The sequence below is a fragment of the Podarcis vaucheri genome, assembly GCF_965113315.1.
Source record: "Podarcis vaucheri genome assembly, chromosome: 3".
Taxonomy (NCBI): domain Eukaryota; kingdom Metazoa; phylum Chordata; class Lepidosauria; order Squamata; family Lacertidae; genus Podarcis; species Podarcis vaucheri.
In genome coordinates, this window is record NC_138761.1 from 19,198,891 (window position 1) to 19,268,319 (window position 69,429).

Below are 69,429 nucleotides of genomic sequence, written 5' to 3' on the forward strand. Positions count from 1 at the left end.
TTGAGAAGCACAAATTAAGAGTTGAAACAAGGTAATAAATTGCTGTTCATAACTTTAATATTGAGAATGCAGGGAAGGGAGATGTGAGGAAGTCCAGTTAGTTATGTAAAAATGTGTTATGAATTGTTATGATGTTTTTCATTATAGATTTATGTTTTTGTTTTTGTATGTTTTTTCTTGTTTGTTTTTCTCTGGTGAAGGGATGGTATATGTTTGGTGCCTTTTTTCTGTTGGAAACTTGCAATAAAAAATATTTTATATTTAAAAAAAAGAAAGCCAAGAATCTGAGGGTCAGAGAGCCGGAAGTCAAGAAACCAAGGGTCAGGAAGCAAGGAGTCAGGAAGTCAGGGGTCCGAGGATCAAGAAGCAAGAAGTCAAACGCAGCAAGGCAGGGAACGTGTTGCTGTGGCAAAGAGCTGAAGGGAAAAAGCTGACCTTATATCCCTTCCCAGCTTTTGCCACCAGGTGCTGTGAGTTACCAATTGGCCTCACCTGTGTGGCCACACCTTGCCTCCTCAGAACGAACGTAGGAAGGCCCCAGACCTATTTGTCACAGGGACTGGCTCCTGAACGCACACCTGACACATAGCTTAGGCATAGAATGAATATGCACTGCATGCAGTGTGTTCCAGGTTCAGTTCCTGACACCTGTTAAAAAAGGGGGAGAGAATTGGTGGCCTTCAGCTGCAGCTTGACCAGTGGTTCTCAAAGGGTGTGCCATGCCACACTGGAGTGGCAGGAAGATTCAAGGGCCATCAAAGAAACATTTAAACACTAGTATATAAGAAAATGCTTTGCAGAATATGGATAGATACCTTTTCAAAATGAGAGCAAGAGCATCAGGTGATACTGAGGACAAATGTTTTCCAATGTATTTCTTGTCAATTAAAAACTTGGTATGGTGCGAGCAAATTTTTTAATTCTGAAAGCGTGGTTGTAACTAGCCCAGCTTTTAAAGGATATTCAATACTGGTGCTGTTAAGTTTTTCATATGTACTTTGCAGGATTCAACTAAGTTGTTCCATGCATGGAACAATGTGTGCTTCCTCCTGCAGCCCCTAAATCTGTTCTGGAGGGCTGGGGGCACACGGGAAGAAAGTCCTGTTGCACAAGCAGACTTTGTTCCCCACACACCTTAGCACTATGTTGAAATCCACCCACTGTTTTATACAGTGGTACCTCAGGTTACATACGCTTCAGGTTACAGACTCTGCCAACCCAGGAATAGTACCTCAGGTTAAGAACTTTGCTTCAGGATGAGAACAAAAATCGTGCTGCGGCGGCAGCAGGAGGCCCCATTAGCTAAAGTGGGGCTTCAGGTTCAGAACAGTTTCAGGTTAAGAACGGACCTCCAGAACATATTAAGTGCTTAACCCGAGGTACCACTGTACTTTTAAAAGACAGGGGTGGGCTATCCTGAAAAAGGTGGCTAATTTTATAAATAACTAAGCAGATCACAACATAAGGAAAACTGTATTCCTGGGTAGGGTAGGGTGGGTAGTGGCAGGAGAGAGTCGAAGCAGCACAGGGCTAGAATTTTCATTGGCACCACCTTGTTTCTTGTAACATAGAGTTCCTCTCTGAAAGTGCATGGAACCTGAATTCATCATAATGGATAGCCAGCACTCTCACCGTCGCTACCGTTCTACACTGAAGGAGTATGCATGGCAGTAGTAGTATATTATAGGTTTTGCTTGTTTTGAGCGATCAGACTTTGGAAATATATGTGCAAAGGTGACTTCAAAGAAGGTGCTGAGCTGAGCTCTGTGCGTTTCTCCCACCTGGGGATTCAAATCGCAACATTTAGAAGAAACGGGCAACGTAGCGGCGCTAGTTCAAGGGTGCTGTGTCGAAAAGAGCTGTTGACAAATTGATTCCAGGTGGTTTATTTTCCCAGTTCATCATCAATATTTCTCTCTCTCTCTTTTGGCAAACAAGCTTTATTTACAAAAAGTAAACATATTAATTAGCACGGGCATGTAAACCATCCAACAATATATAAAGCTCTCTCTCTTTTTTTTATCACTCTCAAAACATAAAAAGGGAATGGGAAATGCCGAGGAAGAAGTTTGTAAACTTAGAAACCAAAGCCTGACTTCATCAATGCATCTTTCGTCCGATGTCAAATGCTAAACGGATACTGGCGTTTTGGTCGCTCGGTTGTGTCAAATTCAAGTTATTGCTTTCACAAAAACATTGCCTGTGGATTCCCCAGCAACAGAGGGGCGAGTCTTAGAAGGGCACGGACTGGCATTCCCAGGGGCTTGAATTTCAACAGCAATTCAGAGAAGGTTGTGCAACCTAGAAGGATAATGAAGAGAGGGGGAAATGATTACACCTTCAAGTAGAACAAATATACCAAAACAGTGCACTTTAGATGCAGAATGGCAACTCTGCTTCAGCACAGAAGAAGAAGAAGAAGAAGAAGAAGAAGAAGAAGAAGAAGAAGAAGAAGAAGAGTAGTAGTAGTAGTAGTAGTAGTAGTAGTAGTTTGGATTTGATATCCCACTTTATCACTACCCTAAGGAGTCTCAAAGCAGCTAACATTCTCCTTTCCCTTCCTCCCCCACAACAAACACTCTGTGAGGTGAGTGGGGCTGAGAGACTTCAGAGAAGTGTGACTGGCCCAAGGTCACCCAGCAGCTGCAGGTGGAGGAGCGGGGAAGCGAACCCGGTTCACCAGATTATGAGACTACCACTCTTAACCACTACACCACACAGTTCATACCTGTTGTGTGTATAAAAGATGTCGCTGCATTTTACATTTTGTTATGTTTTTATATTCTGCTGGAAGCCACCCAGAGTGGCTGGGGAAACCTAGCCAGATGGGTGGAGTATAAATATGATTATTATTATTAATAATATTATTTGCACTGCCACAAACTCATTTTGTTATATTATTATCATCGTTATTTATTCAGCTCCTGCCTTCTTGTTCCTTACAACTGGTAAAGTACTGCTAAAGAGAGCAACAACGTGTTGGCCAAATGAACATATCGTAATAGAGCACAAGGCTTGCACGGAAAAGGACCCATATTCAGTTTCCAACATCTCTGGGTGGCTCTGATTTCTGCATTGCAGGGTGTTGGATTAGATGACCCTTGGGTTCCCTTCCAACGCTACAATTATAAGATTAGGCTTAGGTTGAGATGGACCAACTTTGGCATTTTTGTACAGTGTTGGTAATCCATGGCTTTCTCAGTGTTATTTCCCCCACCCACCCAATAATCGTGATTAATAGCTGGGTTTTAATCTTACCTTCCAAGCCTCCAGCTAACAGCTGCGCCGGTGTTGGAACAGAATGATATATGAGGAAGCAGGCCAATATACTTAGCTGAGATTCGTCGGTTGGCTGTCCACTTAAATAGGAGTGCAAGCAGACGTCGCCTCCAGCTGCAACACACAAGAGAGGTGAAGCTCAGATTTAGCAGATGGAAGCGCAGCAAAATGTTGCAGTGTGGAATGTTCTTGGTTCAAGGTTCTGACAAGCAAGTGTGTCTATGGATGCAGCCAGCTCAAGGATATCATGCACTCACTACTGGCTGATTTGCCCCTTATATACAATGCCCAGAGAAAGAAAAATATTGTCTATTCTTAAGTGGTTGTCACCCACTTAAGATTCCCCCAGGAAATGACAGTCCAACTCTTAGCTGATAAACACCTAAAAATTACACACTTGGTAGACAAATTTGCTCTGGCAGCTAAGAAGCTATGTTGATGATTTCTAATTTTAAAACTTTTTTGCTGTATTTTTTTTTATGCTGTAAAATTCTATAGGTTATGTTGTGTGGTTTCAGAGGAAAGCCTTGCTCTTGCCCTGTGTCATTCATTGTAAAGGCCCTTGGCTATACACACAAAAATCGATGATAACCAGCCAGCCATGACCTTCCAAGATACTCCAATCCATTTGCCCTTCTCCTGGTTTTCCGTTCCGCACCGCTCTCAACAGCCAACCAGCATTCTGTGGCAACTGAGCATGCTCAATCCTCACTGGGCTGCTTGGGGTGTGTTGAGCCCTCCTTTATTTTTGTTCCTAAAGTTGTTGGGTTCTGTTTTTTGTACTACTGTATATAGACTGGGCTCCCCAAGCCTCCTAATATCTCTCCCTCTTGTGTGTCGATGATGCTGTTCTGGCTACATAAAAGTCAGCACTTTGCAAGTGAGTTTGCTATTATTACACCGGATTTCTTCATTTGTGGGGGAAGAGGCGGAGCCAACTGAGATGGAGACAGGGGCACAGGGCCTTCTCAGTAGTGGCACCCGCCCTGTGGAACACCCTCCCACCAGATGTCAAAGAGATAAACAACTACCAAACTTTTAGAAGACATCTGAAGGCAGCCCTGTTTAGGGAAGCTTTTAATGTTTGATGCATTACTGTATTTTTATATTTTGTTGGAAGCCGCCCAGAGTGGCTGGGGAAGCCCAGCCAGATGGGTGGGATATAAATAATAAATTACTACTACTACTACTACTACAACAACAACTATTATTATGTGTACTATTTGAATGCTTGAAACAGGGCTATGGTGAATAGAGGGAAGCCAGGGTTGTTTGATTCCCCTCAGGACAATGCTTAATAAAAATAATCTCATTCTCCAGGAAGGGGGGTGGACTTCCCTAGGAAGATGCACAGAGAGATAGTCCAGATCTTCCCCCCCTTAAAGGCACATAGATGGGGAGTATCCACCATTTCCCCTCTTCTTTCCCAAAGGCCTCTGCATATTGAAATCTACAATATGCAGCCTGAATTTGAGACAGAAGCATGAACTGGAGCACACGGTACTAAACGAACCCTCTCTTCTAAAGAAACATCAGTTAATGCTACCATGATACCCTTTAAAATGGTAAAGGTAAAGGACTCCTGACAGTTAAGTCCAGTCGCAGACGACTCTGGGGTTCATCTCACTTTTTGCCGAGGGAGCCGGCGTTTGTCCGCAGACAGTTTTTCCGGGTCATGTGGCCAGCATGACTTAAGCCGCTTCTGGCAAAACCAGAGCAGTGCACGGAAACGCCTTTTACCTTCCCACCACAGTGGAACCTAATTATCTGCTTGCACTTTTTAGGGTGCTTTCGAACTGCTAGGTTGGCAGGAGCTGGGACAGAGCAACGGGAGCTCACCCCATTACGGGGATTCAAACTGCCGACCTTCCGATCGGCAAGCCCAAGAGGCTCAGTGGTTTAGACCACGGTGCCACCTGCGTCCCTGTGAAACCCTTTGGTTCCCTGCAAAAAAAATATGCTTTTTTTTTTGTTTTAAATTTCCTAATGTTGAAGCTGTTTTTTTTTTAAAAAAAAAACTATTAGCAGCAGTATTAAAAGAAAGCAGTGTTAAGAAAATTGGTTTGCATTTTTGTTTTGTTTTTGAGATTGTCTATTGGTTTTACAGTGGTACCTCGGGTTACATACGCTTCAGGTTACAGTCTCCGCTAACCCAGAAATAGTACCTCGGGTTAAGAACTTTGCTTCAGGATGAGAACAGAAATCGTGCTCTGGCAATGCAGCGGCAGAAGGAGGCCCCATTAGCTAAAGTGGTGCTTCAGTTTAAGAACAGTTTCAGGTTAAGAACGGACCTCTGGAACGAATTAAGTATGTAACCAGAGGTACCACTGTATTGTGCAAGCTGCCTTGGGAGTAATTTAAATTGAAGGGTGGCACAGAAATGAGTAAAACAAAATTCTCAGACGTTGAATGTTGTCTCCAACGAAGTCATTGCACGAGCAGAATGATTTCCACCCGTGACACAGAACTTCTCCATCCTGTCCTGCCTCCACATGCACCCCCAGTCTGCTCTGGGAGTTCCCCCAGCCCTCCACACACAAGGGGAAGAGAGGGAGGGGAAGTTCCACTGAACACGTGGAAGTTGTTGGCTCACACAATGACTTAACTGGATTCAGCCCATACAGAGCCAGATGTTTTTATTTTTGGAACAGCTTCAAATCACGGTAAGAACCGAATCGTTTTAAGACTTTCTGGCTTGCACACGCACACAAAAAACCCTTACTAGAGATTACAAATGAATATCGGGTCATTTGGGGGAAGAAATTCATGGTCTTAGGAATTCATGGTCTTGGCTTAGCTATGTTGCCATTCAGAGGAGAGTCCTATCTGCCAGCTGCACAGAACTTGCTTCATTTAGCGGTAAATCCCCTGCTATTTTTACCTTGCAGCCACTGATCCAAGGTATTATCGATGGAACACTTAATCACAGGTAAAAACTCAGAGTTCATAAAAAGGCCCCGGTGTGGATTCTTCCTCATTCTCTCCTGGTGACTTCTGGAATTGAAAAATTCTAGAACCAACTTTATCTGCCACAAGTCAAATGTCTCTGACATTTCTCTTTTTTCCAGTCTCCTCACAGCCTAGTGGAAAAGGAAAAAAGAGCTTGAATTAATTCAATACTGTTGCAGCTACAGATAACTAGTTTATAAAATGAGTCGTTTAGTGACTTACATAATCAGAAAGAAAGATTAGGGGGAGCTTGCAAGATCAGTGTCACAAGGTGGCAGGATTCTGCTACGACTACTCATTCATGCAGACACGTTTCCACAGGTTAAAAATCAAGATATATTGTGATTACAAATGCAATAGGCTTTTCGTCTTTGCTTTCTTAACGGGCAAAAACCAGCAGGAAAATAAGCAACACTTTGCTGAAATGAAAAGGATTGTGCAGCGTGCTTTTACCTGGTCAATTGCGATGTAAGCCGGCAACATTTCGGGATTTTCCTGAGTAACACACTCGTACAGGATAGAAGAGAAAAGGTCGAACACTTCCTGTTTCTAAAAAAATGAAGAAGAGGTAATTCAGGGGGGGAAATACATCATACATGTTGCAGTGGGTGGGGAGCCAGATGTTCCTGGAATATAACTCCTATTGCCACTGACCATTGGTCTTGCTGGCTAAGGCTGATTGAATCCAATAATAATAATAAAGGTAAAGGGACCCCTGACCATTAGGTCCAGTCGTGACTGACTCTGGGGTTGCGGCGCTCATCTCGCTTTATTGGCTGAGGGAGCCGGCGTACAGCTTCCAGGTCATGTGGCCAGCATGACTAAGCCGCTTCTGGCGAACCAGGGCAGCGCACGGAAACGCCGTTTACCTTCCCGCCGGAGCGGTACCTATTTATCTACTTGCACTTTGACGTGCTTTTGAACTGCTAGGTTGGCAGGAGCAGGGACCGAGCAACGGGAGCTCACCCCGTTGCGGGGATTCGAACCGCCAACCTTCTGATCGGCAAGTCCTAGGCTCTGTGGTTTAACCCACAGTGCCATCCGCATCCCTCTAATAATAATAATAGTAATAATTTATTATCTATACCCTGTCCATCTGGCTGGGTTTCCCCAGCCACTCTGGGCAGCTTCCAACAAAGATTAAAAATACATTAAAACACCGGTCATTAAAAACTTCCCTAAACAGGGCTGCCTTCAGATGTCTTCTGAACATCAGATATTTGTTTATCTCTTTGACATCTGGTGGGAGGGCGTTCCACAGGGCAGGCGCCACTACCGAGAAGGCCCTCTGCCTGGTTCCCTGGCATCTGGTTCCCTGGCAAGTTGCCCACACTGGCATACTGCTGGTAAACTTTGGAGAGGCTGATTTTGTCAACTAGAATTTGAATCGTCCCATCCATACGTTGTTTTATTTTTAAATTCCTCCTGTGCAAAACCAGGATACTCTAGTCTTCCCAAAGCCTTACAATAACTCCCAGCAATTGGGCATTTATAGGCAAGCTGTCTCTGAGAGTGGAGTTTCACGTTGGCTCTGCCGAAGCCTGCCTTTTAATATATTTTTTTAAGCTAGGTTTTGCACCTGACAACTTACTTGCCCCGTGTTTGCAGCCGGTTTGCAGAAATAGTCAGCGAATGAAAGCAGCGCAGGATCAGATGTAAAAGCAGAAATAGCTTCTGGCTGAAAAGGAAAGTGACATTTAAAATTAAGGGTTGTTTCCATCTTTGCGGTTCATGGGGAAAGTGCATTTCATACTACCCTTCCTCACTGCAGGCTGCCACCTCCCAGACAAATGGTCCAGCCTTCTTGGAAAAAAAATGTAATGGAGATAACACTACCCCTTAGCAAAAAGCTCTGACCTGAAAAACAGATTCATGCAGCTGAAAATCTTGCTACCTTACCAGCACAGCTGAGCCAACAAAATGGTATCATCTCAGCCCTTTGGGGGAGAATGAGACGGGTGGCTGAAACTTTCCCCAACACAGGTCAGTTTCTCATGCTATTTTGCACTGACGTGAGGTGCTACAGGGGCCAATGCGGAGACATTTGGAGTCTTCCCGGTGAAATTTGCACCAGAATGACAGCTGCCTCTCACAGCTTGCGTTAATTTTCCAAAGATGGCCTTTTCCTTATAACCACTGGCCTCACAACCTGACGGAAATTTCAGGTTTTTTCACTTTTTGCTTGTTATATACTGCAGGGGTCAGCAAAATTTTTCAGCAGGGGGCCGGTCCCTCAGACCTTGTGGGGGGCCAGACTATATTTTTTTGGAGGGGGGGAATGAAATGAACAAATTCCCAAGCCCCACAAATAACCCAGAGATGCATTTTAAATAAAAGGACACATTATACTCATGTAAAAACACACTGATTCCCAGAACGTCCGTGGGCCGGATTGAGAAGGCGATTGGGCCGGATCCAGCCCCCAGGCCTTAGTTTGCCTACCCATGTTATATAGTTTATATTCGCTGCAGCTTCTTTCACTCAACAGTGGCCATAAGGACTACCTTGAACGCCCGGGCATCCGCATTCCGGTGAGTGACAGTCTGCGCCAAAAGGCTTCGCCAACCCATTGGGTCCTCTTTGTATGACAGCTGCCCAGCCCTCAGTTTTACATACAGGACTCCATCTTTTGAAAGAATTGATCTGCAAGAAGAAAGGAAGGTTTGGGGGGTTTTTTGTTTCAGATTAAGAAGTTATCCATGCTAATTCACATATCTTGAGTACAGATTATCATTGTACCATGCAACAACTGAAAGCACTACAAATTCCACACTCAGTTCCCTACAAATGCCGAGGTGAAGCACTGTTATAATAATAATAATAATAATAATAATAATAATAATTTATTATTTATACCCCGCCCATCTGGCTGGGTTTCCCCAGCCACTCTGGGCGGCTTCCAAAAGAATATTAAAATACTGTGATACATCAAACATTAAAAGCTTCCCTAAACAGGGCTGCCTTCAGATGTCTTCTAAAAGTCTGGTAGTTGTTGTTCTCTTTGACATCTGGTGGGAGGCCGTTCCACAGGGCGGGTGCCACTACCGAGAAGGCCCTCTGCCTGGTTCCCTGTAACTTGGCTTCTCGCAGTGAGGGAACCGCCAGAAGGCCCTGTTGTTCTATTCTGCAGAGTTTTATCCACATTTATATCCAACACAGAACTCATTACGTTCCCAGGTGGGCTCCCATCCAGGCACTGGCCAGACACACACCTGCTTAGCTTCAGCAAGGTTGCTGCATCATGAACCCATAAGCTATGCATTAAGAGTTGTCGGATAAGGATATCTGCATGTCTACTGTCATGAAGAATATGAAAGAGAAAGCCAGGGAAAAATGGCAGGGAGCAAATGTCACAAAATGGGAAGGAGCTATGAAGGTTAATCAGTGACCCAAAACAATATTTCAAAAAAGGGAAACCTAGATTTCCTTGAAGGCCTCGGACAGATTTCTTGCTTTTCTTTGAAGTAGGAACACCATTTTGAGGGACTGGTTGGCTATCTGCCCTGGATGTTTTCAATTCTATTCTATTCTATTCTATTCTATTCTATTCTATTCTATTCTATTGATTTTATTGCCTGTTTTTACCCTGCTGATATATTCGCAAACCAGATGGAAGTGTGTGTAGTCCTGTTGCTGTTCTGTCAATTTTCACACTGTAACACCTTTGTTCCAGCAGTCTGCACCCGATCCATTTTATAACAGGCACAGAGTTGGATCTCATGTGAGTTTCATGTGCAAAAGGGAGGAAACGTCTTTTCTGCTTTGCAGAAGATGGGAAAAATCCACAGGTGTTCCACACATAGGAGAAAATTGCTGGGTCAAGGTTGACATATATATATAAAGTTAAAAACTGCATATCTGCTTAACACCAGCCACTGGACAACTCCTACAAGCAAACAGATTTTCCAACAATTGCAACAGCAGCTTAAATTTGGACTGAGGTGTGTCTGCAGTGCAGCCATAATTGTGGGCTGCTATACTGTTATTGCAAAAGCTTCACCAGGACTACCGTATTTTTCGCCCTATAGGACGCACTTTTCCCCCTCCAAAAATGAAGGGGAAATCTGGGTGCGTCCTATGGGGCGAATGCAGGCTTTTGCTGAAGCCTGGAGAGCGAGAGGGGTCGGTCAGCACAGCTCTGCGCGGCCATCGGGAGCAGGGCGCCAAGTCCCGCCCCGCTCCGGATGGCGGTGCAGAGCTGCCTGCAGTCCCAGGATCAGCGCACTTCTCCCCATCGCCAGCCCCACAAGCTCGGGGGACAGCGGGGAGGCAGAGCGTGCCTTCCCACTGTTCCCCGACCTGGTTCTTCCAGCCCCGCACCTGCGGGGGAAAGAAATTTATTTTTCTTTATTTCCCCCCAAAAAAACTAGGTGCGTCCTATGGGCCGGAGCGTCCTATGGGGCACAAAATACGGTACTTACTTTAAATGGTGTGTGCCTCTGCTTAAATCAATCAGCAGCTCCCAGTATCGGGGGCCTTTCACTCTGATCTGGAAACGTAAGTAAAAATAAAAATCAGTTACACAGGGAATTATACATATTGGATGGGATCAAAACACCACGGGCAGTGTCACTCACACCCAGGGACTTTTAATGTCCTCCCTTTCAAGACCCAAAACATGCATGGTTTATTACAGCGGTTCTCAAGCTGTGGGTCCCCAGATGTTGGACTACAACTCCCATCATCCCTGAGCTCTGGCCTTGCTAGCTAAGGGTGATGGGAGTTGTAGTCCAACAACTTTTGGGGACCCACAGCTTGAGAAAGGCTGGTTTGTTAGACCTCTAGGAGCTGTACTCTGTAAGTCACAAAAGATGCAGCTGAGATGACATCCCACCAATGATCTTTCCATTCCTTAACCGCAAATCCAGAGCGGGGCTGCAGGTGCAAAATAGTGGGGGTTTTGCAAACCAAGTTTAAAAGCAGAGTTGTTAAACCGAGCAACCTAACCCCAAGCCCTGTCTCCACTAATTCTCATGGTATCGCACCCTACTTTCTATAATAAATATCAAACCTATGATGTCGTAAGGTGGCATGCCAAGGGACTATACTATTTCCACCCATTGCATCTTGCAATTACACTATGGCTGCTTCTACCCCCACCCCCAGCTGTGCTTGTTGGGGCTGATGGGAGTTGTAGACCAAAACAGCAGGAGAGGACCCAGCCGAAGAAGGCGGCCATAAAGCAAGCTCCGTCATATACCTGCTTCAGTAAGTGGAGTTCGGGAAGAAGAGTGGGTGCCATCAGTTCCTCGGTTGTTTCCTCATACCACTGAGTTCCCTTGGGGGGGGGCAGAAATACAAAATAAACCACACACTTTAGTCAATCACTGAAGAAAGCACATGACAACCATGCTGGCTCAGAGGGACTGTGTACATTCTGCCCCCACCCTTTTGGGTAAGTCCCCTTCACCCCACAGAATCAAGTCTACCTTGTAGGTAACCTCCAGCAGTGAATAGCAAGGCGTATCTGTATCCACGTCCACAGGGACAAGGAGCCTGGGCTCTGCTGCCAGAACATACAGATGCCGCAAGGCCTGGAGGTGATACCTGCGCATACAAAGAGTGCAGTTACTGCAGGAAGGTTATTTTAAGGCTCCGTCCAGAATCTAACTGCATTCAACAGGCACCGGGAAACTGAAATAAAGTCTCCCAAGGTGCAGAACGCATTATCTGTTGCTGGATCCAACCGGGCTTTCCTAGGATCTTTGTTTTAACCAACTCTGCTGGTTAAGCCTTACCTGTTATCTGTACTGTGAACTGGGAAGTGAGGGTACACGGCACAAAGCAGGGCAGCAATGGAAGAATTTGAAGTGCTAAGTGAGTACCTGCAAAGAAAGAATAGATAGATAGATAGATAGATAGATAGATAGATAGATAGATAGATAGATAGATAGATAGATAGATAGATGCAATAAAAGAGAACGGAATTGGTGCTTATCCCTGCAAAGCAGAAATTAAGCACAGGTTATCAAAGATATTCATTTCTAACAATACAGGTGAAACTCAAAAAATTAGAATATTGTGGAAAAGTTCATTTATTTCAGTAATTCAACTTAAAATGTGAAACTAATATATGAGATAGACTCATGACGTGCAAAGCGATATATGTCAAGCCTTTATTTGTCATAATTATGATGACTATGGCGTACAGCTGATGAAAATGTCTGCTCTGTAGGGCTGTGCAAGGCAGCCCTAATTTAGTTCAGGGCCCAATGCAATGATCCAAATCGGGCCTCAGACCAATTCAGCCCCCAAATCTAAACAGAGGCGTTGCAGACTCCTAATGCTTCATTAAGCTTCTTAACCAAAATTAAGCATGCAGTCAGTGGTCGGGGGGAGAGAAGGAGACCTGCCAGTAGTGAGTCTTACCTGCATCATCTCCTTCCCCCACCCCTCCTCTTTGCTGGCTTACAAACCCCACCACCTCTTTTGATAGACGCAAATCGCTCCAGGTGGACCTGACCTGGGGTTGCCTCAGCACAAACAGGACAAATTCTAGATCCACCAAATGAGTCCAGGGTCCAGGATTTGGCCAGATCAGATGCACAGCGCTACTGCTCAGCCCCTCAAATTTTTACCAGACACCTTCCTGTGTTTTTAACTCCTCCCTGTATTTCTGAGTCCTTTAAGACTAGAAATTGCTGGTTTTGGGGGGTTTTTTTAATAAAAAAGGCCAAAGGCTACCTCAATATTGCAATTAAGTGGTATACAAATTTTCATAATAAATATTAACAATATCTACTTTGAAAGAAAAAAAGGATTGTGGATGTAATGAATATGCAGGGAGATATTGGGGTGTTCATATGCATATTCGCTTTGAGGGGGAAAGGCTTCCCTTTGAAGTGACGTTATTACCTTCCCCCTCCCAAAAAGAGGAGCCCGAGAGCCATATGATGTGCCATGTGGAACCCGTAGTTCATCTCCCCACCCGTCTTCTTGTGCATGAAGCGGCAGAGCTGGAGGACCTTCAGGTTTCCCGATCCCGCCATCACCATCGCAAGGGACATCAGCACAACACTCAGGCAAGTCTCCAGGTTGTAGTGGCCTGCCTGGAATATGGACACAGAGGAGGCAAGTGGTCAGTTCCACTTGTATCTCCTAAGCAGGGAAGCAACACAATCCTAGGCTCAGGAAGAAGGAAGGTCTTATTCAGAAATTATTATTATTATTATTATTATTCCACCCTTCATCTGAAAACCACAGGGCAACTCCACAGCATAAAAATACAGAATGAGAATGCAAAATACAGTGGTACCTCGGGTTACATACGCTTCAGGTTACATATGCTTCAGGTTACAGACTCCGCTAACCCAGAAATATTACCTCGGGTTAAGAACTTTGCTTCAGGATGAGAACAGAAATCGTGCTCCGGCGGCACAGCAGCACTGGGAGGCCCCATTAGCTAAAGTGGTGCTCCAGGTTAAGAACAGTTTCAGGTTTAGAACGGACCTCCAGTACTTAACCCGAGGTACCACTGTACACAATAAAAGCAAAAGCAAACCAGTAACTTCCCTCCCACAATCCTACGCATGGCTACTCCCTGAGTTCAATGGGACTTTCTCCTCGCTAAGTGTGTGTGTCTGGGTTTTAAAATAAGGGCAACCATTAAGGTGTCTGTTGTAACCATTCCTCATAGGGGAGAGGCTGCTCCTTCATCTAAACTGGGAGCAGGCAAAGGGTAAGTCAGAACTCTTGAGTGGTTTGCAGCAGGCCAGCAAGAGGTTCCCAAATCGCCAAAGAGCAGCAAAACATGTATGTAAATCTGGTTGCTGAACTGAATAAACTTTTGTGGGGGACCAGGAGTTGATTTTTGCGTGAAAGGACGGTGAGCTCATTTGGCAGCCCCAGTCCCTTCCCCACTTGGTAAACTTCAGTCCAAAATGCAGTTCCCATTTAGATAATAATAATAACAATAAAATAATATATAATAATAATAATAATAATAATAATAATAATAATAATAATAATCTTATTTATATCCCGCCCTCCCCAGCCGAAGCCGGGCTCAGAGCGGCTAACAACAGTAAAATAATACAGCATTCTAAAACCAATTTATTATAAAATCAGTTCAAATCAAATTAATGGCAACCATTGGGCTAGAGTTCTGTGAGGATTACCAAAGGGGGGATCTCAAATAACCCCTGCTTTAGAATAGCTGCACTGGTTTCCAGTTCATTTGCAGGCCCCAAATATCTGAAAGACCACATCCTTCCCTACAGACCCTCTTGGGCACTGACATTGGGAGAGGGGCCCCTTTGTCCTCAGATGCTTGGAGGGGGTGGAAGCCTGCAAAAAGACTTCTCTATAGAAGTCCCTAAGTTACAGAACTCCTTCCCCACAGAGATGCACCTGGTACCTTCATTATACAGCTTCTAGAAAATGATACAAGATGCACCTCTTTGCTCTGGCTTTTGGCACTTGAGGTGTTTATTTTTTAAGACTCCCCTTGTTTTTATGACTCGAAGTTGTTTAAAACTGTTTTTATATTGTGTTTTAATGCTGTAACTTGCTCTGGGACCTTAGGGTCAAGAGTAGGCACTAAATAAATAAATCAAGCTGTGGAGCAAACTCGGAACAAGTACCCATTCCTCTTCTCAAACTCTTTGTTTAGCTAGCAGAAGGGTAGGTTCCTGCAGTACTTGAGGACGTGTGGGGTCAGGGTAATGGTCCAATGATCCTTCTCCCCCTCCCCAAAAAATTCAACCAAAACAGCATTATAAAATTTTGGATTTTACTATTAACAATAGTGAATCTGGAGAAACTTACTATGGAAGCCGTAGCCGAGGACAAACACTTCATGAAATCTTTTGCAAATGTGTACTAGATGGAGGAATCCAAAATTGGCACATGTCAGGAAAGCGCAAGAAACAACCGTGGGGCAGGGAGTGAACCTGAACACTCAAGACATGCAAACCACTCACTCGTCCACCCTGCTAACGTCTCACCCATAAATATGCATCCTTCATTATTCTTTCGTAAGATCAGAATCAGAAGAGACCTGAAAGCCACCTGGCCCTGAAGCAAACACTTCTAAACCTATAATCCAGAGGCAAGAATCATAGAATCATAGTGTCCTTCTTGAATTGTGGTGCCCAGAACTGGACACAGTACTCCAGGTGAGGTCTGACCAGAGCAGAATACAGTGGCACTATTGATCAGGGATGATGGAAGAAGCAGGGGTTTCTCAGTTTTTGCCCCAGTTTCATCAAACCACACCCACCCACACACACCCCACCCTCCCTTGCAACCTCCCAGAAAACATGTTAAAACTTCAAACAGGCACCCTATAATGTTCTGAACATTACAGTGGTACCTCGGGTTACATACGCTTCAGGTTACATACGCTTCAGGTTACAGACTCCGCTAACCCAGAAATATGCCAATGCAATTCTGGGCTGCATCAATAGGAGTATAGCATCTAGATCAAGGGAAGTAATAGTGCCACTGTATTCTGCTCTGGTCAGACCTCACCTGGAGTACTGTGTTCAGTTCTGGGCAAGACATTTCAAGGAGGACACTGACAAACTGGAACGTGTCCAGAGGAGGGCAACCAAAATGGTCCAAGGCCTGGAAACGATGCCTTATGAGGAACGGCTAAGGGAGCTGGGCATGTTTAGCCTGGAGAAGAGGAGGTTAAGGGGTGATATGATAGCCATGTTCAAATATATAAAAGGATGTCACATAGAGGAGGGAGAAAGGTTGTTTTCTGCTGCTCCAGAGAAGCGGACACGGAGCAATGGATCCAAACTACAAGAAAGAAGATTCCACCTAAACATTAGGAAGAACTTCCTGACAGTAAGAGCTGTTCGACAGTGGAATTTGCTGCCAAGGAGTGTGGTGGAGTCTCCTACTTTGGAGGTCTTTAAGCAGAGGCTTGACAACCATATGTCAGGAGTGCTCTGATGGTGTTTCCTGCTTGGCAGGGGGTTGGACTCGATGGCCCTTGTGGTCTCTTCCAACTCTATGATTCTATGATTCTAGGTTAAGAACTTTGCTTCAGGATGAGAACAGAAATTGTGCTCCGGCGGCGTGGCAGCAGCAGGAGGCCCCATTAGCTAAAGTGGTGCTTCAGGTTAAGAACAGTTTCAGGTTAAGTACGGACCTCCAGAACGAATTAAGTACTTAACCCGAGGTACCACTGTATATTATTGCAATAACAAGACTGCAGGTTATTTTAAGTTTGCTGCTGCTGCTGCTGGCCCTTTGTGGCTCTGTGCACTGCCGTCAGAAAGCAGGCATGAGCTAGTTGTCCCAGGCATGAGATGCTGAAATGTCTTTCATCATTATGGTAAAACCATCCACATGGCTCAAGCAACGCAGTATGGAAGAGTTGGAAGAAACATCATTCCCCAACCCTTTTCTTCTTTTAGGATAGGGGTGGGGAACCTGCGTCCCCTTCCCTAGAAGCTGTTGGACTCCAATTGCCTCTAGCTCTATTCAGCAGGGAGCGTATTGATCAGGGATGCTGGAAGTCACTGTGCAAAAACATCTGGAGAGTCACAGGTTTCCTACTCCTGGTTTAGCATGTATCAATATCAAGCTTTCACAGGGGCCCTGCAGTCACAACTTGGCCTTGAAATTCAGAGACACAGAACAGAGGAGAAGTGGGCGTTTGAGGCGGCATAAATTAAGTGACCTGGACTTGCAGATTTCCCTGAGATTACATTACACTATAGAATCATAGAGCGGCAATGCATGAATCTTTTGTCCAACATGGGGCTTGAACCCACGACTCATCCCTATGAGTCTATGATAACAAATCCTGACCAGCTACTGATGCACTTACCAAGCAGTTAAAGGCAGCTAGGTTTTCTGAACCAGCAAATCGAAAACCCAAAGACAAACAGGCCCCAGCGATGATGTAGACATGAGCCTGCCTAAAAAGAAATGTTTGGCATGAGGTGTGTTTTCATATACAGTTAAAAGATTATATCAAATTACACTGGCTTCCACTTCCTCTCTGGTTAAAAAGATATCATGCAATTGAGCTACTTCTGCAACAGGAAAGCTGAATTCTCCTAAAAAACTCTGGAGGGGTGAACTGACCTGTCATAGGAATGCTCGCAAATAGCCTTTGCTCATTCCGGATGCTGTTGCTGCACACTCTTTTCCGTGAATTTATCCCATGACTCAGCTGTAAGGTTCAGGGGTCCAAAACCACACGGGAGTGGTCAAGCACGTGGAACTTCAAAACAGTAAATCAGGGTTTCCATTGATCCCAGCAATTGGCCATGCCCGTGTGGTTGTGGACCTTTACCTTTCCCGCCCCGATCTGGCCACAGTGATCCATGCGACGGTCACCTCCAGGCTTGACTACTGTAATTCGCTCTATGCGGGGCTGCCCTTGAAGCTGTCCCAGAAACTCCAGCGGGTGCAGAATGCTGCAGCAAGGCTCCTCACGGGGTCTCTGCCATGGGAGCATATTCACCCAGTGCTTTTCCAGCTGCACTGGCTCCCAGTGGAGTACAGGGTCAGATTTAAGGTGCTGCTTTTGACCTTTAAAGCCCTTCACGGCCTAGGACCCTTGTACCTACGGGACCGCCTCTCCCGGTATGCCCCACGGAGAGCCTCAAGGTCCATAAATAGCAACACCCTAGTGGTCCCGGGCCCTAAGGAAGTTAGATTAGCCTCAACCAGAGCCAGGGCCTTTTCAACTCTGGCTCCGGCTCGGTGGAACGCTCTGCCTCATGAGACCAGGGCCCTGCAGGATCTGATTTCTTTCCGCAGGGCCTGTAAGTCAGAGTTGTTCCGCCTGGCCTTTGGCTTAGAATCAATTTGATTCCCTCCCCTTCTTTCTTTTTACCTTTCTCCTCCTGTGATGAGGCTGCATTTTAATGTTATAATGTTGTATTTTAATCTTGTTTTTAAGCTGTATTTCAAACAACTTGTTTTTATTATTGGTTGTTAGCCGCCCTGAGCCCGGCCTTGGCTGGGGAGGGCGGGGTATAAATAAATTATTATTATTATTATTATTATTATTATTATTATTATTATTATTATTATTATTAAACATTACAGAGGTGCTGTGGGATGATCCTGCAGAAAAGAGGCTTGGGTTGGGACAGTAATCTTGATACAACCTGGTTTACAGTGGTGACTCGCAAGACGAAATTAATTCGTTCCGCGGGTTTTGTCATCTTGCGATTTTTTTCGTCTTGCGAAGCACGGTGTTGGGAAAGTTTTGGAAAAGCTTCAAAAATCACCAAAGTCTTTAAAAACCTCAAAAAAGGCTACCAGACCGCGTTCTATGAGTTGCTCCTCGAAGTCAAGTCGCAACTGTATTAGCGGTGTTAAGAAAAAGGAAACAAACTTGCAAGACGTTTCCGTCTTGCGAAGCAAGCCCATAGGGAAAATCGTCTTGCGAAGCAGCTCAAAAAACAAAAAACCCTTTCGTCTTGCGAGTTTTTTATCTTGCGAGGCATTCGTCTTGCGAGGTACCACTGTATATATTTTCATGAGGTTGTTCTCATATTGCTAATACAGTGCAAAAATGCAACCAAACCCTGGGGCTTTGGGACTAGATGGATGGAAGGAAAACTGGCAAAGCCACTTATTCAGCGCATTTCTATTAACTTCCAAAAGCTCAACAAGCAGAAGGAGATGCCTGCACACGGTCATCTCTAAGGGTGTGTGATTGCAATACATTTGCAGTACAGTCATACCTCGGGTTACAGACGCTTCAGGTTGAGTTTTTTCGGGTTACGGACCACTGAAACCCCGAAGTACCGGAACGGGTTATTTCTGGGTTTGGGCGGTCGCACATGCGCACAAGTGCTAAATCGCGCTTTGCGCAAGTGCAGAAGTGCCAAATTGCAACCCTATGCATGTGCAGGTGCGCCACTGCCGTTGCGAATGTGCATCCCGCACGGATCACGTTTGCAACCCAAGCATCCACTGTACAGGCATTTATGCGTGTTCAATTCCCACACACATGGGAATGCGCAGCAGGGCTGTTGCGCTTTCCCACACGCCAGCAGTTAGCCAGGAGTCTCAGCAAAGCCCTGCTACACCTCCGGCTCATGAGGAGACCTTCCCCAGAGGGGAGCAGGAATTGGCTGAGCAGCTCAGCAGACACGCAGGGAAGAAGTTCCCCCGCATACCAGTTTTACAAGACCCGCTGCCTCTCTGGCTCATGTGGATCAAGGGGTCTGACTCCACATATTTTTTATTTATTTACTGAATTTATATACCGCCCTATACCCGGAGGTCTCAGGGCAGTTCACAAAAAAGATTGCAATATATAAAATAAAAATAAAAACAATATCCCAATAATAGCCCCCACAGCACAAGGAGCTGCCATGCTGCAGAACCTCCCGTACCCACTGGCATAATATGTCTAGGGCCCCTGAGTTTGTCCTCTGCTATACCTGCCCAAGGACTACAGGAAGTAGGAATCGGTCCCATTTGATTACTTACGCCAGAGTCTCCAAATTCAGGTCCTCGGAAGAAGGCATTTCAGTCGCATGAAGGGATACGCTGTTCTCCCTCACAATCTGTTAAAAACAAGCCAGCGGATGCATAGAGTCATTGCCGTTTGTGCAAAGGTTTCTGCAGCTTCGTGGATATACTTTGCTTTTTAAAGTCAGAGCCCAGCTGCAAGAGTTTAATTTTGGATGCCTGAAAACAAGAGGACTCCGGTAACCTATTCTTCCATTACAGATACAATCTGTAAGCATCACATGTCTTCTCTTATAGAGACTAATGCAAGCTACAGCTCACTTCTACACATGGTTAGCTGGAATTGACTTCCATGAATGGAGCTTGTTCTCAAGTCAGCATGCTTAGAATGTGTGGTTTGTCTTGTTTATCTGAAATAACATGTCGACTGCATGCATGTCTCTAGCCACAAAGTGTAGAACCCTTTACTGCTGTAAGGGGGAAATGGAGGAAACCAGAAAACTCGGGCAGTTTTGCAGGTCTGCCTACCAGAAGCATCACATGCCTTTTATTTAGTTTATTACTCTTTAGCAAGGAGCAGAAAAGGTGAAATTATCAGCTGAATCCTGGTTTAAGAACATAAAGGTAAAGGTACCCCTGCCCGTACAGGCCAGTCGTGTCCGACTCTGGGGTTGCGTGCCCATCTCACTTAAGAGGCCGGGGGCCAGTGCTGTCCGCAGACACTTCCGGGTCACGTTGCCAGCGTGACAAGCTGCATCTGGCGAGCCAGCACCAGCGCAGCACACGGAAACGCCGTTTACCTTCCCGCTAGTAAGCGGTCCCTATTTATCTACTTGCACCCGGGGGTGCTTTCGAACTGCTAGGTTGGCAGGTGCTGGGACCGAGCAAAGGGAGTGCACCCCGCCGCGGGGATTCGAACCGCCAACCTGATGATCGGCAAGTCCTAGGCGCTGAGGTTTTACCCACAGCGCCACCCGCGTCCCTTAAGAACATAGGAAGAGCCTATTGGACCAAGCCATCTAGTCTGGAATCCTATTTTCCCAGTGGCCGATGCCTATGAAACCTGACCCTCCTGTGGTTTCCAGCATTGGGTATTAAGAAGCATTTCTGCCTCTGACTGTGGAAGCAGGGCATAGCCATTTGCAGCTAGTAGCCACTCATAGTCTTATCCTTCGTGGATCTGTTGAATCCTCTTTTAAAGCCAAGCTCAGCTACTTGTTCACTGGGCAGAGCGAAGTGGTTGCAAAGGAACTGCAGATACCTGCAAGCAACTTGTGCATATCCTGGTTTATTAAGACAGAGGCATTATGGTGAAAACTCGGCCACTGTGTGCACTAGAAAACTCATGGTCCTCTGAAACAGGTGGCATGTAGCAGATGAACAAGGCACCCTCGTCCAGACCTGTTGATGTGTACAGGGTTCCCCGAGGGTAGAAATTCCCTGAACCGCTGGCTTCGTGTAACAGTTTGGTTGGAGGAGTGCTACTTACTTGTGGCACGTTGCTGTCAATCCACTTAGAACTGGGCAGAATGTCATCCCACAAAATCAAGCACCGAGCAAGCGTCTGCAAACAAAGAAGAGGATCAGAAGAGGCTAAAGGAAAGCGTGTTGTGATGTGCTCAGAAACGGCAATCGTGTAAGAATTCCTAAGGGATCAATTTGAGTTGATCAGGAAGTTACAGGCACTTCTGTTTCAAGCTCAGAACCCAAAAGCACCCTGCAACTCTTAAGACTGTCGGAGAAAACGCAAACCCTCTTTCTCAGCACAGTGCAATAATCTACGCAATAATTCTATTTTGCGAACTCGGTTTGAACGATTTGCGCACCATTACACAACCAGACACTGGCTTTCATAGTCTGCGGCTAGAGTGTTAGATCGGGGTTCAAATCCCCGCACAGCCATGAGGCTCCCTGGGTGAGCTTGGGCCAGCCACGGTCTCTCAGCCTAACCTAACCTCACAGGGTGGTTGTGAGTATATAACTGGCAGGAAGAGAACCACATATGCCACCCTGAGCTCTTTGGAGGAAAGGTGGGATAAAAATGCAATAAACAAACAAGTAATGTCATGAGCCAACAGGACCAGATCAACTGCAAAGTAGCCTTTGACTCAAAGCCTAATACAGTGGTACCTCGGGCTACAGACGCTTCAGGTTACAGATGCTTCAGGTTACAGACTCCGCTAACCCAGAAATAGTACCTTGGGTTAAGAACTTTGCTTCAGGATGAGAACAGAAATTGCACGGTGGCGTCACAGTGGCAGCAGGAGGCCCCATTAGCTAAACTGGTGCTTCAGGTTAAGAGCAGTTTCAGGTTAAGAATGGACCTCCAGAACGAATTAAGTACTTAATCTGAGGTACCACTGTAATTTGAACAAGAGCATCTTGTTTAACTTTCTGAGTTGCATTTCTGGGCTTCCTTTTTTGCTGCTGAAAATCGCCCAAGAATATATTTTTTTACACAACAAGCAATTTAGCGGACAGATTCAAGTGCAACTCAAGCTTACATCGCCAACCAATGAGCACGCAGGTGTTTTGGCTTTGCTGAATATTGCACTTCTGCTGGCCACATTTGCCCTTGCACGTACAAACTTTCTCTTATGCAAAGTGACTCTAAAACTGGGACAGGATGGAGAGCACTGTCGTTTTTGTGTGTGTGTGTGTTTTCTTAAAAAGATGAATGGCCTAGGCAGGAACGGCAACCAGCATGTGTCCAGACTGAAACATGCAAAAGTAATTCATACAATTTATTTTCACAGATTTGCATAAAGTAAACCCAATAAAAGGTAAACTACTTAGAAGCTTTTGTTGATTCAGTGGTATATAAACCTTCTTTTTTAAAAAAACTCAATAAATAAGGAAATTCCGTTTTGAGCAAAGGGCATTGCAGAAGTGCAAAAAAAAAAAAAAAACCACACACACAAAAGATGACCCCAAAATATGAACATACCCTTAATAATAAAAATTCTGGTTTCACGAAGTCCAACAAATACATGGTATCCGGAGCTCGAAGCCAGTCAGCAATGGACCTAGCAAAATGTAAGTAAAAAAATAAAATGAAAGAGTTCTGAATTACAATAGCTTGCTTAGGGAAGCATGAAGACATGCTTCAGTAGAGCACATCTTGAATGGCTGAATTTGCTTGCTGCTTTTCTAACTTCCTCTCTAATCTTTCAGCTCTGCCGCCCTCCTGCTACAATCCTCACACATTTCAGTATGTTGCAGAGGCACAATTCCAAATGCTCAGACCGAACTGCAAAGCTTCCTTGCATTTATTGAGTGTCCCTCCACCACATCCTGGGGACTGCCTGCATTGCGATGAGTTGCAAGTACCCTTAAGCATGAAGTCCTGTGATTCTAAAAGGTTATGTCTCTTACACATAAAGCACGATTCCAAACCCAATACCTGTTGTTAGTCTTTAGGTAGATCATTGCTAGCGCCAGAGTCGCGCCTGGGCATGTCACGTCCACATTTATGGTGTCTCCTTCCTGTAAAGAATAAAAGCAGGGAGATAAATCAGCCTGAATGCTAGAGAACGATGTCACACGCCGCTTTTATATTTATTTACTTATTTCGTTCAACTTACTAATGGTTTCCCGAAAAATATCTCAAAGCGATTTGCTTTGTGCAGGTGGTGGGCCAAGGGAAACCTCTGAAGGTGGTCTAATGGACTCCTGCACCCCAAGAAAAGTAGGGCTGAGCCTAAAGAGTAACTGAGATGGGAGACTGTCTTGGAACTCCACTGATGGTGCTCTGAGGTCCCTTGAAAAAAGGTGCAAAGAAATGAACCAACCTCATCCTTATAAAAGGATGAAGGGGAGAAGCTGCAGGATCCTTGCAGTACTCAAAGGGCAGAGCTCAGTTTCAGAGCATCAGCCCCTGGCATCTTCAGGTAGGGCTGAGAAAGACCCCCTGCCTGAAACCTTGGGAAGATGCTGCCAGCCAGGGAAGAAAACAGGGAGCTAGATGGACCAACGGTCCAACTCAGAATAAGGAATGTTTTAAGAAAACTGAAGTGGGCACCTTAATCTGGTAGCTTGGAGACTTGTGCTTTTCACGGTGCATTCCAGCTTGAAACCGCCGGTGACCGCCAACCATATACTGGTAGAGCTGCTCAGGAACGTTGAGGTCCGACATGCCTATCAAGTTGCTGCCGTGCTGCAAGAGGAATGGAGAGCAAAGGGTTAAACAACAACAACAACAACAACAACAACAACAACAACGATGATGGTACCCCGCCCAGTTGGCTGGGTTTCCCCAGCCACTCTGGGTGGCTTCCAACAAAGATTAAAAATACATTAAAATGTCACACATTAAAAACTTACCTGAACAGGGCTGCCTTCAGATGTTTTCTGAATGTCAGGTAGTTGTTTATCTCTTTGACATCTGGTGGGAGGGCGTTCCACAGGGCGGGTGCCACTACCGAGAAGGCCCTCTGCCTGGTTCCCTGTAGCTTAGCTTCTCGCAGTGAGGGAACCGCCAGAAGGCTCTCGGCACTGACCTGACCTCAGCGTCCAGGCAGAACAATGGGAGTGGAGACACTCCTTAAGGTATACTGGGCCGAGCCCTATCCTGTTCTACAAACTTATTTGCGGCCCAAGGTGCCTGAAGCACGCTCAGCAAACAAACAGTTGCTGCATTCAGATGAAAATCTAGCAAACAGTCCAGCATCTCTCTCACACACACACTCACACATTCCCCAAAAGAGAGAGCTACACTTACCCCGAGGCAAACCATGCCCAAAGCTAAGCCAGCAGCTAGCGAATAGGACTCTCTGTCGGTGCAATACTCCATTTCAGGGCCTGGGGGACGCCCTTAAATTTAAAACAACAACAACAAGAGTAAGTCAAAACTAAAAAGAAAGAAAGAAAGAAAGAAAGAAAGAAAGAAAGAAAGAAAGAAAGAAAGAAAGAAAGTAGTTGATTTTTACTCAGTTAAATATTAAATTTTAGTACTGAAAAGCTTAGATCACCGTAATTTGCTCAATATCATATTACAGTGGTACCTTGGGTTAAGTACTTAGTTCCGGAGGTCCGTTCTTAACCTGAAACTGTTCTTAACCTGAAGAACCACTTTAGCTAATGGAGCCTCCTGCCACCGCTGTGCCACCACCACACAATTTCTGTTCTTATCCCGAAGCAAAGTTCTTAACCCGAGGTACTATTTCTGGGTTAGCGGAGTCTGTAACCTGAAGCGTATGTAAGAAATGTATGTAACCCAAGGTGCCACTGTATCAGGGACTAATCAGGGCCCAATTTGGACAGCTTACTTAAAGGTTTTAGCCTGTGGCAGCAAAAATGAAATCTACCAATTCGCACAACTGCAAGGAGGTCTCCATGAAATCATTTGTGAAGGGAAGCCCACACAGCGCTCGCTCCAGATGTTGTGGACTACAACTTAGCTTTAGCCAGCATGGCCAGTGGTCAGGGATGTGGATGCAAGTCCAGCAACATCTGGTGGGCACCTGCGTTGGCTACTTGCACAAAACACTTGTGACCCGGATGCCACCCCAAGAGATTTCCTCTCTGGAGCTTTACCTATTTCCGAGAGCAGAACCTCGGCCGTGTGCCTGTGAGCCGTGCCTTGGTAGACCAAGCCAATCCCTATCACGGCTGCCACTTGTACATTGTGAGGCACATCCAGTTCGGTGGAAGTCGGTGGCAGAAGAGCAGGAATGTGGATGCTGAGCAGGCGAGTGATGGACATGTCCATGGTGCCCAGCTTGGCGGCTGAGACCCCCAGCAGCAGCCCGATGCTCGTCATTTCGTGGCCCTGCCAGGAGAAACAAGCGCATCCATCAGGTGACTTTTTTGAATGGAACAAATGCACAAACGCACACTCATGGGCTGCACCCCAAACTGAAAAGCCTGAGGCCATGTTCCAGGATTCTTTTATTTTACATCTTAATCGGATAAGTTGCTGGAGCTGCAATGAGGTCAAACGTATGTTCGTTCATATGTGATACACCTGTAAAAGGGTAAAAGAGTATTGGGAAATAATTTATAATGAACTGGAAAAAATGTTTAAAAGCACCTTTCCAAAAAATAAACAAAACAACCACAGAGTTATTTTTGCTGGGGATAATTCGGATGGAAATTCCCAGGTGTCAAAAAAGGCTATTTATGTATGCCACTACGGCGGCCCATGTTTCGTTAGCCCAAAAATGGAAAACGAGCACGGTCCCAAAGAAGAATGGCAACTTAAGCTGATGGAATATGCGAAGCTTGCGGACCTAACATATAGAACAAGAGAACAAGAAGAACATTGGTTTAAAGAAGATTAGGAAATGTTTTCTGAATATATGGAGGGAATTGTGTACACTTGAAAACGCTGGCAGCATTAAGATGAATTCAACAGTGTAAATAAGTTTTGACGGAAGTAATAATGGAATACTGAATGGTTTAGTTTATATAAAATATGCAGGGATTTATGCTATGTAAAATGAACTATGGAAAGAGAAGAAGGGATGTCACTGATATTTTAAGGTTGTATAAATGAATATTCTAAATTGTAAAACAGAAAATTTAATAAAAATTATATTCTTTAAAAAAGGATTCATTTATTTTAACATACACCACACACAAACAACAAACACATATTGTTTGGAGGGGGCCCTTCCTTGCCCCCCATGACTAATTTTTTTTAGGGATGTGGGGAACTGCAGCGGTTAGGGAGGAATTGGCAAAGATCTAGTGCCTTGCCTTGCACAAGGAGAAAAGCTTTTCACCAGTGCGAAGCCATCGTTGATAAAACCATGGTTTGCTGCAATGCAGTAATGATGGTTACAGTTGCTGGTCTGCCTCTGGAGGCAGAACTGTCGGGCAAGCAGAAAACAAAGGCAGACAAGCGGGCTTGAACTGTGGTTGCCTGTATGTCTGGGTTCTAAACTACGATTAGCAGAAACCATGGTTTGGCATGACCACCTGACTATAGTCAGAAATACAAAAATCGTGACGTTGTCTTCCCTTTGCCTTTGGGTCAAGCGTCTCACCTTTGTCAAGTAGTCATGGATGTTGAGCGTGGCGAGCTTTGTGAGGTGGCCGTTCAAACCCAGGGCCATGAGGAAGCCTGCATATTCATTGGCTAGTTCGGCATTTTTGGGTTTGTTGTAGACGATCCATGCAGAATCTATTTGAGAAGCAGGCGCGATCTTCAGTCCAGCAGCAACGCCATTGTGGAAGTTGGCCCAGCAAGCCATGTTGGGAGGCACATCTATGTTCCCACTGTTGAGGTCCACTGTGGTATTCCTAGGAGGAGCCCGGCCTACAGAGTGCAGAACGACCAACCGCATGTGAATCAGAACCGTAGAAGAAAACCCCTTTCTGCTTGGGAGGGCTAAGCATAGTTAGCTGCTTTGGGGTCACAGTAAACTACAGTGGTACCTCAAGTTAAGAACTTAATTCGTTCTGGAGGTCTGTTCTTAACCTGAAACTGTTCTTAACCTGAAGCACCACTTTAGCTAATGGGGCCTCCTGCTGCTGCCGCACCGCCAGAGAACGATTTCTGTTCTTATCCTGAAGCAAAGTTCTTAACCCAAGGTAATATTTCTGGGTTAGCAGAGTCTGTAACCTGAAGCGTATGTAACCTGAAGCATATGTAACCTGAGGTACCACTGTATACTTATGTGCAAACATCAAACTGACTTGTGTTTTATATATGCTATAAGCCTCTCAGAGTGGCTGGGGAAAATTATTATTATTATTTATTATTATGACAGTGGCCTGGTTCAATAGCTGCTACAGGCCATGGAGGCAAAGCATAGCCAACACAGCTAGTAGCCCAACGAACCCTCCTTCGAGGAACAAACTTGCTATAAGAGCTACTAATTTTTGTTCCTGTTGTGACTCAAATTATCCCTAAATTTCCTTCCCTCCTTCAGATTCCCCCACTCCCTAATCCAGAGGAGTGTCATGGATTTCATGCTACAATGAGCATTGTAGAGCAGGCAGTGCTCTCTCTGTGTGTAAGCCCACAGGTAAATCGGGTTATCATGCTAAGTATTGCAGGAACTCACCTGTCAGGTTTAATTTGGGAATAGGCAACGGTTCTGTTGGAACTGGATGGTACGAGAACAGAGTGAACATTCCTCTTCCCAAAGGGAGAGCCATCGTCCGCTGACACAACTGCAGCAGCCTATGGTGAAAATCAAACACAGAAAAGAATGCAACCAACAATATTATTCCTTTTTAAGCACACACACACACACACACACACACACAGATACACACTTATAGCAACGGGTTAACAAATTATGTTACAATCAACTTTAAAACAGGCAATAAAAAGCTGTAGGAATATAAAATACAAATAAAGAAAGCATTTCTCATGGTGTTCCAAATACATCTAGTGCTTTTTTCTGGAGGTACGCATACCCCTAAACATTTTGTGAATCTAAGTTTGGCCTCATTGAGGGGCAGTATTTCAATATGAATAGGAAAATGAAAGTACATTGGTACCTCGGTTAAGTACTTAATTCGTTTCGGAGGTCCGTACTTAACCTGAAACTGTTCTTAACCTGAAGCACCACTTTAGCTAATGGGGCCTCCTGCTGCTGCCGTGCCGCCGGAGCACGATTTCTGTTCTCAAGCTGAAGCAAAGTTCTTAACCTGAAGCACTATTTCTGGGTTAGCAGAGTCTGTAACCTGAAGCGTATGTAACCTGAAGTGTATGTAACCCAAGGTACCACTGTACCCTTAGTTCTTAGAGGAAAAAAAACCTGCATCAAACATTCTACCAATGAGAAATATGCAAAGCAGATAGGAAACCTGTGAATCTGTGGACAGGGTGACAGATAAACGTATGAATTTTTATTTCTCCATACTTTATTTGTGAACATTTTATGGCAGGCAGCAGATTGTGTGAATGGAGTCTACTGAAAAAGACAAAGAGTTTGAAGTGATGCAAGGACTTGTCTGTGGTGGTTGGTCTGCAATGGCCCAGTCACTCTTATGCAAGTCATCAGTTTAAGTCATCCAGTGAATTATTAAATATAGTCTACCCTGCTTTTCTCTTTCAGGCTAGGATTCTTTGTCTGTGGTCTTAGGCTCAAGATGGACCCTGTTTCTTTTTCCATCCTCTCTTTTGGAAGCACCTGAATTCGGGCAGAAGACAAGAGAGCGCCCCTCCAAACAAACCAGCTGTGTTCTTTATGTTTTGATTATGCCTGGGGAGGCTTCCACAGCTATTGCCTGTGCCTAGAGCTCTTCCAGACTGACAGGTCTGCAGGGGATTTGGCATGTCAAGCAGCAGAGTCATCAAAGGTGCTTCCAGGCAACAATGTTTACTGAAGATCCATCCCAATTTGTTTGCAGGGAGATGACATTTGCTATTGAATGCATAAGTTAAAGGTAAAGGGACCCCTGATCATTAGGTCCAGTCGTGGCCGACTCTGGGGTTGCAGTGCTCATCCCGCTTTATTGGCCGAGGGAGCCGGCGTACAGCTTCTGGGTCATGTGGCCAGCATGACTAAGCCGCTTCTGGCGAACCAGAGCAGCGCACGGAAACGCCGTTTACCTTCCCGTTTACCTTCTACTTGCACATGCTTTCGAAATGCTAGGTTGGCAGGAGCAGGGACCAAGCAACAGGAGCTCACCCCGTCGCGGGGATTCGAACCGCCGACCTTCTGATTGGCAAGTCCTAGGCTCTGTGGTTTAACCCACAGCGCCACCCGCGTCCCCCCCTTTTTTTTGGCATATTCCTTACGATTTGTTTGTGGGTAGGTTAGATGATGTTGCATCAGGGCAAATGCTATACAGTGTATTTCCCTGTCACTTTCCCTACTGCAGAAAGTCCAGCCTTTGGCAATCTGTGGGTTTGTTGCACCAGAGCTCCCAAAGAACCAATTTTGCAACCTGAATTTGCCCTGTGAGACCTGCATTGCGGGGTGTGTGTGTGTGTGTGTGTGTGTGAAGTAGACAATCCTTTGGGTACTATCCAACTCTACAATTCTATGATTCTATGAATCCCACTCAAAAACAGTGACAGTCTAAAAGTGCCCTCAATCTCAAACCTGCAAAAGAACACAGCATTTTCGTAAGGAAACTTTCTACTGAGCTTCCCGGCTGCCCACTCCCATTGCTGATCCCGGCATCCTTAAGAACTTCCAGTGCCTGGAATCACTGCTAGGAAGCCTGACTCTGGCAAACGTGGGGATCTCTGCAGTGACACAATATGACACTCCGACAAACAAGCTTCTAGGAAAGCCAACAATTTACCGGTTTTCTTTTTCTTCTATATATTCGTGGTCACTGACTTCTGGCATCTGAACTACATTGACACGGACAGGGTGAGCACTCTGCAGAAGTCTGCGCACCTCTTGCACTCGCAGGTCTTCGCTCCATATTAGTGACATCACTTCCTGGTTCATATCATTCATTCCATCGTCCTCCTCTTCTGACTCGGTTGTTGAGGGCAGTTCGGAGGAGAGCACCTGGGTGTCAGACTTTTGGAGGGGGAGAGAGAGAGAGAGAAATTGTATTTTCAGTGGGGAAAGGTTGGAATGTTTGAGGCTATATATTTAAGGGAAAAAATGAGTACTGGAGGCGAGAAATGTAACAGAGGTACATAAGGTTATGCATAGTGTGGAGAAAGATCACAGAGGAAAGCCTTCCTCTCCTTCTCAAAATACTAAAACCCGCGGTCAGCCAATGAAGATGAATGGTAGGAGATTAAAGATAGAAACACTTCATCACACAAAGCATAGTTAACCTATGCAATTTTCTACCACAAGACATAGTGAAGACGACCAACTTGGAAGGCTTTAAAAGGGGATTTGACAAATGCATGGTAGATGCAAACCCAAACATTCGAATTTCCCCCTTTTTCCATAAAAAGGCATCACTGGTAAAACTAGAAATGCTCTTTCCCTTTAATTTAAACAAATGGAAAGCCAAGCACAGGCATTAAATCTCTGGAACTATTTGAAGGAATCTTCCCAACTTTTCTCTGGAAGATACTTCTATTATGGTACTTACAGCTTTACACTTTGGCAAGTTTCCCTCGCACGCCTGTTTGGAAAGATCCTGACGGCCAATCAGAAGACAGACTGCTTCTGGCCAGTCAGAGGCAGGCTGCTGCCGGCAGTGATATATTGCATCTCTGATAGGAAGAGCAACTCCAAATGGCAAAGACTCCAGATCTCTTAAGGTGAATCCTAATATTATAAAGAAAACAAACCTTGGGGTTATTTTGCATGCTAATTTCTACGAACCCATCTTAAGTCCAAATAATAATAATAATAATAATAATAATAATAATAATAATAACAACAACAACAACAATAACAATAATAATAATAATAATAATAATAATAATAATTTATTATTTGTACCCTGCCCATCTGACTGGGTTTCCCCAGCCACTCTGGGCGGCTTCCACAGAGATAAAAAATACACTAAAATGTCACACATTAAAAAATTCCCAAATATAAAGGTAAAGGTAAAGGCACCCCTGACCATTAGGTCCAGTCGTGACTGACTCTGGGGTTGCGGCGCTCATCTTGCTCTATGGGCTGAGGGAGCCGCCGTTTGTCCGCAGACAGCTTCCCGGTCATGTGGCCAGCATGACTAAGCTGCTTCTGACGAACCAGAGCAGCGCACGGAAACGCTGTTTACCTTCCCGCCGGAGCGGTTCCTATTTATCTACTTGCACTTTGACGTGCTTTCGAACTGCTAGGTTGGCAGGAGCTGGGACCGAGCAACGGGAGCTCACCCCGTCACGGGGATTTGAACCACCGACCTTCTGATCAGCAAGTCCTAGGCTCTGTGGTTTAACCCACAGCGCCACCCGCGTCCCTGAATATATATACACATTAATGCCTGTAGGCACAAAAGCAGAGATGCAAACATACCCTGTAGGACAAGGGTGGGGAAACCTTTTCTGGTTAGCAAGCCAGATCTTAATCTCCCTTGGCCCCGGTGAATCAAATATGACAGGTTTCAATCACCTGACATCAGAGAATCAGGTGATACTATGCTTCAAAGTCCCAATTGTAAGGACTTCAAAATGCAACATGGGGAGCTGTTGGAAAGTGCTTTGCAAGCGGCACATACTGTTCCTTAAGTCTCTGAAACAGCTTTCAAACAGTAGGGTTTGGGAAGAATCAAGAGTAGTGCTGAGAGGGAGAAGCAGTTTCCATGGACCGCAAACCAGTTATACCTCCTTGAGAAGCTGATGGGCAGGAGGGAGTACATGTTGGGAATCTGAATACGTGCAGCTACTCACACAGAGTCAATTAGGGTCTGGCAGACAGCCAAGGCAATGTGGAAGAGTAAGTCTGCCTGGTGATACAGAGGCATGGAGACAGCTCCATGATTGGTAACCTCTCTCACGGGAATAATGATTAATGGCCTACTAACTGGTACGAGTGTCAGTGTAGGAGTTGGAGGTTGAGAGTTGTGAGTCGTGTATGAGAGAGTTAGTCAAAGATCTGTGTTCTGTTCTGTTCCTGTAAATAGTCCACTGTATGTAATAAACACCTAACTACAAGTGCCTGGTTCCTGCTTCGTCCATCCTGTCTGCAGCCAAGCTGCCAATTGCTTTCGTGAATTCTGCATTTACTCTGCTAGGTCTGGGTAAGGTCCTGCAACTAGTCGGAAAGTTGTGAAACACCAAATAGGTTTTGCCAATAGTACAACTTGCCTTGCTTCAGCAAAGGAATGATTGGACACACTTTAGATTCCTGAATGTTCCTATGAAGCCCCTCTATTATCAACCCATAGGGTGGAAGTGGCTTCCCCAAACCAGCCTTAGCAGGCCGGTGATCCCTGCCCCCTACACACAGTAGGTACAGGTCCATGGCATTAGAATCCTTCAGGATGAAGACAAACAATGGTTTTTAAGAGAGTATTCTAAGTGGAACACTGCTTCCCATGGTGCACATTCACATTTCTTTTTCCTCACTGTTACATCTGGCCGTAAACACTTTTCAGGCTTTTGAAATGATAAAAACCTATGAAACATCTTTGGCCAGAGACAACAGCGGTATGTGTGCACACACAAGCAGCGGCCCAACTTTCAGACTGCTTTCTGCTCTGGAAAAAAAAGACACGTCTCTAGATTCTGCTTTCAAAAATGAAGTTGCTAGCCTTTATTTCTATGCACACAGAACGCCCACAAAACCAAACACAAGTTGTATTTTTAGTGCTTAATTTTTGGTTTGGAGCGTACGTATTTTTCCACCCTCGGACCTTCAGGTGATGGGCAGATTTATAAATACTTTAAATAAATAAAATAAATAAATTCCTGCCATAAAGTTGGAAGATCTCCTTACCTACATTCGTCATCCAGACAACCAGTTTTTCCGCAAGACTGGAAGCAGATGTGCTGTGCTGAAAACTGCATCTGCACAACAATGGGAAAAGCAAGAGGAATGTAATGCGCTGCGGATGCTCTTGCAGAAAGACCTGAAGCCCAGGAGCCAAAAAGGGGCTTCCATGCCTCTCCACCTGTCCCTGGTAATTCTCCCTAGGCCACCCCAACCTCACCAGCCCCGCTCCATGTCCTCCTCAACTACTTCTGCCTGGCTGGAATGTATCCTTGAACTGTGACAATGCATCTTGCTTGCTTGGACAGAGAGGGGTGTGAGTGTCACATCCATTGCCATAGGTGCCACCTCTATCCATTGCCACTGGTGTTAGAATTCCTGCTCCATGATTGCAGTCATGGGATTTTTGTCTATCACATGACGGTATATGTTTTGACTCCACAGAGTGGGAAGTGACAGAGACAGGATGTCTGAGTTACTGTGTTCCGTGAACTGGGACTATTGTCCTTTGTTCTTTTTCTCTTTGCTGTCTGATGCTAGAGAGAGAGGGAGCCATGTTGAAGTGCTCCGTCTGTGTTTATATGTAAATAAGGTAGATTAGCCAAAATGCTGAGTTGCTGAGGCCTGTTATGCAAGCTGCAAAGGCTCTGCGGATCCCTAAGTGTGCCAATGTCTGTTGGCATTGGTTGCTGTGATGTTCGGGCTGAAGAAAGCTTTTGAAGCTCCCGAACGATTGACCAGGAGGGAGAGAACATGGCAGTTGGGCATGTGTCTCTACCAGGGTCCTACTTGATGTAGGCTGAACTCCTGACAGGGGACACCTACCACCCCCCAAAAAAGTATGCTGGCATGGGACTGAGCCTCCCCAAACTTGAGTGGCTGGGCCTTGCCAGGCTTCACTGCAGGCTTCACTTGCCAGGCTTCACTGCCTCATAGCCTCCTCCTGACACGTGTGAAGGCCTTCGCCCTCCCCGCCACTGTTGGGCAGAACTTGGCGCCTCTGTCCATTGCCCTACCCACTTTTGCCTCCGGCCCCACTCACTACCAGAATATCATTTTCTTCCAGAAAGTTCCTCATGGAGGAACGTGGCCCTCCTGTTGAAAAATATTCCTCACATAAGAGGAAGGAGACATGACTGTTGTCCTCTCCTGCTCCTCCGAGCTCGTACGTTGTTCCACAGTGAGTGGCCACAGTTTCCAGACAGATTTTGAGCCTTGGCACCTCTACTGCCTGAAAGGAAGGAAGCAGCAGGGGTGGGGCTTGGGCAGATCAGAATGCACCTACTGCAACACAACAGGGTCTTTCTCTCGCTGGTGTGGCCCAGGCCTCTTATCTCCTCCTCCTTCCATCTGGCTCTTAGGGAAAGATTCCCTGAAAAACTAAGGCAATTCAGGAAATTGGCCATAAAGAGCCAAGGAAAGAGGCGGAGGAAAGAGATCAATAGTTTAGAGGTCCTTTGGGGGAAAATAAGACTTTCCCAAGGGCAGGAATTGAGCAGAACCCATAAACCAGGCATAGGCAAACTCCGGCCCTCCAGATGTTTGGGACTACAATTCCCATCATCCCTAGCTAACAGGACCAGTGGGTCAGGAATGATGGGAATTGTAGTCCCAAACACCTGGAGGGCCGGAGTTTGCCTATGCCTGCCATAAACCGAGAGTAGTTGTCATATTGCTCAGGGAGGAGATAGCAAGCAAGGGCGAGCACCAAAATACCGTACTTTTCCGTGTATAAGACGAGGGTTTTTTTTTAATGTTTAAATAATTCTGAAAAATTGGGGTGAGCAATGGGCATTTTGGTGAGCGTTTTTAGGCACCCCCCACCCAAGAAAAGCTCAACAACTCTGGGCAATCTCCCCCCATTTTCTGAATTTTGAGTCCCTAAAAATAGGAGGTTTGTCATACACGGGAAAATACGATAGCTCCCAAGTGGAACATTACGCCGTTCACTAATTAACATACCGAGGTTCCTCCAGCTCAGTTTGCTGCTTTCGCTGCCCTAAGAAAAAGAAAGGAGAGAGAATGAAAAGGCACCGCTCTTACCTTTGCTTGAGAAGATTAAAACAAGCAGCAAAGAAACAGGGTAGGGAGACTTTTCTGTGGTGTCTCTTCTCCTTTGGAATGCCCTCTCCCAGGAGGCCCATGTGGAGAACTTGTTGCTGTCATTTCAGCACCAGGCAAAACCACACCTGTTTCCATGGGCTTTTAAGAACTGCTAAAGTGAGCAGCTTATGAATGGTTTGGTTTGACTCTGCTTAAGGGAGCTGTCACTGCTTTAGTTTGCTGCTCTTAATTTGTACAATTTCTTCTTTTTCAAAATTAGTAGTAGTAGTAGTAAATTGCACTTTTTGTTTCTTACAGCTCTGCAAGCCACCTGGGTACTTAAGAAACATAAGTTGAAAGTACGGGGATACAAATGATGTAAATAAAGCAAGCAAAACAAAATGAACATCCCTATGGGCACTGGAGGGCCTCAAAAAACGTATTACCTGTAGTAATCCTGGACAAATAGTTGGAGGCCTCATTTAAAACTGCTTTTTCATCGCCGAGGATGTACAGCACAACACTCTGCTCAGGAGAAAGAAATTCACTTTTACAAAAGATCCAGTAGATTCATCTTGTACAAATCTAAGAGTCACATCCACTGCGCTGGGCAATTTTTGCCTCTGGCTCCCTTACTATTGTCTTGCATCCTGCCTGCCCAGCTGCCCATCAAAGAATGTGACCCCTGGGATAATAGGGATTCCTCACCCTTGATTTAGAGTAAGGGGATGAGCAACGTAAGATGAAGATAAAGAGTGAAGTTATAAGTTGCTGTAAAGATTTTGTGCTGAAAAAGTCAACGATTTTGCTAAGAATGTGAAATGCTAGGAGTGCAGCTCATTGTTGGCTTCAGTATACAAACTGTACAGAATTGGGTATAGGTAATGCAATTCTCTGCAGGGAGACCTGTATTCTAATATAAGTACTAGCTCATGGGTAGGCAAACTAAGGCCTGGGGGCCGGATCTGGCCCAATCGCCTTCTCAATCCGGCCCGCGGACGGTCCAGGAATCAGCGTGTTTTTACATGAGTAGAATGTGTCCTTTTGTTTAACATGCATCTCTGGGTTATTTTTGGGGCATAGGAATTTGTTAAACCCCCCCCCCCATATAATCCGGGCCCCCACAAGGTCGGAGGGACAGTGGACTGGCCCCCTGCTGAAAAAGTTTGCTGACCCCTGTACTAGCTAAAGGCCACTACTGTTAGATTTTTTTAAAAGCTGTTGCTTTAAATTGTTTTTAAATGCTATATGTTAATTTTCATTTTTGCATTTGTAGGCTGGGGGGGAGTTGGTATGGGGGTTTTTGTTAGGAAGTGTGGGAGTTTTTATTAGTTTGTACACATTAGTATTGTTAATTGTTTTAATTATTTTTGGCCTTTATATTGTAACTTTGTGTTGTGAACCGCCATTAGACCTACGGGTATAGAGTGGTATACAAATTTAATAAGCAACAACAACATGCACCGAAGCATGCCGACACCTATTTGCAGTGCCAGTTCTGCAAGCCTTGTCTGCACATACCAGCACCACCAGCTTGCTCCTTTCGCAGATTCCAGGCAAGTAAGGGTAGGGTGGCACACTGTCTCCCTTCAAGCAGGAACTCAGCCACTGGAAGATGCTCGGAGGTTCAGCCGAAAAAAAGGAAGGGTGATGCATGAAACCTGTTTGGGCTGAATCATACAAAGTATCAGGTCAGGTGTGCCATTTTAATAATACGGAGGTGGTTCTGAAAAAGAAGGTGGTAAAGGACCCCTGGACGGTTAAGTCCAGTCAAAGGCAACTATGGGGTTGCAGCGCTCATCTCACTTTCAGGCCGAGGGAGCCAGCATTTGTCCACAGACAGCTTTCTGGGTCACGTGACCAGCATGACTAAACTGCTTCTGGCGCAACGGGACATCATGACGGAAACTAGAGCGCACGGAAACACCGTTTACCTTCCCGCCACAATGGTACCTATTTATCTACTTGCACTGGCGTGCTTTCGAACTGCTAGGTTGGCATGAGCTGGGACAGAGCAACGGGAGCTCACTCAGTCACAGGGATTCAAACTGCCGACCTTCTGACTGGCGAGCCCAAGAGGCTCAGTGGTTTAGATCACAGCGCCACCCGTATAGGATTAATGCTATCAGACCAGCTTTAAATCATTCATATAGAGCTAACAACCTCCTTCGCCAGAGCTGGGGAACTTGGAGTCCCCTGCCCTCAAGATGTAGCTGAGATGGGGGACCAGTGCTTTCCAGATGTTCTATTTCAACTCCCATCAGCCCCAGACAGCAAGGCTAATAATAAAGGGAGTTGTAGTCTAAAGCATCCAGAACTCACCATGTTCCCCGTACATAGATTAGGGTGCCAACTATCTCTGGCCACTGGCTAGGCTGCATGGGGTTGATAGGAGTTGGGGTACAATTATAACATCTGAAGGGTCGCAGGTTCCCCATCCCTGAGCTATGTTCCAGCCTGCATATTTGCAAACTCGGGCCAAAGGAAACCAAACCCAAGTAAGTCCTGAGCACCTCTGATACTTCTCACTACCTGGAGAATTTGAGTGCACATAACAACATTGCGGGAACTTTGGTGTCTACGGTAAATATATATTTTATTTTCTGGGGGCAGAATTAAGTGCTTCACAAACAGCATCCATTGACGTGATGCATAGAATTTAGTACCACAGTTAACTGTGATTGCCATATAGCAGCTCTCTAGATGGTTCGGATGGGTGCTCTCTAGATGGTTCGGACTACAATTCCCATCAGTCATGCTGGCTAAGGCTGATGGGAGTTGTAGTCCAAAGCATCCTGAAGGGCACCCAGTTGGAGAAGGCTGCTGAGGAGGAGGGTAAGAGGCTATAAGGACCATGAACCATTGGCAATCTGTTTTCCAGTTCCGGGAGTCATTAAAATAAATGCTATTACTGGATTGTATACCGCATGTGGAGAAAGCTAAAAAGATCTAGGACTGCAGTTTAGTAACAGCTCCACAGTCAGAGTCTGGCAGCATGGCTTCTAAACACACAGTAGATTAGTGACACAGTTACTAGTACAAATGTTCTTCTCCAAAGCAAACCAAGCTATTCTCTAGAAACGCACCTGGATCAATTATGCAGGCTTGGCTGGAAGTCTTTACAAGCACTGGATAGTCTCTGTAGTAATAATCAAGATACGCTTCCAGTTTCAAGTCCCTAAAAGGGGGAAATAATAAGCAAGTGCATAAAGTTATAAACTCTGATGGTGTCACCTTTTACTTTTCTCTGTACTATTCTCTAAACATTCACCTGTTCACTCCATGTACTTAAATTTGTAAAAAATAAATAAAGATCAGGCGTGCTTTAAAGCCCAACTCCAAATCCTCTGACTTGCTGCCAGGAAACACCACCGGCCAGAGTTCACACCCACAAGGACATACCTTGCCAGCTGAACCAGAAGGACAACAAGGGAACGAATCCCTTCGCCCATCAAGCAGTTCAGCTTGAGCTCCTCGTAGATCAAGTGGAGCACGCAGAAAATAGCTGGGATGTGGGGGAAGAGAAGGGTGGTGGAATCCAAGCTGTGGTTGGGCGAGAGGCTGTCCCTGGGAGATTTCACTTCCAGTGGGTCCAGCCGTAGAGCTTTGGCCAAAGGGTGAGACTCAACATTTTTATGATAGTCAGAATTTAGCAGATATTCCCAGTCCTGGATTAAAGAAAAGGGAAGGGAAGGAGAAAGGACACATGAGACAATCCTACATACTAAATTGTTTTAGTTTACAGTGGTGCCCCGCAAGACGAATGCCTCGCAAGACGGAAAACCCGCTAGACGAAAAGGTTTTCCGTTTTTGAGCTGCTTCGCAAGACGATTTTCCCTATGGGCTTGCTTTGCAAGACGAAAACGTCTTGCAAGTGTTCCGATTTTTTCCCGCTCCCCCCCTTTTTCTAAGCCGCTAAGCCGCTAATAGCCTTTTAGCCGCTAATCTGCTAATCCTTTAATAGCCGCTAAGCCTTTAATAGCCGCTAAACCGCTAATAGCGCTAATCCGCTAATAGGGTTGCTTCGCAAGACGAAAAAACCGCTAGACGAAGAGACTCGCGGAACGGATTAATTTCGTCTTGCGAGGCACCACTGTATATAGTTTGTATTTTTAAAAGGAAAGAAGAATGCAAAGCAGGGAGTTAAAAACACCAAAGACAACAAGATCATCAGTGCGATCTTATAGGCAGCATTTACAGTTCTCAAGCTGTTTTTAAAAAGATCCTCATTAACACGCTGTTGGTTTTGAAAAACATAGTCCTGTGGCCTCTGAAAGACAACTGTTGCACAATGTTTTATTAGCAGGAGCTAATATGAATGTACCTATTGCAACAGGATCCTTCTCTCGCTGGTGCCTATTTCGTCAAGACATTGTTTGCTTGCTCATTAGCATTTAAGGACATTCTCTAGCACAGTTCAGAAACCGGCACCCACAACAATGTCTTTCATATTGCGAGATCAGGAAGAAAAGTTGCCTGGTCAGCTTCTGAAACACGCACCAATGGTGATCGTTTGCATGTCTCAAATAGATATCAGAGAGCAGACAAAGCTTTGGTTATTAGCCTAAACCTCACGACAATACTTTTTTCAATGCCACCATTAACAATCTGAGCTACCTTGTACCAAAACCAAACTCCAAATCTGATGAAGTGGGCTCTATTCCACAAAATATTATGCCATAGTACATTTATCAGTCTTTTAAAGATGACCCTGCAGTCTCCATGGTTTTACTTGCAACTATCCCTCTGGGAGCTTTTTATGTTGAGCTGCTAATCACCAAAGTTCGTCAAGTGATACGCAGACCTGTGAAGTCAGCCTTCAGTCCAAAACACCAAGTCGTGGCTGAAGTGCAAACTCTCACCTGTTGGACTACAATTCCTACCGCTGCTGTAAGTCGAAAGAGCACACCTGATGCTCACATAACACCAAACAAGTTCATGCAAATGTGTGTGTGTTTTTAGCTAAGCACCATACAAGTCTAAGAAGCAGCACCTCCTGAATCAGAGGAATTCACAAAAATCCTCCAGCTGCTCAGGAACTACTAATTAAAATGATAAATTATTCCCTTACTTCATCTGATCCTGTCTCTGACGGCCGGGCTTTCTTGGGAGCAATGACTGGAGAAAGAGAGCCTTCAAAATCAAGCTGAAATAAACAGATAAATAAATCATCACACTGGGCACTGAATTTCAGTTTTCATACATTACAGGAATCGTTCTGTCAGAAGAAGCAAAGCTGTTCCAAGTACAATTGTGATTATTTCTTTGCATTAGCCTCCACCACCTGGAACTCTGCCCCTGATTTGGACTAAAACTCTCACCAGCCCGACAACCTGGAGGTTGGCGGTCCCTGCTCTAAGATCTATACTGAACTATTATATAGAGCCAAGCAATAACTAGTAAGATGTGTGAGCACCCAAAATCAAGGGAACCATGCTGTTGCTAGTGCTTGCAAGATTCTGTGTATATATAGTTTAATTCTAAGATAGGCTGCATCAGAAGTACAGGGAAGGGACAGGATACATTATCTCAGCAATACCTTGTTACTAGCAGAAAGCCTGTTACACAGCTTGAAGGTATTTGGATTAATAATAATAATAATGTAATAATAATTTATTATTTATACCCCAGCCACTCTGGGCAGCTCCCAGCAGAATAATAATAATAATAATAATAATAATAATGTGATAAAACATCAAACATTAAAACTTCCCTAAATAGGGCTGCCTTCAGATGTCTTCTAAAAGTCAGATAGTTGTTTATTTCCCTGACATCTGATGGGATGGTGTTCCACAGGGCAGGTGCCACCACCAAGAAGGCCCTCTGCCTGGTTCCCTGTAACCTCACTTCTTGCAGTGATGGAACCCCCTGAAGGCCCTCGTAGCTGAACCTCAGTGTCCGGGCAGAATGATGGGGGTGGAGATGCTCCTTCTGGACCGAGGCTGTTTAGGGCTTTAAAGGTCAGCACCAACACTTTGAATTGTGCTCGGAAACATACTGGGAGCCAATGCAGGTCTTTCAAGACTGGTGTTATGTAGTCTCGGCGGCCGCTCCCAGTCACCAGTCTGGCTGCCGCACTTTGGATTAGTCGCAGTTTCCGAGTCACCTTCAAAGTGCGCACTGCAGTAGTCCAACACTTGGTGGAATTCCCACCCTTCAAGTGACGCCTTAGTATTAAGCTGTTGGTGAGAAGTCAAGTGATGTCGCTGCAGAAGTCACTTACGTTACGAGTCCAGGCCACTCTGTCCGTGTTGTAGCCCATCATGTTCATGAGGCAGGTAACAAATAAGTTCCACTCGGAGTAGTAACTTGGTCCGCCCGGCGCGTTGTAGGCATTGTACCACCTGACGAGCATTTGCACGGCTACTTCTCTGGGCAGGATACACTTAATGCCTTGTAAACATCTTCTGACTGTTTAGGGTTAAGGGGTGAAGAAAGAACTGTTCAGATTACCATTTGCTCATTGAGGTGCTCAATTCATTTCTATGACTTGAAAGCCATTTGCTTTTAACTGGCCCAGGGTGATCAAATTTTATAAAATTATGCATGGCATTGAGAAGAGCGGATGGAGAAGTTTTCACTCCCTCTCTCATAACATGGGAACTTGTGGACATCCAAAAAGGACTTGCTTTTTGCCCCAGCCTACAGGAATCAGCTGTGAAACGATGGGGTTAATTTTGTTCTCCTGGTCCTGTTCTCCTAATCATGGCATAAAGACCTGAAAGTGATAATTGGTCAAGCAATTGAGTCCTATGCAAGTTAAGTCTACACTGGTTCAGAGCTTGGATTTTAATTTGCTGATTATTTATCACTGGTGAGACAAAGCAGGGGGGAGGAGAGCTCACAAGCAAAAACAAAAAAGCATTATTCTTCAATATCATACCTAATTCTGAAGTTGCAATTTCTGGGATGGTAATTCTGACCATGGAGCCACTGCTGAGTTCCTGGGAGAAGAAAAACAACAACAGGGGAATTATCTAGCATATGCCATTCACATAAACTAAAGTGATCGGTTAACATGATCGAAAGACCCATGGACAATCAAAAGCATGGTCATTTTCTTTTGGCAAGAGGACCCCAAAGGGAAGAATATAAAAAGGGGGGAAAGGAAAGATCCTTAACACTAGGGTTTCACTCTTTCTGCTCATCAACAAGCAAACTGTGGTTTGGAGACCTAACAAATGATGAACCAGAAAGTTTATTTGTTAAACCCAGAACGAGAAAGAGAGAGACAAAGCTCACGAACACTGGGACTAAGTTTTAGATTAATGCATGGATGGGCAAGGATTTGAAATTGCGTTTCCCAGAACCAAGCTGGAAACCCTTCAACTACTGTGCCACACTGTGCCTCGACTGAGGTCAGCTAACTCCACAGAACACCACTTACCAGAGTCACTCTGTTCTGGACAGGATCTCTCACAGAATGAATAAAAGTTGAAAGTTGCTGAAAAGTGCAATCATCAATGTAAGAGGAATTTTGAAGTTTGGAAGAATCCCTCAGCTCTGGAACAGGGGACAACACGCCCTGCATAAAAGGGGGGCAAATATTAAAATCTTTTAGCACTATTCTCAACAGCCCAAATTCAGGATTAAACAAAACAAATTTCCTTAGCAGGTTCAGAAAGATATGAATTGAGCTGTGACTACAGTTTCCTTACAATTTGTTTGTTTGCTTACAATATTTAAATACACTGAATACAGAAATAAATCACAACAGACAGAAATAATGGATTAACATTCACTGCCTTAAGATTGCAATTTTTAAAGGCCTGGGAGAATTAAAAGGTCTTCATAGAACTGAAAAGACCATAAAGAAAGTAGCAAGCAAGTCTCTTTGGGGAGAGCATTCCACCATCAGGGGGCCACCACTGAGCAGGTCCTCTTCCTAGTTGCTACAAGTCTCCTTTCACTTGGCAAAGTCACCCAGAGCTGGGCTTCTGAAAAGCATCTCAAGGTTCAGGCAGGTATATGTGGGAGAAGGTGAGCTTTCAGCTAACTTTGCTGCCCACTCTAAAGGGCCATGAAGGTCAAAACTAGGATTTAGAATTGGGACTTCCAGGGCATATGTCTGCAACCCATGGTGTCTGAGCAGAATGCCAAGAACCACACTTTTCATTTAGCCTTCCATCTGACCCGTACGTGCCCAGCTTTCGTGGGCCTCATTTCTCCCCAAAGAGCCCTCCCCACAAGTCCCCATTCTGTGTCGAAACACAAACAGGGCAATAGTGACAGCGATGATCTATACATCCACAGAGCCCCTTACCTCATCTAAGGGTCCCAGGTGCTTGTTCAAGGGCTTGGAAGGAGTATTGGCATTGTCCAGAGGGGTGCTGGGGCGAGGCATCTGATTGGACATCGTCAGTGACGGAGCTGGCAAACCAGGTATAAAAACCTTCCCTACCTTGTAACGGGCGAGAAATGAAGAAGCTAAGTAGAGTTCCAAGAGACAGAACTTTTAAAGTCCAAAGCATCCCTAAAAAGACAAGCCTAACAACGAATACAATGCTAGAATTCAGCTGTAAGTAATAAATAACCACCTTTTGCCTCTAGCTGCTTCCCCCCACAGAAGGAAACAAAGTCCTTGGACTTTAAAAGGTTGCCAACCCTCAAACTAGACCAGGGCTTCCCCAGCTTGGGTCTCCAGCTGTTTTTGGACTACAACTCCCATCATCCCTAGCTTGTAGGACCAGTGGATGATGGGAATTGTAGTCCAGAAACAGCTGTTTGGGAAACCCTGAGCTAGAGGAAAAGTTTTTGAGGTTTCTTTGCTTGGTTTGCAACCGAGTAGCATATAAATTTTATGAAATAAATATTATAAAATGAACACTTACCCGAACCACTCCGGTGTACAGGACTAAGTTTCCATTGCTTTCCAGAACCAGCATTGTGTCAATGCTCTGTAAAGGCCAAAAGAAAGAGAGTAAATTCATCCGCTGGCATTTGAGCACACGCAATCAAGTGGCATTAAGCCTGTCTGCACACTCTACATTTCACAGTCTCACACTTACTTCCACTGGAGCTGCATCCTTTGCCGGGATGTTGGTGACAGAGCCGAAGATCAACTGCGACATGTCGTTACTCTGCTGAAACTTTACACAGCTAAACACCAGGGGAGGAAAAAAGCAAAACCTTATACAAAGAAATCTCTCCAGTATTATTTTTGCACTGAAAACTTTGCAAAAAATATCATGGCTGCCAGCTGGGAAGGTTATTGATGCTTAACTTTTTGTATATAAATATGAATAGAGTGGTACCTCGGGTTACATAAGCTTCAGGTTACATACGCTTCAGGTTACAGACTCCGCTAACCCAGAAATAGTACCTCGGGTTAAGAACTTTGCTTCAGGATGAGAACAGAAATCGTGCTCCGGCGGCACGGTGGCAGTGGGAGGCCCCATTAGCTAAAGTGGTGCTTCAGGTTAAGAACAGTTTCAGGTTAAGAACGGACCTCCGGAACAAATTAAGTACTTAACCCGAGGTACCACTGTAAATGCTGTTGCTTGACTTGAAGCGCCACGTTTAGAGAAGAACTCAGTTTGTCACCAAACCCAAGCTTGGTCAATGAAACTTTTTAATACGATATCCGAAATGGCAAGCCATGGTTTGTAACTGGACGATAAACGAGAATAAAAAATGACGGTTGGTACGCTCTATGATTTTTGCATGTCTGAATTGACAAACCATCATTAGGGCGAATTGCTTCACCCTCCAACCTACAAATGGAAATGATGAGTAATAGGAAATGAAAACTGAGAAGCAGTCGGAACCAAGTATTCTTGGTAAACAATTAACAGTGGCTTATTATTTGCCATACTGCTTATATGGTGAAATGCTTCTAAGCAGTTTATGCTATAAAATCAATTATAAAATTCCAAAGAAGAAGAAGAAGAGTTTGGATTTGATATCCCGCCTTTCACTCCCCTTCAGGAGTCTCAAAGCGGCTAACATTCTCCTTTCCCTTCCTCCCCCACAACAAACACTCTGTGAGGTGAGTGGGGCTGAGAGACTTCACAGAAGTGTGACTGGCCCAAGGTCACCCAGCAGCTGCATGTGGAGGAGCGGAGACGCGAACCCGGTTACCCAGATTACGTGACTACCGCTCTTAACCACTAAACCACATTTCATCAGAGCATTAAAACATTCTAAATTAATACATACAAGCCAGTTAAAAAGGCTGATAATTAAAACAGTTTAAAAGCAGTTAAAGCATTAAGATCAGAAGTTCACGTTCAGGGGAAAGCTTGCCTAAACAAGAGCCAGCGGAATGCCAACACTGATGGGGCCTCTCGTATGTCTGTAGTATTTCTCATTTACCATGATATGAGATCCCTTTCTGAATGCTAAAACTGGGATTTGCAATAATATTCAGCTCTCTTTTGGTTATGTTTCCAGTATTTTAGACAACAATTCGAGAAAGTCACATATCAAAATGCACTTACCGTAACTGAAGCTGGGACTCCACTAAGTAGCACAAAAACTTTTGCCCACAAAGGTCAGTCGTAATAAATACTTTGGAAGCTTGAGAATTCTTTTCTCTGTCAATATTCAAATAATCAAAAGAAGAACAAAGTCAGGCTTACTCAAATAAAGTTTACAAATTAAACTGTAGATTATTTTATGCTTCCCCAACAGAGCAATCCTAGGCGAAGGAAATCTTCCCCATTTTATTTCATCTCTGAATCCACTTTGCACAATCAGAGTTTTGCAGTCTGCAATCTGGGTATGAGCTTTACTAAACCTTTCCTAATAGTGCAAACTAACTCTTCTAGCACTACTGAAAGAAATGGAATGCATTGAGAACAAAACAATAGGAGATACGGTCAAGCACAGTACTGTCACAGGGGTCTCCCCCAACAACTCTTAATGAACCAGAGTTCTTAGAATACTTTAGGGAAACCCATGACTGCTTAAAATGGTATATCACACTTCTTTGAACGTACAGTGTGAATGTGGCCGATATCTATCGCAAACAGATTTGTGTCAATCTGAACTTTTTCTTTGGTTTCTTACGGTAGATCATGGCATAAGTATGATGCCTGAGTTTTGAGTTTCCTCTTCCCTCCTTGTTCCTTTTCCCTTGTGTGCTGTATTCTTATTAATTTGTTTGTTTGTTTATCATAATGTAAGCCTGTGGGTAGGGAATGTCTTGCTCTGATTTAATGTAAGCCGCTCTTGAGAGACATTTTTGGCTGGAGAGCGGGGTACAAATACTCTAAAATAAATAAAACGTTGACGTAACTTAAAATATGACATGAGATCCTCCCTTATGAATCTTGCTTGACCCCAGCAATAGCACCCCGCCCCCCACCCAACCATGTGTGCTTTCGAGCAACTAACACATAGAGAGGCATTCCGCCTCTGGGAGCAGTGGCAGAACAGCTCTCCCCAAGGGGGTGGGATGAGGCACAGAACTGGATCAAGGCAGCATCACCTCCTAATTTTAAACATTTCCGGGTGGATACCGCACTCGGCTTCTTAATTCTGCTTTTACCGGCAGACAGGCATATCAGTTCAGACACATACTTGCAATGCTATTCTCTTCTCCAAACTTTATAAACAATAAAACACCCCACTCAAGAAAAAGCAGCCCCCTGCTGTTGAGACCCCTTGCTGAAGAGTTAGGATTACAGTGGTACCTCTGGTTGCAAACGGGATCTATTCTGGAGCCCCATTTGCAACATGAGTAGAACGCAACCCACATCTGCTGGTCGTGATTCACTGCTTCTGCGCAGGACGTCATTTTGAGCGTCTGCGCATGCGCGAGTGGCAAAACCCAGATGTAACCCTTTCCGGTACTTCCGGGTCACCACGGGACGCAACCTGAAAACGCTCAACCTGAAGCAAACATAACATGAGGTATGACTGAAGTCCAAACCTTGTGGTTGTGAAGGCCTCTGTCCATAGATGGTCTATGCAAAGCTCTGGGACAATGAGTTCCGTTTCCGGGGCGAAGAACGAGTCCATCACACTGTTTGGAGAATGGCAGGCACTGTGCCTCCTGGGAGACTGTGCATGGTTGGAGAAGTTGAATCTCTGCACTCCTGAGAACGAATGCACCCCTAAGGCCGGGGAGTGAGATCGGCTGTGAAAAGAAAACCATTTCCCCCAGTGATGAGTTACACGTCCAATGCTCCCTTTTTTCCACCAGAAAGCCAAGGTGCTCACACTTCCAAGAGAGGAGGAGGTCTACGTTTTAATTCTCTACTTCAGATCTTCAACTATGAACTCATGGGCTTCTGGAAAGCAGTTATCTTTCAGCAGGCACCAGCATGTATGATATGGAGATAAAGAAATTTACTGGCCTCACTTTCCACACTGAGCAAGGGGATCCAAAGAGCTGTGTGGCAGCCACAGCGGCTTCCAACATGGTGTAAGAGACTGCAGCCTGGATGGAAAACTGACGCAGTCCTTAAGTTTGTACGGAACTGCTTGAAACTTGCACTTGGGGTGATGGGGAGGAGAAGCAGGCGCTTAGGATCCTGTTTAAGGACTATAATTAGAACTACAGGCAACAGGTTTTATTGGAATGTGTGAATGTGGCCGTGTAGCACTGCAAGAAGGAAGCAATAGGCCCCTACACCCAGGAGCATACAATCTAAGCCTTCACCAACTCCCAGTGTTTTGCATTACAACTCCCTACAGCCAGCACAGAAATATTTCTTAAGGTAATGTTCTTTGCAGCTGGCCAGGAATTGACAAGGCGATTAACGTTCCAAGGGGGCAGGGAACCTCTACAGCAGCGTTTTCAAAATGTGGAACGTCCCTATCACAGTTTCATAATGTAGGAAGAGTGAAAATGGGGGTTGTGTTCAACACAGCACTAAGGCAGGGTCCCATTAGCGCAAGGATTACTGCTAGCAGAATGGGATTCTCCAAACCTCTCCTCCACCCAACTGCCCCCTAAATCTGCTCAAGCGATTCCCCCAAACTCTCCAGACCAGATTCGGGAAGGGTGCAGGGCGTGCACGTTCCATTGCACTCATGCTACTCTTCGCATGAATAAGTTAGCTGATTACGACCTGAGATTCTTAATTTGCCCCAGTGGGAGAGACAGGTTGGTGACCCAACAAGATCTGAGAGGCTAAAATCTGCTAGGGAAGCTGAAGAGCAGCGAATGCATTTCAGCTTACGAAAGATATGATCCCAACACATGGGAGCTTGGCCTCCACAACCCTTTAAGGCTGGAGTCTGAAGCTGCAACCACCCGCAGAAGATTTCAGTAAGCCAGGATTTGTAGCATGCATGGTTCCCCCGTATAGTTCTTTGCAAATCAACAACCAAAGCTTACCAGCCTACCTTAGAGCTGCCATGTTGGATATGGAGGGTGATCGGGAGTGAATGCTGGGGGACGATGCTGACCTGCTCTGACTGTGAATAGAGGAATAGTTCTGGAACGGGGAAGCCACGGGCGAGTCACCCTTAGAGAGGCTCCGAAGGTGGGCTGTGAAGGAGCTGCTGGCGGCCGCATACTGAGGGGTCCCCACCTGCTCGGAGAATTTCAAGACAGCGCTTTGCTCCTGCAGAGAAGAGTGCACACACAAAAAATCGGCTGCTGTTGTTCGAAACTGCGTAGCTTTTACGTAACAGGATACCTTGAAGTACAGACCTAATTTTAAAACATAGAAACATAGAATTGTAGAGTTGGAAGGGACTCTCAGGAGCCCAACCCCCTGCAACGCAGGAAGATGCAACTGACCCAGACGGGGATCGAACCTGCAACCTTGGTGTTACCAGCACCACGCCCTAACCCACTGAGCTATCCAGGCTCAGTAACATGGAATGCATCCAAAGTTTAAGGGGCCAACTAAACAAGGAGAGGAGAGGTCCAGGATCATAAAAAAACATAAGAACCCTACTGGATCCAGCCAAAGGTCCATATAACCCCTTCTTCTTCTTCTTCTTCTTCTTCTTCTTCTTCTTCTTCTTCTTCTTTGGTATCACTCATAGCTGAGTAAGATTGTTTTCCATGAAAACAGCCTTAACAGTGAGTCCGTAAGTGACTGTGGAGGCCAATTCTGGATCCACATGTCCTTCCACAGTGGGGACATAAGTTTCCGGGCAGAATTTGATCACGGTGAGAGTTTGCCAAGCTGCCTTCCTCTTAGCGCACTTCTCCCTTTCATTCTGAGTTTGAGTGTCTTCAAAGCCTTTGGTAAAGGCTGTTCTCCAATTGGAGCGCTCACAGGCCATTGTTTCCCAGTTACAGCATTGGTGTTTATACTACATTTTTTAAGATTTGCCTTGAGAAAATCTTTAAAGCTCTTTTGTTGACCACCAGCATTACACTTTCCATTTTAAAGTTCGGAATAGAGCAGTTGCTTTGGAAGACGATAACCGGGCATCCGCACAACATGACCAGTCCAACGAAGTTGATGTTGAAGAATCTGGTGATCTTTGCTTCCATATAACCCACCTGGCTCTTATAGTGGGCAAACAGATGCCTATGGGAAGCCTCCATGCAGGACCTGAGTGCCACGACTTATGATTTTGAGCAACTAGCATACAGAGACATCCCATCTCTCACAGCAGTGGCAGCACAGATCCCCCCCAGGTTTTTCTCCTTACTTCAGAGCAGTCATTGGGGTGGGAGGAGGCACGGGAACTGGATCAAGGCAGCAGAGCCTCCTAGTTTTTAACATTTCCACGTGGATTCTGCGCTTGGCTCCTTACCTCTGCTTTTACTCGACGAAGCGCCCAGATGGTATGCACACTCTGAGTGGCATCGTACGTCATTAGGATGGAAGGCTCAGCGTTGAGGAAAACAATTCTCATCGAATAGTCAGCAACGTACTGTACTCTGGCCGAGCCAAACAAAACTGCTAAGCGGGAGAAAAGTCAGGTTAGCCACCTAAGAGAAAAAGGCCGGGCAGGAGACACAGTTCAAAAACAACATGTGCACACCATCGTAAACATTGGCAACATGGAGAAGGCAGGAGTGTGGTGGTGCAGAACTAATGTGGGGCCTTGTGGGGCTGTAATAATATGCCTTTGCTTGGGTTATTTTCGGCTGTGGAGACTTATCTGTCTATTTCAACATTAAAAAAACCCCTATCAAGGTACAGTACGTCACCTGCATTTTAGAGGATGAGAAACAAGTCCCAATAATATATTAACAAAATGAATGGTCACATCTCAGCAGAAGGCTAATTACAAAAACCTCTTCCTGGCATTCCCAATATGGATTATTTTAAAATTTAGAGGGCAGAATTAACCTCTTGAATTTAACCACAACTACATTTTCCTGAGATGTTCACAAGCTCAGCACTGTAAGATAGTTGCATATACATCGTATTGTAACATTTAAAAAATGGTATAAAAGGGTAGTTTATAAATATAATCAATGTCTTTTGTCCTGACCCCTTGGAAAGTATGAAAGTATTTCTCCTGTGTGCGCTTGTTAGGGGTACACCCCGCTTTTAATTTTCTAATTCTACTACCATTAATGCAACAGAGAGTTGAAACGTCTTCAGCAAAATGTCTTTTACTAAGATAAACGCTCAAAGGTTTCTTTTTGGATTTTGGTCTCCTCAATCAATCACATTACAGTCCTTGCAAATACTATAATTGAGGCCTCCAGAGAAAGAGGAAGTGCCAGGATTTCCCCTGTACTTTAATCTATTTCCACAACCTGCTAAATTTTATAACTAATAATTAGTGCCCAGGTTGGTTTGCTTTTTTCCTCCTCCCTCCCAATCCCTTTACCTCTTGTGCCCTGACTTTTTGACTGTAAGACTTAGAAAGATTTTTGCTGCTCTGCGAGCTTGGTTCTCCTAAATAGCAGAGCAAAAAATGCTCAATCGATGAAGCAATTAGTGTTCCAAATTCCTAAATATCACCAAAAGCAGGGACCAGCAAAACTTTAGTCAAGCATCTCCGAATACTGCTCAGCTGGACTTGTTTTTCCTCCTTGTTTTTAAAAATTACATATTTTACCTGCTGACTTACAAACCATTGGTGTTATTTCATCTAACGGATGCAGCATGCTGAACATGGTGGGCAAAGGTTCTCTGAAAAGAAAATGGGGCAAAATATTAAGCACTGCAGGCAAAACGGAGAGCAGCAACTAAAGCCTGCACTCCTAACCTGATTGACCTGGGAGTAAGCGCCACTGAATTCAATGGCGCTTACTTCTGAGTAGACATGGTTAGGATCACAGACTTAACTCAGTACAGCATCCTAAATGTATTGAGAACTGGTAAATAACAGAAGGTTTGCATATAACAGCAGACTGTAGTTTGGCAAACCAGGAAGTGTCCCCTGAAGCTGGGAACATAAGGGGAGGCAGGAAGGAAACACGCTCATTCCCAGTCCTCCAAACTACAACTGGGAAGATCAGAGAATATGAGATTTGAATATAGCCTGTATGTGTGGACTTTAATAAGTTAGGATCACATTCAGAAATCGTTTTTAAGTTGGTTTATGCTTTTAAATTATTTTTAATTTAAAACTTTGAAATGTAACCCCCAAAAAGCAAGACAGGTAAATAAACAAAGTGTGTGACATTATATCTCAGAATATACAGAACAGAGCAGCCCTACTAATATCATGTTGTGCTTTGCATTCTTCGAACTGATACAGGTTACAATTCCAGGATGATGCACAGCATGGTCACAAAAAACCTGGTTCTTGCAGATATTCATGCTGTCCAAATACCTGCGTATGCTTCTGGGGCTTTTCTGTTAAGTGATTGACATATTTGTATGTACTTTAAATTAATACCAATCTTCTGCAAAGGTGCCTGTATGTTTTTCAAGTCAGTTTATTTTCAAAGGGACATTTAGCATAACTTGGAAAATGTACAGATTGAAATCAGATTGAAAGGAAAATCTCATGAGATTTTTATCCACTCTGTTAGCCACAGAATTATCCTGCCAAGAGACATGCCAAGAAATGAAGTTAAAGAGCCACAGAATGTGTGGGCCGTCACATTTACTAAGGACACTGGCCCTGCTTCTTACCATACAGTCAAGAATCAATAAAGTCTAATTACCTGGCTGGGCTAAGAGGCACTTCGTGCGAAGAACTGCTACGTTCAAACAGCAAGCCATATTTTGTTGGCCAGACATTGGCTACCTATATGTAAAAAAAAGTTTTATTTTTAAAAACATCATTCACATGTTTATATCCAGGATATTCAAAGTGTTGGTGCTGACCTTTAAAGCCCCAAATGGCCTCGGTCCTGTATACCTGAAGGAGCGTCTCCACCCCCATCGTTCAGCCCGGACACTGAGATCCAGCGCCGAGGGCCTTCTGGCAGTTCCCTCATTGCGAGAAGTGAGGCTACAGGGAACCAGGCAGAGGGCCTTCTTGGTAGTGGCGCCCGCCCTGCGGAACGCCCTCCCTTCAGATGTGAAGGAAATAAGCAGCTATCCTATTTTTAAAAGACATCTGAAGGCAGCCCTGTTCAGGGAAGTTTTTAATATTTAATACTGTCTTGTTTTTAACACTCGATTGGGAGCCGCCCAGAGTGGCTGGGGAAACCCAGATGGGCGGGGAATAATAAAAAAATATTATTACTATTATTACTATTATTATTTGAACACTTCTGATTTTCAGCTGGCTGGCAGATAATGTCAAGGCTTTAGGTAAGGTAAAGGGACCCCTGACCATTAGGTCCAGTCATGGCCGACTCTGGGGTTGCGGCGCTCATCTCGCTTTACGGGCCGAGGGAGCCGGCGTACAGCTTCCAGGTCATGTGGCCAGCATGACTAAGCCGCTTCTGGCAAACCAGAGCAGCGCATGGAAACACTGTTTACCTTCCCGCCGGAGCGGTACCTATTTATCTACTTGCACTTTGACGTGCTTTCAAACTGCTAGGTTGGCAGGAGCAGGGACTGAGCAATGGGAGCTCACCCCGTCGCGGGGATTCGAATTGCCGACCTTCTGTGGTTTAACCCACAGAGCCACCCACGTCCCAAGGCTTTAGGTACCAGGACACACATGATTTCTGCTTTGTTTATAACATGGGTGGGGAACCAAGGGTCAAATGCAGCCCTCCAGGTCTCTCTCTCTCCCTTGGGACTGTCCCCAAGCTGCCGCCCCCCCCCCCAAGCCATGCCCTTCGCCAGTCCTGCTTTCCCCCCCTTCTTTTTTGCCTGGCTGGAATATGTCCTTGAACTCGGATAATGCTTCTTACTTCCCTGCAAGGATGTCAGGAGCAGGTGTCAGGGGCAAGTCAGCAATAAACTCACACGGCTTCTGTTAAATTAAGTCTTTATTCAAAGAAATAAGAAAGCTCAGGAGGCCAGGCTTAGTGAGCACAGCAACTCTTCCCGATTTCTGAATTTGGTTTTCACATATGCTTACCTGAAAGGGCAAAGAAGCAATGTGATCCTTTCCTTCAATGCTGTGGATATTTATGCAAGAGCTCTGTAATATACAGATACACTTTTCTACTACTTCGGTGCTATCTGAAATTGGGAAACAAATAAGCATAATTTAATAATCTTCCATTCAGCTACCCTTCTCCCAAAACCAGACAGCATTTCATACACTCAGTTTTGGGGAAACTATAGCATATTGCAACAGATGGTGCCTTTCAAGGTGGATCATTTACGCCTGCAAGCAGATTTTAAGCAACTCGTGAGGAGGGAAAAGTGAGGCATACGTATTTCCAGACTTCAAATGAAGCCTAATAAAAATGAAACATACCTTCCGTTTTGTCAGACTTATCCTTGGGTATAGAGAAATCACACCACAATGCCTGAAACAAAATAAAAATATTCAGCAGAAAGAGTAAACCAGGTCTGGCTATTGGAAAGCTCGTTATTTGAAATCTCAGTTATCTGAACACAAAGAATTATACCCAAACCTCACCACACGTACAGCTGATTCAGATATCTGAACAGCCAGAGTTTGCCCATGTCTTCATTTGTGTTTTGCCGGTGGGGGGCAGCCATTTCAGGCAGAAACCGCTTGCATTTACTATTTGCAAACTCCATCTGCAAGTGCCTATGCTTATTTTATTTCAATTACTTCCTTCAATGTATAGCCAGACCTTCCTCTTTTAATTATCCGAAGGTGGGTTACAATAAATACATAACACATCTGAGTGAGGACAACAAAAACATTTTAAAAAAAGAAAGAGAAGAATTATTTCCGCAAATATAATAATACACCAGGTAATGCAGTGGTACCTCAGCTTAAGTACTTAATTCGTTCCGGAGGTCCGTACTTAACCTGAAGCACCACTTTAGCTAATGGGGCCTCCCGCTGCCACCGCGCCACCGGAGCACGATTTCTGTTCTCATCCTGAAGCAAAGTTCTTAACCTGAAGCACTATTTCTGGGTTAGCGGAGTCTGTAACCTGAAGCGTATGTAACCCGAGGTACCACTGTACTGGCAAAATGACACAATCCAGAGCATTTCCTGTGTAATACACTCTTTTCACCTAAGTCACAATCTCCATTCATTTTTCATTCTCCAACCCCACCTTATTCCTGACGGGATTCAGAAAACATGTTATAATCCTAACTATATTAATGGGTATACAACAAAAATGCTCCTCCCCGCCCCCATCATGTTATTCTCTCCTCATCCAAGTAGTGCTGGGAGAGACTCCTGCCTGAAACCCTGAAGAGCTGCTGCCAGTCAGAGCAGACAATACTGAGGCAGATGGACCTGACCTGGCATAAGGCTGCTTCCTATGTTGCTGCTTGCTTATATAAAAAGATCACACAACCCAAACTCCTGAATATCTGACTGGTCGTCTGCGCCACTGATCCCCCACGAGACTTTCTCCTAAGCAAGCGCAAGGATAATTCTGGCCTTGGTTTCATATGCAACTCGCAGCTAAAGAAGCTCTATGGTACCATGCCATTTTCCATACCTGCAAAACAGGGCTGTCCACCGTAAACGCTTTGTAAACTGCAGAAGCTTGGCTTTTACTCCCTCTGCTCCAAATGACCATATTGCCGGCCACGTAAAGCTCTTCGTCGTACTGGACTTCTTCGCCAACATCACTAATGCCCTTCCTTAGCTGCCAACTTTCCTGAAGGGGGGGGGGGAATGAATAAGAAATATTAGCAAATGCTGCGTATTATGCTTATTGGTGTGATTATTTTTCAAAGACTATCTAGTAGGGAACAGAGAATGGTCCTAGCTAGTTGTAGTTACATTAAGCCGATCTTTCCCTGATCAGTAAAAGTTGAACACATTTCAGTTTGCATGGCCAGAAGGAGCACCAAAGTGATTTAAAGGGAAATTCTGGAACACTCTGGGCGGCTTCCAACAAAATATTAAAATACAATAGTCTATTAAACATTAAAATCTTCCCTAAACAGGGCTGCCTTCAGATGTCTTCTAAAAGTCTGGTAGTTGTTTTTCTCTTGACATCTGGTGGAAGGGCATTCCACAGGGCGGATGCCACTACTGAGAAGGCCCTCTGCCTGGTTCCCTGTAACTTAGTAGAATGTGTCCTTTTATTTAAAATGCATCTCTGGGTTATTTATGGGGCCTGCCTGGTGTTTTTGTTAGGATATTTCTGTTCCACCTTAAAAGGGAGCAGGCTTTGTGAGTTACAGAGTCTGCGCATGTCCTGTTCACAGGATGTTCATGCTTGCTATTGCTTTCGCTTCTCTCTCTGTCGGAGACACTCACGCAGGCAGTCATGTCTTTCTTTGTTCTGATCAACGCTGAATAAAAGCTTGTAAATAATGCTCTCCTGGGTGCGACTTTTGCTGTGCATTATCTGCTGCTAAGAGTGTGCATGAGCCCTGGAATGTGGCAAGGTATCTCCAGGAGACTCGTGTCGCTAATAGCTCATACTGCGTGACTACAGAGGTCGATGGATCGTCCGGCAGCCGGCTTGGCGGCCATGATGGACTCTATCTCCCTGGCAGTATCCCAACAGTTTTTACATGAGTAGAATGTGTGCTTTTATTTAAAATGCATCTCTGGGTTATTTGTGGGGCATAGGAATTCATTCTTCTTCTTCTTTTTCTCCAAAATATAGTCCGGCCCTCGACAAGGTCTGAGGGACAGTGGACCAGCCCCCTGCTGAAAAAGTCTGCTGACCCCTGACCTATCTGTTCATGTTATTAATGTTCCTTGCATAGCTGTCAACGTTTCCCCTTTTTAAAAAGGGAAATTCCCTTATTCCAAATAGGATTCCTTGCAAGAAAAGGGAAAAGCTGACAACTATGGTTCATTGAGTGTTCACTCATCAATAAAATATCAAAAAGTGTACCACCTATTCCTACGACTTAGAAACTATTTTAACAGGCCATTGTATTTTCCTATCACGTCTTCTTCTCTTCCCTTCCTCACCGGCTGATCATTTTGATTCAGGACCATAGAATTGGAAGGGACCATCTAGTCCAACCCCCTGCAATGTAGGAATCTTTTGCCCAACCTGGAACTCAAACCCACAACCCTGAGATTAAGAGCCTCATTCTCAAGCCAACAGAGCTATTCCAACAGCACACGGGCACATATGCTTTGTCTGGTTTAAATGCTGATGCCAAAGGCAGCTCTACCTTGTGTTTCTCGTGGATCGTAACTTCCTGAAGGGATCCCACCAAACCAGCCGCTCCGTCCGACGACCAAAGTTCCGAGGCTGGTTGCAGCTGCCGAAGTTGCAGGTTCAGCGCATTCGGGTGGTGCTTGCAGTGGTCACGGCCAAAAGGGACAAACTCCTGCAAATCCCCTGCTGCAATCATCATTACCCTTTCTTCATAGATGTTCGACATGAGTTCCAAATATCAACATTATTTCTGAAGAAAGACCCAATACAGAAACAGAGGTGGTTTCAAGTGTGACTTTTTCAGCATGCACAATACTTCGACTCTCCCTTACTCATTTGGCGGCCCTCATTTATCATTATCATCACCAGTGCTTCTTTGGTTTAAAAAATAAATAAAGGTGCCGGTACTCATATTGTGACAGAAGCGCCCTGTATACCTGAAGAAGTGTCTCCACCCTCATCGTTCAGCCCAGACATCCAAATGGGCCCTTTTATTGCACTGCAAATGAACAACCTACACTGAAAATGCTTGAATCAACTGGAGCAAGCTTTTATAATGGAAGTGCACTGACTTGTGACAGATGCTGTGTATTAAAGGAGTATCTTATGGTTGACAAAAGTAACTGCACAATCCTAACCATGTATCCTTAGAAATAAATCCTATGGACTTCAATAAGCTCACTCCTAAGCAACTGAGGTTAGGAGTGCAGCCTAAGTTAAGCACTGACTCCAAGCATGTGTTCTAGGTTACACATTCCTCATAGAATTGTAGAGTTGCAGGAACTTCAACTGACGCTTACATCACAGGCGGCTATCCAACCTCTGCTTAAAAACTTCCAAGGAAGAGGATGCTTGGAATAACACACCACTTGGTGTGTATCTTGTCCTTTGGACATATGATGAATGGGCAACATAAAAATAATAATAATCTTGTGGTTATTTGGGGAATCCAACTCAACAACATTCACAGTGCAATCCTCTTATGTGTTTACAACTGGAAGTCCAACTGAGCTCAACAACACTTACTCCCAAGGCAGGCTTTGGTGTTTTTTATGCCTTTTACGAATATCCCTGTCCTCGCACAGGGTTGTTGTTGCCCTTTGCAAACCCCAAAAGCTTGATACTTGTGCCCCCCCCCTTCCATACATCCTGCTTGAGGAGTCCCCGGCAAGAAGAAAACTGGAAACCCCAATCGGAAAAGGAAGAAAACACAGGTCACTGGGGTGCTTTTCTCCACCAAAGAGATTGCTTTTTTATTGTTATTATGGTATGCATTTTTTTTATTGTAAAACACACACACACTGCTTGCAATCTCAAGATGAAGGGCGGTATAAAAACTGAATGATAATAAGAGCAATAATAATAACAAGCACAATATATCCAATATTTAAATTATTATTGCTATTATTATTATTATTATTAGGACATGGACAAATCCCCCGCACACCTCTTTGCCCGGGAGGAGAGCCATGCCAACCCGGCGGCTTCCTCACGCGCGCAGAGCACGCGCCGCGAGCGCGGGGCGGGGATGCAGATGCGCGCGCGATACGGAGCCCCGATTCCGCGCCGGAGGGAGCGAGCCGCGGGAAGGGATGGGTAACGGGTCCGAGGGAGGCAGGAGAGGCTGGGCTGGCGGGGGGGGGGCAACAACCGACTGACGAACCTGAGTGACACAGGAAAGCGCGGTCGGCTGCGGGCCTGGGCTCCAGCGGCTCCTCCCGGTGTCTCTTGCCTGGGTAGCGGCGGGCGGGCGGGCGGCGCGGTCTCCCTCCGAAATTCTCTCAGACGGGCGCCGCCATCTTGGGACTCCCATCACCGCCCGCGCGGCAGGCCGAGGGCGGGACTAGCGCGGGGCACGCCGCAAACTGGCCAGGGGGAGAAGCGCGGGAGTGGGGGGGGGGGCCGGGTTGGTGGCGTTCGGGGTTCCCCCAGCTGCTAGGGCAGCAAAGAGAGGGCAGGGCAGGGCAACAGTCCCTGGAGAGGGCACGAGGACCAGTGACTGAATAAAAATAATAAAAAATAAAAAATTGTCCAGTAGCACCTTGTAGAGAAGTATGCATGCACACGAAAGCTTATACAGAACAAACTTTTTTTTAATATATAATTTTTATTTGTTTTTTTAACATATCATTTTCAACAGTAATTAAACATACTTTTACATCTTACTCAATTTTTTGACTTCCATCAATTCTGTCTGAAAATTTTCCAATCTAATCTCTCAGTATGCATTTCTTATCTTCCCTATTACATTTCAAACTCATAACCAATATCTCTATCTTTTTCTACTTTGTAACACTTGGTATATTTATCCTTACAAAACTTCTTGTAGTCCTACTAGTGCAATTTGTTGATTACAGTTGCTCTTCAAATAATTCATATACTTCTTCCAATCTTCTGTAAATCTCTGGTCCCGCAGGTTTCGAATCCTTCCTGTCATTTTGTCCAATTCTGCACAGTCCATTAATTTCGTCTGCCATTCTTCTTTCGTCGGAATTTCTTCTTGTTTCCATTTCTGGGCTAACAATACTCTTGCCGTATACCAGAGCAAACTTAGTTGGTCTATAAGGTGCTATGGGACAATTTTTTATTTTATTTTTATTTCGACTGCATCAGACCAACACGGCTACCTACCTGAATCTAAGGACTAAATACTTAGTTTCTTGCTGCTGTCAGATGAGCTTCATCAGATCAGCTGTGCAAAACAATGCAAAGCGGGGTGGGCGGGGAGAGAATAGGGATCAAAGCGACTAGGGATTTGTATTGGGGCAGTTTTACAGATTGCATGGTGTGTATTTCAGTGGTCTCGTTGCAAACAGCCCATAAGCCTGTGGTTGATGAGTGTAGCCTAGAAATTGCACAAACAATTAAAGGGGACAGAGAGAACTTATCTGCAATTTCTATGGCAATCAGAGGGAGGGGGTCGCACACACACACACACACACACTCCTGTCCCACCAACCATTTCTCAGTCCTACTATGCTGATTCAGCAGTGTCTCTCACACCAAATGTAACTGACCCATAGGACTCTAGGAACTGCAAACAGGTTATATGTGCCTTCGTTGTCCATGAAAATCTTTCAGTGAAAACAATTTTTTAAAAAGAAAAACAGGGTGCTGGCAACTGGGTCAAAACACTGGCACCTGGTGGTTAAGATGGTTATGCACACTTAACTTGCTAGTGTCATTGAAACTCAGTGGACCTTACTTCAAAATAGCCACATACATAGTATAGGGCTGCTCCACACATGCAGGTGGTTGAGTCCTGAGGTGGTGGCATAGACTGTTCCACTTCAGGCTTCAGGACGCATATCACTTATTTAGTAAAAAAATAAACCCAGCTACTTTAGGAGAAAAGGTCTCCATGTTATGGATACTGCAAGATGGGAAGCCATGGGAAATTAACCTTGCCAATAGTTCTTGCTATTATTTCTTATCCTAGTGAGGCCATAAGATCTTCTCCATATAGTTCCTCATTTGAGAAAGGAAAACTCAGTACATATTCAAAGGTATTCTTATTATGTCACATGCTGCCCTGTTGAGTCCTGGAATTGAGAGCAAGGCCCGGGGCTATGTTCTGTGGAGTTCTGGCCCAAAGGAAACCAGCTGCAAGCCCAGTGACGCAAACACACAGAGGTGTGAAGGTGGCAGAAGTTTGCCCGAGATCTGAAAGGTGATGTAATGGCTGGCTGCAGCCCTAAATATAATACTTACTCCACGGAAACTGGAGAACCTTCCTTCCAAGTAACAGCCTAATTCTGTGCAGAATTAGGTACACAGATTTCAGTTGTCATTATCTGTGCCTAAAACATCATTGGACCAGGCAGAAAAAGGGTTTTGAGTTCGGGTTGTAAATACAACCAAGCTAGAGAAGAAGAGGGCCTTGTGTTAAGTTGTGGGCGAACATATCAGACGACACAGCGATTCTTCCAAAGCAGCTCTTTATTTGTAAGCTGGAACAGAACTGAACCGAGGAGCTCAGTCAGCCTGCTTATATAGAGCTCCAGTACCTTGTTACTGTTGCAACTTTCTAAAACTATCCAATCACTGAACGTCACTTTTGATCCTTCATTTGCATACAAACTATCCAATCACTGAATGTCACTTTTGATCCTTCATTTGCATAACTATCTACAGTATCCCCCTGCTGGCCCAGGGTGAGAACTTGAGTACATAACACCTTGAATGGTGACAGGGTTCAGCATTCCTGGGTACCTACTGAGCCTCATATCCCAGTAGGGAGCCCACTGCCAATCCCTGGAGCATCTCCTTGCTGTTGCTACCTGTTCAGTTGGCTTCTCCAAGCAAGCCAAAAGGTGAGAGGAGCAGCAGCCTCAGCCTGGAGGTGGTGCTGGTTGAGCCCAGAGGGCTTTGGGGAACCACAACAGCCATTGAGGCTAGTTGAGCCACCCTTTCCTCACTCTTCGGAGTAACTGATCTGTGCTGTGTGATCTTGAGAACTAGCCACCATCACAAGCCTGGGCATAACGGCACCAAACTAATGGCAATTACCATGCAGGTGCTGTAGTCACGTCTCAGTGCCAAATGCGCCCTCAAATATGTGCTGAGATAGCACTGCCTGATCCAATGAGCTTAATTGCTCACACATCGTAGGATCAGCCTGATAGAAGTCCTCCCCCCCCCCCATTTGAAACAAAGTACTGTAGAGTTCTCTCCTTGCTTTCAATAGCGCATGTTGCTAACTTGAACAGTGGTTGTCTTGGTGTTCCAGTAAATGGCTAACAAGCACACGTCTCGAATTTCAACATACCCTGGAACCAAGTTCTCATTATTTCCCTGGACACTTATTAGTCCAAGTTACTTTCACCAAGTGGAATACAAAAGCCACAATTATGCAAGCGTTTAATAAGGCTCAGCTGTGTAAAAGCCCTCTTCATGGTAGCAAGTCCCTGGAGTGGACCCAGCAAGTTAATATGCCAAGCAATGTCCGTTGTAGTTTGTGAATGGGACTCTGGCTTCTCATTGAGAATGTAGGGGTGGAATCTATTCAGGTGCTCAGCCCCAGTGAACAATACATTCTGTGACTGTGCTCAAAATATAGTCATCGTTTTGCTGTGGTTTTTTTTTAAGTACCCTGCTCCACTTTCCAATGCTCCCATCTTACACAAATATAAATACCACATTCACATTAATTAGAAGAGAACTGGTTTTTTCATATTTTTGGAATACTGAGTTAACCAATTGGAAGTTTGCATCACATGTAACTGAGATCAAAGAATGAAATGTCACTCCTTTCTTTCTACATCCAAAGCTTTCTTGCTTAGCCAAATAACGTCACCAGTTATCCAAATAGTACAGAAAAGAAGTGGAATCTACAAATCAGCATATCATTAAAATGTAACCTAACACAATCCATGGCAACATCCAATATCTTAATAATATTGCAGAAAATATTATATAGTACTATATATTACAGAATTATTTTGTTTTTAAAAGTCCTTGTTAAAGTCCTTGGGTGTGAATTTCAGCTAATGTACACAAGTTTCTATGCAAATGTGCCTAATATACACATTTTTTGCAAAGCAATTTCCCCTAATAAAAGAGGGTTTTTGTATGGCATTTTCACTAATACATGCATTTAAGGAACTCTTTACCCCAGTACATAACTTGGTTGGAGAACTGCACTGCAAGATGCAGAGAAGCGCAGATTTTGAAGCGTGGGTGTATTTTGATGCTCAGATTGATTCAGAAAGTGTGATTCAAGTAGATTCACCTTTAAATGTAAACTGAATCTCACCCCCCCAAAAAAAAAAAATCCTTAGCAGAAAAGCACACTTAGTGACTGCTCTTCAGCAATGGAATTTTCATCCCTGGAGCCTGGCTATTCCAGTGTTGTTATCTAATCACCAGACTGTTAATCTCTTCTCAGGAAGGCAACTCATTTCACTTTGATGCATTGCTTTTAATTAAACTCTGGTGCCAACAGATGCAAACTTTAAGGAGCATATCCGCTCTTTGAACAGCCACATGTTGAAAATAAGTGAAGAAGTAATGACAAGCCAACTGTATCTCCAGTTGGTGGCAGTAGGTGTCAAGCAAACATTTTTTAAAAAATTTCAGATTACAATAGTGCGGTCTCACATTGCAGGAGCTGCGCAGAACTAACTCTTTAAAAACACACACACACACAAAACAGCTTCCAACAGAACTCTTTGTTAACCTGAGCCTTGAAATGCAATATGGCCATACAAATTAGTAAATCTGTACAATTTCTTCCTTGGCAGAGAAGCAGTGGCGTAGCGTGGGTTGTCAGCACCCGGGGCAAGGCAAGTAATTTGCGCCCCCTAACCCGTGGATTTGCGCCCCCTAACCCTAACCCCCAGATGTTGCGCCCGGTGCGCCCGGCCCCCCCTGCACCCCCCATGCTACGCCACTGCAGAGAAGTCAACATGAGAAGGGTTCCCTGAAGATTCTAGTATAAGTATTTTGCTATTGAGGATGGTTTGTAAGCCACTGGATTCAAGCAAAAGCCAAGACTACAACAATATTTGCAAAAAGATCTTCTTTGCTGAAATAGATAGAGCCATCCAAACATCACTACCCAGCAGCCCTACCGACCTTGAGGCAATTTAACTTTGTTAAATTGGAAATATTAACTTACGTTGTTGCAATTTTGCTTGTTTGCCTTATGATAGAATTGTTTAGTTGTTTAGTTGTCCTGCTCACACGCTTTTTTAATTTTATTTTTGGCGATTTCTGTATATTGTTTCTCTCTGTTTAATTTTATTACTTGGTTCCGCACTCTGGGATTGAAAACATTTGATGAAGAGTGGGCTATACATGCTGTAAACAAACCAAAAGAAAAAGAAAAGAAGAACCAGCATCTTGGCTGCAGGCCTTCCTCCCTAACCATACATCTGTAGAAATTTAAAATTAGTAAAGACAGGAGGAGTTGTGCCCCACAGGAACACAGCAAAACTAAGAATTCTAGGTTGAAGGGGGAAACGATTCCCCCTGCTGTCTTATAACAGCTGTTTCACATTTTGCTTTGTTATTTCCAAGGGTCGATCTTGATGTTATGGCACTGTGACCCTGTGTCAGAATCAGGTCACCACCAATTTCCCTATAAATTGGAGGGTGGAGGAGAGAAAATAAAGCCCAGTGGAGGCAGGGGTGCTGCTGCTTCCCTCATTTGGTCAGTTTGGGAGTCAAAATATTTTCAGGAAGTCAAAATGGTTTCAGGAAGGTCTTCCTGTGCTGCTCCAGACATTGGTACATTTATGAACACTTATTATACATATAAGACCTTAAATTTTTATTACACTTTGCAGCTGAAACTCCTTCTCCCCAGATAGACGTATATACACAGTGGTACCTCGGGTTACAAACACCTCGGGTTACAGACTCCGCTAACCCAGAAGTAGTACCTTGGGTTACCTCAGGATGAGAACAGAAATCGTGCAGCATCAGCGGGAGGCCCCATTAGCTAAAGTGGTACCTCAGGTTAAGAACTGTTTCAGGTTAAGAACGGACCTCTGGAACGAATTGAGTTCGTAACCAAAGGTACCACCAGTGGCGTAGCGTGGGGGGTGCCAGGGGTGCCGGCCGCACCGGGCGCAACATCTGGGGGGGGCGCGCTCGCTGCCTCCGGAGTCGCCGAAGAGCCTCGGGCGCAGGCTGTAGCAGAGCCGCATGTCTCGCGGCGCCCGGCTGAAGGCGCCCGGCAGGCAGCGGCTCTCAGCGCTCGCCGCGGAGGACGCGCCAGGCAGCCCCTCCTCACAGCCCCGCCTCCGCCGGTGCTGCTGCAGCTGCTGGGCCGTTGCATTTTCCTCGCCTCTCTGCCCCCCTCCTCCTCCGGGCAAGCGGCGTCGTTTGGGCAGCAGCGCCAGCGGCAACTCGCAGGTTAGGGGTTAGGGGGGGCGCAAATTACGTGCCTTGCCCCGGGTTAGGGGGCGCAAATTACTTGCGTTGCCCCGGGTGCTGACAACTCACGCTACGCCGCTGGGTACCACTGTATATATATTTCCTATGGGGTCCCTCCAAACTGCTCCATTTTTGTGGGGGTACATTCTGCAACATGTCACCTACACAATACTAGCCCATTAGTGGTTACTTTATACTGGACCATCCATACTTTATTAGTCCATCAGAGATGCTTCCCTGGTGTTTTTGCATCATTGCAGACCCTCCAAGTGTCCCTATTTTTCAAGGACAGTCTCGGATTTAGAGAAGCCATCCCGGTTTCTGATCTGATTCCGGAATGTCCAGCTTTTCCTGAAGACGTCCCTTATTTTCATAGGAGAAATGTTGGCGGGTCCGGAGTTATGCGACTCCTGAACCACGTGGATAAATAACCATACAAACTTTAGAAGACATCTGAAGGCAGCCCTGTTTAGGATAGTTTTTTAATGTTTTATTATGTTTAATGTTTTTATATATGTTGGAAACTGCCCAGAGTGGCTGAGGCAACCCAGTCAGATGAGTGGTATATAAATAATATATAAATAATAAAATTATTATTATTAATATTATTATTATTATTATGGAACAGAACGTCCCTAATTTCATCTGAGAAATGTTGGAGGGTATATTATTGCCTTCTGAAGAGGCACTCCTTGCTGCAACTTAATGAAAGTGGGTCCTTCCCCTTAAAAAAAACAAACAATTTGTTGTACAAAAACAGGATTTCAACAGGAAGTTACAGGACAAGCACTGGTTGAAAACAAAGCAGTGGGTGGTATTGAGTCTAGTCCTACTCAGAGTAGACCCATTGACACCCAAGGTTCATTCATTTCAGCAGGTATAAAGTACGTACAACTCAGTATGCCCCCAAACTTTTGCAGGCACAAATATCATTGAAAGCTGGATGGTGTATAACTCAGTGCCGTGTGGTCTATGAACTAGTGGCTCTAGCCCAGTCCCCTTAATGTTCCCATGTACCTGCTTAGCCAGTGCCTCCAGGCTCCATCTATGTGTGTGTGCATGCATGTCTCTCTCTGATTACCTCCATAAAGGCTGCAAAATTGCACAACCCTGCAAAGCAATGCGCACACCTGAGCAGGAAGCAACGGCTTGAAGCAGATCTGCAGCCCCTTCTCCTTCATTTTTTAAGAAATAGCAGTTGGTGGAATATAAGACCCCTGCAACCTTAATAATCTCATTTCCTTCCTCCTCTCCTTCAGCCACTCTCTTTCTTTCTCTCTCTCTCTCTCTGTGTGTGTTTGAAAGCATGGTGTTATAATAAACCGCCAGTCCCAATCTGCCAGAACCTGAAGGATCAGCAGAAACAGGCCACAACCAGCAACAGCACAATCATAGTAAGGGAGATGATGAAGAAAGAAAGGGGTGTAAAAATAGCTTTTTAATTGGGAGGAGGAACCCACCCTTCCACCTCTGGGCTTGTCTTCTTCAAAAAACAAAGCCAAGCCACAGTGGCGTAGCGTGGGTTGTCAGCACCCGGGGCAAGACAAGTAATTTGCACCCCCAACCCGTGGATTTGCGCCCCCTAACCCTAACCCCCAGATGTTGCGCCCGGTGCGGCCGGCCCCCCCTGCACCCCCCACGATACGCCACTGCCAAGCCAAACTTTTCTTCTTCTTTTTGCAAGCTGCTAGGAATTGGCAAATTGACCAGCTGGGGAATGGGCTTCCTTGGGAGGTTGTGAACTCTCCTTCATTGAAGGTTTTTAGGCCTCTGCCAGGGATGCTTGAATGGAGATTCCTGCCTTGCAGGTGGTTCAACTATGGAGTCACCAAATCTACATACAGTGGTACCTCAGGTTACAGACACTTCTGGTTACAGACGCTTCAGGTTACAGACTCCGCTAAACCAGAAATAGTACCTCAGGTTAAAAACTTTACCTCAGGATGAGAACAGAAATTGTGCTCCAGCGGCACGGCGGTAGCGGGAGGCCCCATTAGCTAAAGTGGTACTTCAGGTTAAGAACAGTTTCAGGTTAAGAACGGACCTCCAGAACGAATTAAGTTCTTAACCCAAGGTACCACTGTACAGCCCTACAAAAAAATTCATTGCACATCACTGGTATAACTGGCTCGATACCCTCATGAACACAAATGATTTTGAATGTGCCATAATAAAAGGGGGTGTCGAAAGGGGCCCATAGTGGGAGTTAGCCCCACGGAGAGAAAATCAGGCAGAAGCAACGTTAGAGGGAAGAGGCCTGGCCAGGGAAAAGATTTGGCACACATAAACACCACCCTGCTGCCCATTCTGTGCTTTAAATTCACAGAGAGACACAGTTTGCTGTGATCCAGGCCTGCTGTCACGTCTTGCTTGTCCCTTGGCTGCCGGAGGCACGTGCCTTTTCGTAGCCGCTGATTGCTTCAAGATGTCAAGACGTTTTCAGGGCTAAAAAGAGAGAGAAGCAGAAATTCAATATCTGCCTGGACTGTATACTGAATAAGCATTTTCTTTTTTTCTTCCCAGACGTTAAAAGGCATCTGGCAACAATTTGCTTGTCCTCCCGCCTGGCCTCACCATTATTTATTTAATTTTGAAAGGTACTTCATATCTGGGACACACTATAGACATGACTATATACAGACTGCTTATATCTATAATCTGGGAGCCATTTAAAAAAAGAAAACTGTCCAGTTTTATAATGTGATTGTGAAACTGTTAAAAGTATAGAAAACCCATTTTTCCTCTCCATGCTCCCCCCCACGACATCCCCGCCAGAAAAGCCTTTCACAGATGCTATCAGCTTCTAGTGCATTTATAAACTTAGTCCCAGGTGTGGTTTAACAATCCATCTTCACAGGGAATTCTGGGAATTGTAACTCTCTGAGCAGACTAGGGGTCTCCTAACAATTCTCAGGACCCTTAGCAAACTACAACTCCCAGAGTTCTTTGGGGAAAGCCATGACTGTTTAAAGTGTTATTAAAGGTAAAGGTAAAGGTACCCCTGCCCGAACGGGCCAGTCTTGACAGACTGTGGGGTTTGTGCGCCCATCTCACATCTATTGGCCGGGGGCCAGCGCTGTCCGGGGACACTTCCGGGTCACGTGGCCAGCGTGACAAGCTGCATCTGGCGAGCCAGAGCCGCACACGGAACGCCGTGTACCTTCCCGCTGGTAAGCGGTACCTATTTATCTACTTGCCCCCGGGGGTGCTTTCGAACTGCTAGGTGGGCAGGCGCTGGGACCGAGCAGCGGGAGCGCACCCCGCCGCGGGGATTCGAACCGCCGACCTTTCGATCGGCAAGCCCTAGGCGATGAGGCTTTAGCCCACAGCGCCACCCGCGTCCCCACTTAAAGTGTTATTACATGGCTTTAAACATATGATGTGAGAATATGACCATAAATTCTTGCAGCTTGCCACGTTTTTCTAGCCTTGAAGTACACATTTCCCTCCCCTCCCCTTTCCTTGGGGCTCTGGTCCTTTTAGCTTGTAAACCCGATGACAGGACCTGCTTTTTAGTTTATGTGAGCCACTTTGAGATACAACAATTGCCTGAAAAGAAAGTTTAAAATGCAGTATTATCAATAATCAAAAGAGAACATTTTACAGAGATGGGCAATAAAAAGTACGTATACCACACCAACTAAAGCACATTTGACACAGATTTAAATGTGCTTTAAATACATGGTGCAGATCTGCCCTGAAGTTTAGAACATTCGAGATAAAGGGAAGCCCTTTAAATAATAATTTTAAAATGCTATATCATTGGCTGGTAAGTTGAGATCTGTGCTCAAAATGGGGTAAAGGTGGCCGTAATGAAGCCTAAACAAGCCCTAACCCTGACTCACCACAATTTTATCAAAATCTTATGCCACATACAGTGGTACCTCGGGTTAAGAACTTAATTCGTTCTGGAGGTCCGTTCTTAACCTGAAACTGTTCTTAACCTGAAGCACCACTTTAGCTAATGGGGCCTCCCGCTGCCGCCGCATCGCTGCTGCACGATTTCTGTTCTCATCCTGAAGCAAAGTTCTTAACCTGAAGCACTATTTCTGGGTTAGCGGAGTCTGTAACCTGAAGCGTCTGTAACCTGTGGTAACAGTGTAGTTGGCTTAAAACTAACTAAGGTTAGCATCACACCACCCCAATAGCACCTTAAAGACCAACTAAGTTAGTTCTTGGTATAAGCTTTCTTGTGCATGCACACTTCTTCAGATACACTTTCGTGTGCATGCACACGAAAGCTTATACCAAGAACTAACTTAGTTGGTCTTTAAGGTGCTACAGGAAGGAATTTTTTTATTTTGACTATGGCAGACCAACACGGCTACCTATCTGTAACTCCACCCCAATAATTTGAGCAGCCAGGTGAGATCCTGCTATCTCCCTTTTCAGGATAAAAGGGAGTCTTCTGGCACCTTAGAAACTAGCAGGATGTTTGAGTATAAGCTTTCCTCAGATGCCAAAGCGGATTCCAACCGGGCAGATCCACACACAGACAAAGGGATCCGGACGGGGGCGGGGGGGGGACGACGACGACGACGTAAACAGTGGAGTCAAAAGGTCAGGCAAAGGAGATAAAATTTCACAGTGCGAAGCTCAAATGGATACAAGTTAAAAGGTAACCATTCACATCATGGGCATAGTCAGGGGAGTGCAGGGGGGCAGCTGCCCCCCTAAATTAAGCAAAAATAATAATAAATACTTAACTAACTGACCCATCGCATTGCAGATAACTCAGTTCTGCCCCCCCCCCCAATAAATCTCGGCTACGCCGGCGCATAGCTGTCAACTTTTCCCTTTTCTTGCGAGGAATCCTATTCGGAAAAAGGGAATTTCCCTTATGAAAAGGGAAACGTTGACGGCTTTGCGCCCGCGATGCACATCTTGTATACGTTTCAGCTTTGCGCAGTCGCGTCACATCTTTGCATTGAAGGCTTTACTGTTTACATGCCGCGTTTGCCAACCTGGCGCCCTCCATATGTTTTTGGACAACTCCCATCCGATGGGGAGTTTTCGTCCAAAACATGGCGAGGGCTGCTTTACAATGCCATCCTCTCTACGTACGTGTTTGTGTGTGAGATAGAGAGCGCGTAAAAGCTCCTGCCACAAGCATGCAAGCTTCCGCGGGGAGCCTTTAAGGCGCTTCAAGATTCC

At 45.0% G+C, this 69,429-nt stretch overlaps 1 protein-coding gene across 6 annotated transcripts; it reads right to left on the reverse strand.

Moving 5' to 3' along the window:
* Positions 1-1,870: 1,870 nt before the first annotated feature.
* Positions 1,871-58,232, reverse strand: ANAPC1 (anaphase promoting complex subunit 1). 6 transcript variants are annotated; one of them, XM_082217220.1, is made up of 48 exons: positions 58,058-58,232; positions 56,408-56,644; positions 54,760-54,921; positions 53,583-53,634; positions 53,238-53,341; positions 51,922-52,004; positions 50,877-50,938; positions 49,602-49,747; positions 48,228-48,448; positions 46,807-47,013; positions 45,371-45,466; positions 43,940-44,030; positions 43,763-43,828; positions 43,195-43,332; positions 42,319-42,459; positions 41,815-41,875; positions 41,155-41,342; positions 40,003-40,077; positions 38,334-38,599; positions 38,018-38,109; positions 36,453-36,601; positions 35,378-35,456; positions 34,851-34,887; positions 32,895-32,965; positions 30,598-30,776; positions 29,839-30,065; positions 27,639-27,757; positions 26,616-26,887; positions 25,162-25,396; positions 24,347-24,438; positions 23,648-23,782; positions 23,030-23,112; positions 22,574-22,652; positions 21,116-21,190; positions 19,645-19,721; positions 17,015-17,105; positions 14,995-15,048; positions 13,084-13,277; positions 11,967-12,053; positions 11,658-11,775; positions 11,429-11,506; positions 10,650-10,717; positions 8,733-8,871; positions 7,820-7,906; positions 6,682-6,777; positions 6,161-6,359; positions 3,259-3,393; positions 1,871-2,301 (listed from the first exon to the last, which is right to left on the reverse strand). In XM_082217220.1, the coding sequence occupies exons 2-48, from the start codon at positions 56,618-56,620 to the stop codon at positions 2,186-2,188; spliced, it is 5,835 nt and encodes a 1,944-aa protein (XP_082073346.1). In that variant the 5' UTR covers positions 56,621-56,644; positions 58,058-58,232; the 3' UTR covers positions 1,871-2,185. The 6 variants fall into 6 exon arrangements, with proteins under 6 accessions (XP_082073346.1, XP_082073345.1, XP_082073347.1 ...); XM_082217219.1 differs by having other exon boundaries at positions 49,602-49,750; XM_082217221.1 differs by having other exon boundaries at positions 42,319-42,456; positions 50,865-50,938.
* Between the last annotated feature and the right edge of the window lie 11,197 nt (positions 58,233-69,429).

Excerpts from the sequence above, each read along its gene's own strand:
- ANAPC1 (XM_082217216.1), bottom strand. The coding sequence starts at position 56,620 with ATGTCGAACATCTATGAAGAAAGGGTAATGATGATTGCAGCAGGGGAT. Across the intron at positions 38,110-38,333 it reads CTTCTGGTTCAGCTGGCAAG|GGACTTGAAACTGGAAGCGT; the intron begins GTATGTCCTTGT and ends TCCCCCTTTTAG. Across the intron at positions 30,777-32,894 it reads TGTCTGGATGACGAATGTAG|GATTCACCTTAAGAGATCTG; the intron begins GTAAGGAGATCT and ends TTATAATATTAG.